This window comes from Gossypium arboreum, chromosome 1 (genome assembly GCF_025698485.1).
Source record: "Gossypium arboreum isolate Shixiya-1 chromosome 1, ASM2569848v2, whole genome shotgun sequence".
NCBI lineage: Eukaryota > Viridiplantae > Streptophyta > Magnoliopsida > Malvales > Malvaceae > Gossypium > Gossypium arboreum.
In genome coordinates, this window is record NC_069070.1 from 109,745,824 (window position 1) to 109,817,912 (window position 72,089).

At 34.0% G+C, this 72,089-nt stretch overlaps 2 protein-coding genes and 1 non-coding gene across 4 annotated transcripts; 2 read left to right on the forward strand and 1 right to left on the reverse strand.

The window, feature by feature from the left end:
- Positions 1-20,028: 20,028 nt before the first annotated feature.
- Positions 20,029-20,135, forward strand: LOC128282175 (small nucleolar RNA R71). Its single transcript, XR_008272409.1, has one exon. It is a non-coding gene; the product is annotated as a small nucleolar RNA R71 (small nucleolar RNA).
- A 17,671-nt stretch (positions 20,136-37,806) lies between these two features.
- On the forward strand, positions 37,807-40,439 carry LOC108483517 (syntaxin-51-like). 2 transcript variants are annotated; one of them, XM_053030271.1, is made up of 7 exons: positions 37,807-37,895; positions 37,958-38,013; positions 38,639-38,854; positions 39,047-39,249; positions 39,344-39,444; positions 39,566-39,610; positions 40,097-40,439. In XM_053030271.1, exons 3-7 carry the CDS (start codon positions 38,643-38,645, stop codon positions 40,226-40,228), a joined length of 693 nt encoding a protein of 230 aa, XP_052886231.1. In that variant the 5' UTR covers positions 37,807-37,895; positions 37,958-38,013; positions 38,639-38,642; the 3' UTR covers positions 40,229-40,439. The 2 variants fall into 2 exon arrangements, with proteins under 2 accessions (XP_052886231.1, XP_052886232.1); XM_053030272.1 differs by having other exon boundaries at positions 37,825-37,891; positions 37,955-38,013.
- On the reverse strand, positions 40,131-43,401 carry LOC108483516 (cell division protein FtsZ homolog 1, chloroplastic-like). The gene is made up of 6 exons (XM_017786964.2): positions 42,861-43,401; positions 42,246-42,345; positions 41,912-42,141; positions 41,572-41,739; positions 41,105-41,338; positions 40,131-40,919 (listed from the first exon to the last, which is right to left on the reverse strand). Exons 1-6 carry the CDS (start codon positions 43,107-43,109, stop codon positions 40,653-40,655), a joined length of 1,248 nt encoding a protein of 415 aa, XP_017642453.1. The 5' UTR covers positions 43,110-43,401; the 3' UTR covers positions 40,131-40,652.
- Between the last annotated feature and the right edge of the window lie 28,688 nt (positions 43,402-72,089).

Genomic DNA, 72,089 nt, shown 5'->3' on the forward strand with positions numbered 1-72,089 from the left:
ATTGTGAGCTCGAGATACGTCGGCTTGATGATCCCAAAGAAAAGCTCTCAAGGGTCGGTGGTTAGGAGGGCCCGAATCGTATCAGTCAACTGAACTTGTTCTACTGCAGCCCAGTCGATGCAGCGGCCTACAATTAAAGGTCGGGCCCAGAGTATTTGGAAAAGTTCTTCTTGGGGCCCAATAGGGATTTACAAGAAAGGGTGGCGAATTTCCACTGTAACAGCCCGATTTAGACCCTAATCGGAATGGTGGTTTCGGGATCATGAATCCAAGTCAGGAAAATATTTTTAAATTATTTTTTGTGTTTATTTTTTTTGAATTTACATCTGTGAAATTTTCGTGATTTAATTTTATCGTTTGGGTATCCGATTAAATGAAAGGACCTAATCGCATAAATTGAAAATTAGCTAGTTTTAATTGTAAGGAATGTTTTGGTAATGGCTTCTTAAATGGAAGCACTCATGATGCAAAAAGTCCAATTTTTTTTTCTATATCTATGTTAGTGGACGGTATTAGCTAAGTTGAATGTATATTTTTGTTTAATATGTATAATATATATGTTATAATAATGAAATGTATATAATTATATGTATATAATATAAGTTATGAGTTAGAAACCATATGCATGTGACATGGACGAATATGTCCTTGGCTTATAAGCTTTAGTTGTTAATTTTAAAAAGGGTAATTTAGGAAGCCAACCTTTAATTTATATAATATATGTTATAAAATAAAATAAGCTTAAGTGCTTTATAATATCACCATAGCCGAATATAAACAAAAGAAGAAAAAAAGAGAGAAGAAACTAGGTTCGGCCATCTCCCAAGTTCAAATTCAAGGTTTGTTTTTAGTCAGTTTTTGATAATTTTTATGTTTTTGAGATCGTTGCTTCGAGTACTACAAAACCCATGTTTAAATTTTTAATTTTGATGAATATTTTGAGTTATGTCATTGATGAGAGCTTGTGATTTTTATTGTTTGATGGTGAAATATGAAAGATAGGTGTTACAATTTTATTAGTATCAGAGCTACGGTTTAGTTGGTTCTAGGACTACGTAGCGTGTATGAGTTTAACTATACATGCCATAATTATATACTGTGATAGTGTGATGACTTCTGACATTTGAAATGTGTTTTCATATAGTAATCGGATCCCGATAGAGCTGTAGCTGATGATGTCGAGAGTGTAGCGCCTGCTCCCGCGCAAGGGACAGCGCAGGCTGATTCTCGACCGACTTCGAGTAATCCAGGAAGTGAGGCTAAACATGCCTTTTATCAATTGATGAATGACTGGTTCACCCAATATATCCAGACTAACCCGGTTGCACAACAACCTCCACCCCCGACTAATCCATCTTCGATCCCTGCTATACCTCAAGGAAGTGATCCGTTACGATTGAGTAGACCACCTGTTGATAAAATTAGAAAACGTAATGAAGAGTTTAAAGCCATCGATGAAGATGACACCGGCGAAATTTGAGTTTTGGCTTGATAATACCATCAGTGTGTTTGATGAGCTGTTCTGTACTCTTGATGAATGTTTGAAATGTGCTATATCCCTACTTCGAGACACAGCATACCACTGGTGGAATACCCTAGTATCAGTAGTTCCGAGAGAGTAGGTGACTTAGGAATTCTTTTAGACTGAGTTCTGTAAGAAATATATCAGTCAAAGATTTATTGACCAGAAGCGTAAAGAATTTCTAGAGCTGAAACAGGGTCAAATGATTGTGATAGAATACAAGCGAAAATTTGTGAGACTCAGTCGGTATGTCCGGGAGTGTGTTTGTACTAAGGCCATTAAGCTATTGGTTGGCATACTTGAGATAAAAGAATTTGTGGTACTTGTTGAGCAAGCCTGTAAAGTTGAGGAACTCAGGAAAGAGAAAAAAAAAGCTAATTTTGAAGCTAGGGACTTGCGTAAGAGATCATTCAGCAAGTTAGTTCAGTCGACACCAAAGAAGTTTCGAGATGATTTTAGTTGTTCTAAAGCCACTTCAGGTTACTCCTGACCGAATCAGAATAGACCACCGATGAGTTCGAGAGCTACCTCAATAGCGAGTGTGGGTAATGTCAGATCCAATCAGCCCGAGTGTAAACACTATGGTAAACGACACCCCGACAGTTGCAGGTTGCATGATCGGGGCTGTTTTAAATTTGGATCGACAGATCATTACATTCGAGATTGTCCAATGTTAGTTGAAGAAAATCCAGTACAGAATACGAGATCGGGTAACACTGTAGCCTGAGGTAGGCCACCCAGAAATGCTGGTAATACGAGTGGTAGTCAGAGAGGGACTGAAGATATGAAAATCAGATCTGAGGCTCGCGCACTGCCAGAGCCTATGCTATACGTGCATAGGAGGAGGCTTCATCCCCGAATGTTTTTACTAGTACATTTACTCTCTATGATACTAATGTACTTGCATCGATTGATCTTGGTTCTACTCATTCTTATGTGTGTGAGACATTAGTATTCAGCAAGACTCTATCTATTAAGTCTACTGAGTTTTTGATTAGAGTGTCAAACCCCTTGGGCCGGTGTGTTATGGTTGATAAAGTGTGTAAGAATTGTCCTTTCATGGTTCGAGATCTGTACTTTCTGGCTAATTTGATGTTGCTGCCATTTGATGAGTTCGATATAATTCTGGGAATAGATTGGCTAAATTTACATGATGCTGTTGTGAATTGCAAAAGAAAGACCATTGATCTACGGAGCCAGAATGATGAAGTTATCCGGATTGAATCTAGTGATTTGTATGGTTTACTAGCAGTGATATCTTCGATGCTAGCTCAGAAATATGTGAGAAAAGGGTGTGAAGCCTATTTAGCTTATGTGCTCGATAGTAAAGTGGTTGAAAGAAACATTGAATCAGTACTTGTTGTATGCGAGTATCCGGATGTGTTTCCAGAAGAATTACTGGGTTTGCCGCCTATTCGAAAAGTAGAATTTGGTATTGAGTTAATACCTGGGACGACTCCGATATCCATAGCTCCGTACAGAATGACACCTACAGAATTAAAGGAATTGAAAACTCAGTTGTAAGAATTGACAGATAAAGGTTTCGCGCGACCGAGTTTCTCTCTGTGGGGTGCACCTGTGTTGTTTGTGAAAAATAAAGATGGGACTATAAGAATGTACATCGATTACAGACAGCTTAATAAGGTGACTATAAAGAAAAAGTATCTATTGCCAGAGATTGATGATCTGTTTGAGCAACTGATAGGGGCTACAGTATTTTCGAAGATAGATTTGAGATCAGGCTACTATCAGTTGCGAGTTAAAGATTTGGATGTGCCAAAGACTACTTTCAGAACGAGGTACGGATACTATGAATTTTTGGTTATGCCATTTGGACTCATTAATGCACATGCTATTTTTATGGATTTGATGAATCGGATCTTTAGACCGCATCTGGATCAGTTTGTGGTTGTGTTTATTGATGACATTTTAATCTACTCCCGTGATGAAGTTGAACATGCCGAACATTTGAGACTTGTGTTGCAGACATTGCGAGATAAGCGGTTATATGCGAAATTCAGTAAATGTGAGTTCTGGTTAAGTGAAGTCAGTTTTCTGGGTCACGTTGTATCACCATTAGGTATTCGGGTTGATCCGAGCAAAATATCAGTTATACTGGATTGGAAACCTTCGAAGAATGTTTCTGAAATTTGAAGCTTCCTGGGACTTACTGGTTATTACAGACTCTTCATAAAAGGTTTCTCTATGATTGCAGCTCCGATGATAAAATTACTGTGGAAAGATGTTAAGTTCGAGTGGTCAAAGAAGTGTCAGAAAAGTTTTGATCAGTTGAAAGCCCTTTTGACTGAAGCTCCAGTGCTAGTTCAGCCAGAATCAGGTAAAGAATTTGTTATTTATAGTGATGCATCATTAAATGGTTTGGGCTGTGTTTTGATGCAGGAAGGTAGAGTGATAGCTTATGCCTCGAGACAGTTAAAGCCACATAAAAGAAACTATCCGACACATGACTTGGAACTGGAAACCATTGTGTTCGCATTGAAAATTTGGCGTCACTATCTGTTTGGTGAGAAGTGTCATATTTATTCTGATCATAAACGCCTGAAATATTTGATGTCTCAGAAAGATCTGAATTTGAGACAACGTCGATGGTTAGAATTGCTAAAAGACTACGAGCTTGTGATTGACTATCACCCAGGAAAGGCTAACGTTGTTGCTGATGCTTTAAGCCGAAAGTCACTGGTTGCTTTGGAAGCAATGAATACACATATAGCTATGTCAGATGATGGTTTGATAGTAGTTGAATTGAAAGCTAGACCGTCATTTGTTCAACAAATATATGATGCCCAAAAGACTGATAATGAATTGATCGCAAAACGAGCTCAGTGTGAGACGGATGTTAATTCAGAGTTCGGGGTTGATGCGGATGACTGTTTGAGATTCAAGGATCGAATATGTGTTTCGAGGAATTCAGAGTTGATTCAGATGATTTTGAATAAAGCTCATAGTAGTCGGTTATCTGTTCATCCAGGTAGTATAAAGATGTATAATGATGTGAAACAGCTTTACTGGTGGCATGGTATAAAGCAGGACATCTCTGACTTTGTTATGAGATGTTTAGTCTATCAACAGGTAAAAGCTGAACATCAGGTACCTTCAGGGTTACTTCAGCCGATTATGATACCAGAATGGAAGTGGGACAAAGTTACTATGGATTTTGTATCTGGTCTACCGTTGATACCAAGCAAAAAGGGTGCAATCTGGGTTGTTGTTGATAGATTGACTAAATCGGCTCATTTTGTTTCGATACGTACAGATTACTCACTTGATAAGCTGGTTGAATTGTACGTTTCTCAGATTGTAAGATTATATGGTGTGCCTGTATCCATTGTTTTGGATAGAGATCCGAGGTTTACATCGCGGTTTTGGAAGAAACTGCAAGATGCACTAGGTACGAAATTACATTTCAGTACTGCTTTCTATCTGCAAATAGATGGCCAGTCTGAGTGAATCATTCAGATACTTGGGGATATGTTGAGGTGTTGCATTCTCAAGTTCGAAGGTACGTGGGAATGATACCTGCCTCTGATTGAATTTGCATATAATAACAGTTATCAATCAAGTATCAAAATGGCACCTTATGAAGCTTTATATGGTCGTAAATGCCGTACGCCATTGTACTGGACTAAGCTCAGTGAAAATAAGATACATGGCGTTGACTTGATCAGAGAAACTGAACAGAAAGTGAAAGTGATCTGTGAAAGTTTGAAAGTAGCATCGGATCGTCAAAAATCTTATGCGGACTTGAAACGTAAAGATATAGAGTTTCAGATTGGAGACAAAGTTTTCTTGAAAGTTTCACCGTGGAAGAAAATACTCAGATTTGGTCGTAAAGGCAAATTGAGTTCGAGATTTATTGGGCCGTATGAAATTATAGAGCGTATTGGACCAGCTGCTTACAGATTGCTGTTGCCACCTGAGTTGGAAAAGATACACAATGTATTCCATGTTTCAGTGCTTCAGAGGTATCGATCTGATCCTTCACATGTGGTTAGCCCGTCTGAGATTGAAATTCAGCCTGATATGACTTACGAAGAAGAATCGATTTGCATTTTGACTCGTGAGACTAAAGATTTACGGAATAAAAAGATTTCGTTAGTTAAAGTATTGTGGCATAAACATGGAGTTGAGGAAGCAACATGGGAGCTAGAAGATATTCACCGGTAAGATTTTCGGGGATGAAAATCCCTAAGGGGGAGAGTTGCAACAGCCCGATTTAGACCCTAATCGGAATGGTGGTTTCTGGACCACAAATCCAAGTCAAAAAATATTTTTAAATTATTTTCCGTGTTTATTTTGTGTGAATTTACATCTGTGAAATTTTTATAATTTAATTTTATCGTTTGGGTATCCGATTAAATAAAAGGACCTAATCGCATAAATTGAAAATTAGCTAGTTTTAATTGTAAGGACTGTTTTGGTAATGGCTTCTTAAATGGAAGCACTCATGATGAAAAAGTCCAATTTTTTTTTCTATATATATGTTAGTGGACGGCATTAGATAAGTTGAATGTATATTTTTATTTAATATGTATAATATATATATGTTATAGTAATAAAATGTATATAATATAAGTTATGAGTTAGAAACCATGTGCATGTGACATGGACGAATATGTCGTTGGCTTATAAGCTTTAGTTGTTAATTTTAAAAAAGGGTAATTTAGGAAGCCAACCTTTAATTTATATAATATATGTTATAAAATAAAATAAGCTTAAGTGCTCTTATAATATCACCATAGACGAATATAAACAAAAGAAGAAAAAAAAAAAGAGAAGAAACTAGGTTCGGCCATCTCCCAGGTTCAAATTCAAGGTTCGTTTTTAGTCGGTTTTTGATAATTTTTACGTTTTTGAGATCGTTGCTTCGAGTACTACAAAACCCATGTTTAAATTTTTAATTTTGATAAATATTTTGAGTTATGCCATTGATGAGAGTGAGTGATTTTTATTGTTTGACGGTGAAATATGAAAGATAGGTGTTGCATCTGCGGTGGGACCCGAGGAAGATTATGCTCCCTTCCTTTTCTTTGAAGCAGGGACAACGATTTTCTTTCCTCATGAAGACGACATTGTATACCTGTAAGCAAAACCATTATTTCGTCGTGAGGAATGTTCAAGGTAATACAAAAGCAAATCCAAAAAGGCTGAAGTCATAAATTAGAACAAATAATCTCAGTCACAACTACTAGCAAACTTAATCAAAAATAATTTTATGGTGTACCATTAGCCTAACAATAGTATGAGTTTCCTAAGAAAAAAAAAAAGGGCAAATAATTATATGTTAGTGCATTTTATTGATGGAGAAGATCAACCCAAAAGTCATGAGTATTTTCACTTTAAACTAATAAAATGTAGCAGATAAATCATGCAATGAGGAAGTACTTCAACATGAAAAGATAATAACTACTCTAGATATGAAATGTGAGTGATAAAGAGATGAAAAGAAAATAACAAATGCATAGTACTATGATAACTTAACATGAAAAATGTAACATCCCGAAATAGGGCCTAAACGGAACAGTGGTTGCGAAACCACAAATTCGAGGTAGAAAAATTTATTTTATTATCATTTTAAGGTCTATGGCATGATTGCATGATTGTGTGAAAATTTTTTTTAGAAATTTTATCGATAGAGGGTCCAGTTTGATATTTAGGACTGTATTGCAAAAGTTGTAAAATGTGTGTTCTAGTTCACAAAGGTATTAAGTACTTGTGAGTAATGGGTTTTTAAAGTGGAGGTCCTTGGATAGTAATTAGAACATTATACTAGTTTGGATAAAAATACCTAAAGGAAAATAAAACACCATAGTTTTTAATTAAGGGCATTTTGGTTATTTAGTTATTAAAATGAATTAAAAACAAAATTAAAACCCAATTTTTGTCCATCTTCTTCTTTAGGCCTAAATTTCAAGGTTTCTCCATATCTAGGGTTTTTTCCAAGCTTCCAAGCTCCATAGTAAGTGATTCCAAGCCCCGTTTTTAATGTTCTTTACGTTTTTGGAGTCCCGGTAACTTAATTAAGCTTATTCTAGCAATAATTCAACCTAGGGTTCATATTTGGAAAAATACCCATAGGTGAAATTTGTGTATTTTGGTGTTTTATGATAGAATATGGGGTTTTAAATTATGTTAGACAACTTGTGCTACTCGGTTTTAAGTGAAAACGAGTAAAATGGCTTAATCGGTAAAAGTACCTAGTATCATAAGTACATGTTAGAGTGAGAATTTGATGTTGTCATAGAAGGGAAAAATGATCAGCATGTCATAAAACATAAGAAAATAGGATGAAGTTTAAATTCCGAGCCTTGGGGAAAAAGTGTAAATATGTAAAAGTTTAGGGGTAAAAGTGTAATTTTGCCAAAGTTTGGGTCAAGGACTGTTTTAATAAATGTGAGTATTAAATAATCTAAATTTTTTTATTATAGATCAAGAAGAACAAAATCTGGAGTTAGACCGAGGAAAGAAAAAGATAGTGGACTAAATCGATATAGTTGATCGTATTTTGTTTCGAGGTAAGTTTGCGGTAAATAAATGAAATATTCTATTATTTTATGTTAATTTTGTTAATTTCCAGCATGTGTATATTTATTTTATGAAATTATTCAGAGAAGACTCAAGCATGAATTGACGGAGAAGTAATTTCAGAAAGTCCCGATTGAACCTTAGGAATGTGTAGGATACAAATGTCATGACTTTAGGGTTTAAGGATACCATGTAAGACCATGCCGAGGCATGGTAATTGGTAAGGTTTCTAAGGCAAGGAAATCATGTAAGACCATGTCAAGGCATGGCATTGATAAGTTACTATAAGGCAAAGGTCCCATGTAAGACCATGCCAATGCATGGCATTGGTGAGTTCATAAGGCAAGGATACCATGTAAGACCATGTCAAGACATGGAAATGGTAAGTTTCAAAAGGATACCACGTAAGACCATGACAAGTCATGGCAACGGTAAGGTACCCGTGTATCCTTAGTATTCCAAGTGGTTCAACGGGAAAATTTAAAGCGAATATCAAGGTAAGGTAAGGTAAGACGAGTTATACTAAAAAGGTAAGACAAGTTCATGCTAGAAGAGCAAAGTAAGTACATAATGTTCATGTATGCTTGATAAGGAAAAAGGTAAGTAAAATTTATTAATAAATTTGATTAAGTAAGTAAGTATTTAAGTAAGTGAGTAAGTGAAGAAGTTCAAAATATGTCTATGACAATTAATGAAGTTGCATTAAGTAGTATCATGCCAAGTAGTAAGATAATTCTTATGAATGTTGTTATTTATTTGCATGCAAAATTACTAAGCATAATGCTTACCCCCTATATTTTCCTTCATTTTATAGTTTTTTCAAGCTAACTCGGGGATCGTAAAGTACGTCGGAGGTCCGGGCACACTATCACGAGGATTATTTTGGTATAGCTAGACGTTTCATTTTGAGTATGGCATGTATAGCATCGTAGCCATTTTGTGTGTATGATCTTATGATATGGCTGATGAATGGTATGTAAATGCTTGATAATGATTAGCTGTTGGAATGGCTAATCAAGGACATGTTGTGTTATGCATGCCTAAATGCTAGTTATTCCATGGAAATCATGAAAAAGGTGAAATTAGCTTTAAAACAGTATCAGACAGTAATAATGACGTGAATTTGGAAAATCACTAAAAATAGTAGAAATGGATTTAGATAGTGAATGAGATATATAATTAGAGCTTGATGAGTCTATTTTCATATGGATGGAACAAAACAGGTATATGAGTTATATTTTATGAGATACTTAAATTTTTGTGAAACAGGGCCAGAGTAATTTCTGGATCCCCTATTCTGACTTTGGAAATTCACTAAAAAATGTAAATAGATAATTAGATGTCATTATTTATATGTACAGATTCATTATTGAGTCTATTTTTATGAGAAACAAACGTCATAATAATTGAAACTCTGTACGGGGAGATATTTAATTTGTAATAGATAGGGGTCAGAGTAGTCGAACCCTGAAACAGGGAAGACTTTAACTAATAAACTGTACTAGTTGGGCAGACCAAAAATCCTAGAAAAAATTTAGTTGATAGATATATGAGTCTAGTTTTAGGAAAAATTTACAGAATTTGATTTTTAGTTTCATAACTCAAGATATGAATTTTTAAGCGACTGTGACACAGTTAGCCAACTTGTCTGGAAGTTCTAAAATAAATTGTTTGAGCTGTTTAATTAATGAATTAAGTCCGTTAACACCTCGTGCTCGACTCTGGCGACGGTCTCAGGTTCGGGGAATTACATTTATTGGTATCAGAGCAAAGGTTTAGTTATTTCTCAGAATATTTAGTATGAGTAAGAGTCTAGCTATAAATGCCATACTTATGTGTTGATAGTGTGACGACTCCTGAAGATTTTAAAATGTTTCATTTTATAGTTATGGAACCCGAACAAGCTGGTGCAGATGATGTAGAGAGTAACGTGCCCGCTCCTACAGAAGGGACGGTGCCACCAAATAGTAGTGTAAGGCCCGTTACAGTTAGTCAAGGAGGAGGGGCTCGAGAAGCCTTCTTCCAAGCTATGAATGAATGGTTTGCCGAGTTCGTTCGAACTAATCCAGCTGTTAGACCTCCACCCCCTCATGATCATCAGACCACCCATGTAGCTCCCCCAGTCACAGGTACGGTTATAAAAGAAAAGCCACCAGTTGATAAAATAAGAAAACAATGAGCCGAAGAGTTTCGAGCTACAAAAGTTGATGATGCAGAAAAGGCAGAATTTTGGCTCGAGAATACTATCAGAGTCTTTGATGAGTTATCCTGCACACCTGAGGAATGTATGAAATGTGTTGTATCACTCCTTAGATATTCGGCCTACCATTGGTGGAAGACACTTGTATTAGTTGTACCGAAAGAGAGAGTCACTTGGGACTTCTTTCAGGAGGAATTCTGTAAAAAGTACATCAGTCAGAGGTTTGTTGACTAGAAAAGAAAAGAGTTTCTAGAGCTGAAACAGGGCAATATGACAGTGACTGAATATGAGCGCAAGTTTGTTAGACTCGGCAATTATGCTCGAGAGTGTGTGTCTACAGAGGCTATTATGTGCAAAAGATTTGAATATGGGCTTAATGATGATATCCGATTGTCTGTTGGTGTCCTAGAAATAAAAGAGTTTGTTATCCTAGTTGAGAGAGCCTGTAAGGCAGAGGAGCTGTTAAAAAGAAAGGGAAAAGTTGAAATTGAGACGCAAGACATGAAGAAAAGACTAATGAGCAAGTCATTTCAGTCTACATCCAAGAGGCCTAGAGAGTTCTCCACTAGATCTAATTTTTCAACTGGATATTCTAGCCGAAACAGAGGCAGAAGATTTATGAGTCCGAAAGCTCAGACCACTTCGATTGCAAGTGTTGGCAGTGTTCAGCCTGATAGACCAGAGTGTCCCCGATGTGGTCGACGTCACCCAGGTCAGTATCGAGCAACTGAGACATGTTGTTTTTGATGTGGTGCACCAGACCATTTTATTCGGGAGTGTCCGGAGATGATTAAAAGGGAAGCAATACCGAGTGTAAGATTAGGAAAAGCTCCTATCAAAGGCAGACCACTGAGAAATCTGGGAGCTGGGGCAAATAATAGAAGTGCATCTAGAGATTTAGCAGTGAGGCCAGATGTTAGAGCACCTGCGAGGACTTATGCTATCCGCGCTCACGAAGAGGCATCCTCCCCCGATGTGATTACGGGTACATTTCCTCTCCATGATACTAGAGTTATAGCTTTAATTGATTCGGGTTCAACCCATTCATATGTTTGCATGAAATTGATACCTAGTATGAGTATGCTTATAGAATCTATAGAATTTGTGATTAAAGTAACGAATCCATTAGACAAGCATGTATTAGTAGATAAAGTATGTAGAAATTGCCCTTTGATGATTAGAGGCTACTGTTTTCCGGCCGATCTCATGCTATTGCCATTTGATGAGTTTGATGTGATTCTTGGTATGGATTGGTTGAATACACATGATGTGATAGTGAATTGTGGAAAAAAATTCATTGAGTTAAAGTGTGAAAATGGTGAAATTCTTCGGGTTAATTCAGAAGAGTCAGATAGTTCATTTGCCATAATTTCTGTTATGTCTGCTCAAGAATGTTTGAGAAAAGGGTATGAAGCTTATCTTGCTTTTGTGTTGAACACTAAAGATCCAGAATTGAAAATTGAATCAGTGGCTGTGGTATGTGAGTTTCCCAATGTGTTTCCGGAGAAACTACTAGGTTTGCCTTCTGTTAGAGAAGTTGAGTTTGGTATTGAGTTGATTCCAGGTACCGCGTCCATTTCTATTACTCCTTATAGAATGGCCCCATTGGAATTGAAAGAATTGAAAGCTCAGTTGCAGGAATTAACAGATAAAGGCTTTGTAAGACGCAGTAGTTCACCATAGGGTGCACCAGTGTTATTTGTGAAAAAGAAAGATAGATCAATGAGATTGTGCATAGATTATCGACAACTTAACAAGGTAACAGTAAAGAACAAGTATCCATTGCCTAGAATTGCTGATCTGTTTGATCAATTGAAAGGAACCACTGTGTTCTCCAAGATAGATTTGAGATCCGGATACTATCAGTTGCGATTTAGAGAGTCAGATGTCCTGAAGACTGCTTTCCGGACTAGGTATGGTCATTATGAGTTCCTTGTGATGCCATTTGGCTTAACTAATGCTCCTGCCATTTTCATGGACTTAATGAACTGAATTTTCAGACCGTACTTGGATAAGGTTGTAGTTGTGTTCATTGATAATATCTTGATTTATTCTCATGATGAGACTAAGCATGCAGAGCATTTGAGAACAGTTTTACAGATTCTGAGAGATAATCAGTTGTATGCAAAGTTCAGCAAAAGTGAGTTACGTTACGAAGTTGGTTTTCTTGGACATATTGTCTCGGTGAAGGTATCAAGGTTGATCCGAGCAAGATTTCAGCCATTGTTGATTGAAAGCCTCCTAGAAATGTATCAGAAGTTAGAAGTTTTCTTGGTCTTGCCGGATATTATAGACAATTTGTAGAGCTATTTTCCATGATAGCTACCCAGCTGACAAGATTGCTGTGAAATGATGTCAAGTTTGAATGGACTGAGAAGTGTCAATAGAGTTTTGACAAGTTAAAAGCATTGTTGACTAAATCTCCTGTTTTAGTACAACCAGAACCAGGTAAGGAGTTTGTGATTTACAGTGATGCTTCCATGAATAGACTTGGTTGTGTACTTATGCAGGAGGGGAAGGTAATTGCTTATGCCTCTAGACAGCTAAAGCCACATGAGAAGAACTATCCAACACATGATTTAGAGCTAGCTGCCACTATTTTTGCGCTGAAGATTTAGAGACATCATTTGTACGGTGAGAAGTACCACATATTCACTGATCACAAAAGTTTGAAATATTTGATGACTCAAAAAGATTTGAATTTGAGGCAAAGAAGATGGTTAGAGTTAATTAAAGATTATGAGCTAGTGATCGATTATCACCCAGGTAAGGCAAACGTTGTTGCTGATGCTTTGAGTAGGAAATCTTTGTTTGCATTAAGAGCTTTGCACACTAGTCTAGCCTTATCAGATGATGGTTTTATCTTAGCTAAGTTGAGAGCTAAACCGATGTTTCTTGAAGAAATTTGTGAAGCTCAGAAAAATGACAGTGAGTTGTTAGCCAAAAGAGATCAGTGTGAGTCGGATATAGAGTCAGATTTTCAGATCAGTTCTGACGGTTGTTTGATGTTCAGAGACAGGGTATGCGTACTGAAGAATGATGAGCTTATTCAAAAGATCTTACAGGAAGCACATAGTAGTTCTTTGTCTATTCATCCAGGTAGTACAAAGATGTATAATGATTTGAAGAAAATGTACTGGTGGGTAGGAATGAAAAGGGACATTTCAAAGTTTGTTTCTAGATGCTTGATCTGTCAGTAGGTAAAGGCCGAACATCAGGTACCTTCAGGTTTATTGCAACCTGTGTTAGTCCCTGAGTGGAAATGGGATCGAGTTATTATGGATTTTGTGACAGGATTGCCGTTGACACCGAGAAAAAAAGATGCAGTATGAGTTGTAATTGATAAGTTAACGAATTCGGCTCATTTTATCCTAGTTCGTATGGATTATTCACTTGACAAGTTGGCCGAGTTGTATATTTCAGAGATAGTCAGACTACACGGGGTACCATTATCGATCATTTCAGACAGGGATCCAAGATTTACTTCACGGTTTTGGAAGAAATTACAGGAGGCTTTGGGCACAAAGTTGAGTTTTAGTACAGCTTTCCATCCTCAAACCGACAGTCATTCAGATAGAGTTATTCAGGTACTTGAAGATATGCTTAGATGCTATGTACTGGAATTTCAAGGTAGTTGGGAAAAATATTTACCATTAGTATAGTTTTCCTACAATAATAGTTATCAGTCGAGTTGAAGATGGCACATTATGAAGCTTTGTATGGACGTAAATGTCGCACACCATTTTATTGGACAGAGCTTAAGGAAAATCAGATTTACGGGGTTGATCTAGTTAAGGAAACAAAAGAGAAAGTAAAAGTCATCAGAGATTGCTTGAAAGCAGCTTCAGACAGACAAAAGTCGTATGCAAATTTGAAGAGAAAAGAGATTGAGTATCAAGCTGGTGACAAAGTGTTTTTGAAAGTATACCCGTGGAAGAAAGTTATCAGATTTGGCAAGAAAGGCAAACTAAGTCCACGTTTTATTGGACCGTTTGAAGTGATTGAGAGAGTCGGACCATTAGCATATCGGTTAGCTTTACTGATTGAGTTAGAGAAGATTCATAATGTATTTCATGTGTCTATGCTACGTCGTTATCATTCAGATCCGTCACATGTGATTTCTCAGACAGAGGTTGAGATTCAACCAGACATGACTTAAGATGAAGAATCGGTAAAGATTCTAGCTCGAGAGGTAAAGTAATTAAGGAACAAAAGTATTGCACCTGTGAAAGTGCTATGGAATAGACATGGGGTAGACAAGGCTACATGGGAGCCCGAAGAGGCTATGTGAAAACAGTACACAAATCTCTTCACAGGTAAGATTTTTGGGGACGAAAATCCCTAAAGGGGGGAGAAATGTAACATTCCGAAATAGGGCCTAAACGGAACAGTGGTTGCGAAACCACAAATTCGAGGTAGAAAAATTTATTTTATTATCATTCTATGGCATGATTGCATGATTGTGTGAAAATTTTGTTTAGAAATTTTATCGATAAAGGGTCCAATTTGATATTTAGGACTATATTGCAAAAGTTGTAAAATGTGTGTTCTAGTTCACAAAGGTATTAAGTACTTGTGAGTAATGGGTTTTTAAAGTGGAGGTCCTTGGATAGTAATTAGAACATTATACTAGTTTGGACAAAAATACCTAAAGGAAAATAAAACACCATAGTTTTTAATTAAGGGCATTTTGGTCATTTAGTTATTAAAATGAATTAAAAACAAAATTAAAAGCCAATTTTTGTCCATCTTCTTCATTAGGCCGAAATTTCAAGGTTTCTCCATATCTAGGGTTTTTTCCAAGCTTCCAAGCTCTATAGTAAGTGATTCCAAGCCCCGTTTTTAATGTTCTTTACGTTTTTGAAGTCCCGGTAACTTAATTAAGCTTATTCTAGCAATAATTCAACCTAGGGTTCATATTTGGAAAAATACCCATAGGTGAAATTTGTGTATTTTGGTGTTTTATGATAGAATATGGGGTTTTAAATTATGTTAGACAACTTGTGCTACTCGGTTTTAAGTGAAAACGAGTAAAAGGGCTTAATCGGTAAAAATACCTAATAGTCATAAGTACATGTTAGAGTGAGAATTTGATGTTGTCATAGAAGGGAAAAAAGATCAGCATGTCATAAAACATAAGAAAATAAGATGAAGTTTAAATTTCGAGCCTTGGGGAAAAAGTGTAAATATGTAAAAGTTTAGGGGCAAAAATGTAATTTTGCCAAAGTTTGGGTCAAGGACTGTTTTAATAAATGTGAGTATTAAATAAGATAAAATTTTTTATTATAGATCAAGAAGAACAAAATCTGGAGTTAGACCGGGGAAAGAAAAAGATAGTGGACTAAATCGATATAGTTGATCGTATTTTATTTCGAGGTAAGTTTGCGGTAAATAAATGCAATATTCTATTATTTTATGTTAATTTTTTTAATTTCCAGCATGTGTATATTTATTTTATGAAATTATTCAGAGAAGACTCAAGCATGAATTGACAGAGAAGTAATTTCAGAAAGTCCCGATTGAACCTTAGGAATGTGTAGGATAAAAATGTCATGACTTTAGGGTTTAAGGATATCATGTAAGACCATGCCAAGGCATGGGAATTGGTAAGGTTTCTAAGGCAAGGAAATCATGTAAGACCATGTCAAGACATGGCATTGATAAGGTACTATAAGGCAAAGGTCCCATCTAAGACCATGCCAATGCATGGCATTGGTGAGTTCATAAGGCAAGGATACCATGTAAGACCATGTCAAGACATGGCAATGGTAAGTTTCAAAAGGATACCACATATGACCATGACAAGTCATGGCAACGGTAAGGTACTCGTGTATCCTTAGTATTCCAAGTGGTTCAACGGGAAAATTTAAAGAGAATATCAAGGTAAGGTAAGGTAAGACGAGTTATACTAAAAAGGTAAGACAAGTTCATGCTAGAAGAGCAAAGGTAAGTACATAATGTTCATGTATGCTTGATAAGGAAAAAGGTAAGTAAAATTTATTAATAAATTTGATTAAGTAAGTAAGTATTTAAGTAAGTGAGTAAGTGAAGAAGTTCAAAATATGTCTATGACAATTAATGAAGTTGCATTAAGTAGTATCATGCCAAGTAGTAAGATAATTCTTATGAATGTTGTTATTTATTTGCATGCAAACTTACTAAGCATAATGCTTACCCCCTATATTTTCCTTCATTTTATAGTTTTGTCAAGCTAACTCGGGGATCGTAAAGTACATCGGAGGTCCGGGCACACTATCACGAGGATTATTTTGGTATAACTAGACGTTTCATTTTGAGTATGGCATGTATAGCATCGTAGCCATTTTGTGTGTATGATCTTATGATATGGCTGATGAATGGTATGTAAATGCTTGATAATGATTAGCTGTTGGAATGGCTAATCAAGGACATGTTGTGTTATGTATGCCTAAATGCTAGTTATTCCATGGAAATCATGAAAAAGGTAAAATTAGCTTTAAAACAGTATCGGACAGTAATAATGACGTGAATTTGGAAAATCACTAAAAATAGTAGAAATGGATTTAGATATTGAATGAGATATAGAATTAGAGCTTGATGAGTCTATTTTCATATGGATGGAACAAAACAGGTATATGAGTTATATTTTATGGAACAAAATATTTAAATTTTTGTGAAACAAGGCCAGAGCAATTTCTGGATCCCCTGTTCTGAATTTGGAAATTCACCAAAAATTGTACAAAGATAATTAGATGTCATTGTTTATATGTACAGATTCCTTATTGAGTCTAGTTTTATGAGAAACAAACGTCATAATAATTGAAACTCTGTACAGGGAGATATTTAATTCGTAATAGATAGGGGCTAGAGTAGTCAAACCCTGAAACAGGGGAGATTTTAACTAATAAACTGTACTATTTGGGCCGACCAAAAATCCTAGAAAAAAATTAGTTGATATATATATGAGTCTAGTTTCATATAAAATTTATGGAATTGGATTTTGAGTTTCGTAACTTGAGATATGAATTTTTAAGCGACTGTGATGCAGTTAGCCAGCTTGTCTAGAAGTTCTAAAATAAATTGTTTGAGCTGTTTAATTATTGAATTAAGTCTGTTAACACCTTGTGCTCAACTCTGGCGATGGCCTCAGGTTCGGGGCATTACAAAAAATGAGTGCAATTAAAGGGAAAAGAGTAAACAAACGCTAAAAAGGGGAGAATGAGCGTCCAAAATGGAGTTGGAGGCGGCACACGAGCGTGGTAGGGGGCGTGTGGACTTGCAACGGCTAGGGTTAGGATTTTTAGGTGAAGAAGACAATGGATAGTGTAGCCTATTTATAGATTTTTGGGTTATACGGCCAGGGAACATGCCCGTGTTCCCCAATTTTTTCCTGTGTGACTCACGAATTTTGAATTTGGGCACGTCTGACTTTTAGTCCACGCCCGTGTTCTTTGGGCGTGTAGGTGCACACAGCCGTGTCACATGACCGTACCTGGCTTCGTTCACTTCTCCCACGCCCGTGTTAATTTAACAGGTTCGTCCACGGTTGCTTGGCACGGACGTGTCGCACGCCCGTGTTAATTTGGTAGGTTCGTCGCACGGCCGTGGCGATTTATCGTAGCCCGTGTTGGGAAAATCTTTACCCTGTTTTCATACGGCCCTAAGCATGCCCGTGTGCTTGGCCGTGTCTATGTGGAAAAACCTGTATTCAAGATCTTTGTTAGTAAGTTAGGTGTTAAAAACAAAAATTTAAAGAAATTAATATTTTTAGTGCTCGGGTTACCTCTCGAGAAGCGCTTATTTATAGTCTAAGCTTGACTTACCTCTCCATTGAATGGTTATGGTGGTTCGAGGAGTTTATACTCCTCATTCCTGCTATCATTCTTATTAAAATAAGGTTTTAGACGGGTGTTGTTTACCTTAAAAGTACCGACCTTCAGATGACTTACCTCGACTGTACCAAATGGGAAAATACTAAGTACCGTAAGAGGGATTTCTTCGTTCAGTGTGGTTTTGACAATGTGAGGATCCGCGACATCTAATAAGACTTTATCTCTAACCTTAAGTTGACGTGGGAAGGTGTTGGGCTTATTCTGGTGTAGTTTTGGTTTATCATGTGTTCTCGGTTTATGCGTTTGCCATTCATCTAGCTCCTCGATTTGTAGCCTTCGATCTTCTTGAATAGGTCCTCTTCTACTGCTTGAGAATGACTCATGTGCTTCCTTCAGACTCATTTCCTGCAATGTAGGTTGTACCCTATTGTCAGTTTTAGTAGAATGGTTTAGACGATCACCTTCAATTTCCGATGTGGTGCCAGAATTGTGAGCTTGAAGGGTGATTATTTCGTCTCCCACACAGAGTGTGAGCTCACATCTGCCAACATCAATAATCGTTTTAGCAGTGAGTGTTGTTATCCTTCTATATGTCTAGAACAATGAAGTCAACGGGAAATATAAATTTATCGACTTTAACTAGCACATCTTTAATAATACCCCTAGGGAATCTTATAGTTTTATCTGCTAATTGAATGCTCATCCTAGTCTGTTTGGGTTTCCCAAAACCTAATTGTTTGAACATTTTGTAGGGCATGACGTTAATACTAGCCCCTAAATCAGCTAATGCATTATTAACATCTAAACTCCCAATTAAGCAAGGAATCGTAAAACTCCCTGGATCTTTTAGTTTGTTAGGTAGTTGATTCTGTAAAATAGCTGAGCAAACTGCGTTTAGCTCCACATGCGCTGCCTCGTCCAACTTCCGTTTATTTGCTAAAAGCTCCTTTAAAAATTTCATTGCATTTGGTATCTGCGATAGAACTTCAATAAACGGTAAGTTAATATGTAATTTTTTTAAGAGTTTAAGGAATTTACCAAATTGTTCATCTGAGCGGTCTTTCCTTGTCGCATTGGGGTATGGCACACGAAGTTTATATTCAACATTCACTGATTTGTTTTTATTATGACCTACCTCACCTTGACTTCTACTTACCATAGTTTCTTGCCTCGGTTCTGGCTCAGGCTCAACGAATCCTTCTTCATCTTGAACATTAATCGCATTGAGCTTTCCCTTGGGTTGGGTTCAGTATTACTTGGCAAGCTACCTTGTGGTCGTTTGGAGATTAGTTTGGAAAGCTGGCCGATCTGAGTTTTGAGCCCTTGGATCGACGCTTGCTGACTTTTAAGTGCTGTCTCGGTGTTTTGGAAACGGGTTTCTGACACTGAGATAAATTTGACAGCATCTCTTCAAGGTTCGGTTTCTTTTCCTGTTGATAGGGTGGTTGTTGAAAACTCGAAGGATGTTGTGGTCTTTGATTTCCTTGATCGCCCTACGAGAAATTGGGATTGTTCCTCCAACCTGCATTATAAGTGTTACTATATAGGTTATTTTGGGATCTAGAGTTATTGTTACCCCTATATTAAACTTGTTCCTCCTTGATGCTAGGGTTGAAGGGTTGATACTCTGTGCATGCTCCTACTCCATTCGTTTCTCACCTCATTACTGGATATACCTGAGTAGAACCAAGTAAACCATCAATCTTTTTATTTAGAAGTTCTACCTGGTTTGACAGCATAGTAACCGAATCGACGTTATAAACGCCTACTATTTTAGTTGGCTTAGACCTCATGACTTGCCACTGATAGTTATTCAGTGACATCTCTTCAATAAACCCATAAGCATTTTCAGATGTTTATTATTTATGGTTCCGCCAACAGCTGCGTCAACCATTTGTCGAGTCGAAGGATTCAAGCCATTATGGAATGTTTGAACCTGTAGCCAAAGCGGTAACCCATGATGAGGGCACCTTCTCAGTAAGTTCTTGTATCTCTCCCATGCATCATAAAGAGTTTCTAAGTCTATCTGCACAAATGAAGAGATATCATTACATAATTTGGCCGTTTTAGCCGGTAGAAAATATTTTAATAGAAATTTTTCGATCATTTGTTCCCAAGTAGTGATTGACCCTTGTGGTAACAAGTTCAACCACTGTTTAGCTTTGTTTCTCAATGAAAAAGGGAATAACCAAAGACGAATGGCATCGTCCGAAACATTATTAATTTTAAATGTATCGTAGAATTCAAGGAAATTTGCCAAGTGAGTGTTCGGATCCTCATCCTGCAAACCATCAAACTGAACAATTTGTTGTATCATTTGAATAGTGTTAGGTTTTAGTTCAAAATTATTTGCAGCAATAGCAGGCCTAACTATACTTGATTCAGTTCCTGTTAAAGTAGGTTTAGCATAATCATACATAGTACGAGGAGTAGGGTTCTGATTTCCTAGTTCAACATGTATGCAGGAGGTAGCTGATTGTCTTGGTTTTTAGCCATCTCTTCGGTTGGGGTTTGAGTATCATCCTCTTGCTCGTTCTCTGTGTATCTTAAGCTTCTCCTTATTTCTCTTTGGTTTCTGCGAACTGTGCGATCGATTTCATCGTCAAAAAATAGTGGTCCTGACGGGTTTCTTCTAGTCATAAACTAGAAAAACCTGCCAAGAGAAAGAAAAAGTAAATTAATAAATAATAAATAAAAATTAAATTGCAAGAAAAATAAATGGCTAAAGTAATAAAAATTGAGCGTTCCTAATATCTTTGTTCCCCGGCAACGGTGCCAAAAACTTGATCACAATTTTTGTGTGATAGGTTTTAAATATTTATAAAGAATCGTTCTTAAAACTAACTATTATCACGATGTAGGCAAGTGTACCTATCGAACAGTAGTATAGTTTTAGCAAGACCGGATTGTCGAACCCAAAGGAACTAAAAGTACTAGTAATGACTGTCTTTTTATTATCTAGCCTAAGAATAAGGGGGTTTTGTTTTAACTAACTAATTATCTAAACTAAGAATTAGTAGAAAGTAGAATTGGGGGATTACTTTTGGAAAACGATTGAATTAAGACAATACCTAAAGAAAAATCCACCTAGACTTTACTTGTTATTTTGGCTCCGAATCAGACGATTTATTCATTTAACTTGTCCCATAGAGATTCCTAAGTTATGTTATTATCCCTATTCAGGACTAATAACGTTTAATCCCTAGATTGAATAATTGAGAAATTTCTCTGATTAACACCCTACAGTTGCATTAACTCGATCTAAGGATCCTCTTATTAGGTTTCACCCTAATCCGGAAAAATCTTGTCACCCTATGTCTAGGCGCGCAACCAACTCGCTTAGTTATGACAATTGTACTATTAGACAAGGTCTATTCTTCCTCTGAATAAGAGTTTATCTTGAATCAAGTTAAATATTTATCATACAATTCAGAAAATAATAACAAGATTCATCTTAGGTTTCATTACCCTTAGGTATTTAGGGGATTTAGTTCATAACTAAAAAGGAAAACATCTCAGAAGAATAATGAATACAAAACATAAAGAAAACCCAAAACTCCTGAAGGGAAATTGAGGGGAGATCTTCAGTCTTGATGGTGACTCCAGCTTCTGAGATGGATCAATCGGCTTCCCTTGAGTGGTTCCCTGCCTCCTTCTCTCTGTGCCCCATTTCCTCTTCCTCTAGGGTGTATTTATAGGCTTTAGAATGCCTAAAAGCCCCCAAAATTAGCCTTTTCTGAATTGGACTCAACTTGGGCTCGACAGGGACACGCCCGTGTGCGATTACTTCCATTCTGCCAAATTGACACGGCCGTGTGGTCTGTCGTGTAAGGAAGTCCAGGCCGTGTTATTTCGTACTTTGGCCCAATTTCTCCATTTCTGGCTCGTTTCTCATTCCTTTCGCTCTCCTATGCTCACCTAAGTATAAAACATGAAATTAAGGCATTAGGAGCATTGAATTCACCAATTCTAAGGAAAAATCATCCATAAAATGCGTTAAGCATGGGGTAAAAATATGTATAAATTGTGGTTTATCAATTTCTTTAATCCATTCAACCACAATAAACATTCATTCAACCATGAGAATGCATCTTTCATAAGCTCAAAATGAATATTAACTATCATTCAAAACTTAATACAAATTGAATGGTTTCCAACCCAAGCCAACACATATGGCCAATTCTTAAAGTGACAAAATAATAAAATCTAAGTCATATACATGCCATATTAAAAAATATAAATCCAACTATATCGAAAGCTTCGGTCGATAGTGTGATCGATATCTCTGACTTCTAGTGATATTTGAACTAGTTAAGAGGCACTGAAAGGAAATGGAAAAGAAAGGGAGTAAGCATAAAGCTTAGTAAGTTTCATATAAATAAGTATACAACAACAATTTATCCATAATCAATATGCTTATAACACCAAAGTAGACATAAGTGTAACTTACTCATTACCATCCATACAAATCACCTATTATATATATATTGAGATCATATCTTATACGTACCAATTTGGTATCTATACCATTCACAACACGGTTATACTTTCCTTATTAGCTTAAAACATAACGTTCACCTTTGAACCATTTGGAACCCTACCGGATATTCATTAAGCCTCAAAAGTGGGTAATGTGCTGATGCCATGTCCCAGACATAGTCTTACACTGGCTCATATCTCAAGTCGATGCCATGTCCCAGACATGATCTTACACTGACTATCATCTCGTAGCCGATACATGTCCCAGACATGTCTTACACTGGCTTATGTCTCGAGGCCGATGCATGTCCTAGACATGTCTTACACTAGCTCTCATCTCAACGCTGATGCCATGTCCCAGACATGGTCTTACACTGGCTCTCATAATGTAGTCGATGTCCCAGACATGTCTTACAATAGCTCATAAATAAATGACCCAAACATCGTGGCATGAATATCCGATTTACTTCTTAAGGTTCCAACGGAATTTTCACTATCTCAATTATCATTATACGTTCTCAATTTCACAACCAAACAATTCATGCTATATTAAATCAATACAATTCAATACATACATTAATAATATAGTTGTATTATTTACGTACAACTTACCTCGGATTACAAAACGTGGCGACTAGTTGGTTTAGTCAATTTGCTTGGTTTTCCCCTAGTCTAGGTTTGAATTGGGCAATTCTTGATCTAAAATAGAAAAAATGCACTCATTTAATTACTAAATAAAATTAAGCAAATAAAAATTCACATCTTTGGTAAAATGACCATTTTGCCCCTAGACTTTGGCAAAATGACCATTTTACCCTATGCTTGAAAATCAATTTTTATCAAATTTCTTCGTATCTTAAGCCTAGATGAACTCTTTTTACTCTTATAACAACCCCAATTTCTCTCTATTTCACACATTTATCGTTTATTTTACAATTTGTGCAAAATGGTCCCTTTAGGTGTTTCCAAGGTAACACCTTTTACAAAAGTTGTCTATTACACAACTAAGACTCATATTCTTCCACAAAATTTCAGAAAACACCCTGAATTATCTCATGGTAAAACCCTAGACCTTCAACCATTTTGCAAGATATACCTCTCATTTGAAAGCTCATGCTTTAAGCGTCTCAAAAATACAAAAAATCATCGACAAAAGACATGGAAATCACTTACTTGTGAGTGCTTCAAGTTGCTAAAAATTTTAAGCTCCCAAACCCCCCTTTAATGGCCAATTTTCGGTGGAAAAAAGAGATGAGAAAGGGATGATATTGTCCTTCTTTATTTATTTCTATTTTAGTCAAAATAAGTCACCTAACCCACCAAATTTTGACAATTTGACTACTTTTGTCTCCTATGACCGGCCAAGCAATCTCAATAGGGTCCAATTTCCCTTTAAAAACCCTTAATTTTGGTTCTCTAAATATTTGACATCTTTCAAAGTCTGTAACACAGTTCTCAAATGCTCCTCGTATTCATTTTCATCTTGCGAGTAAATCAGTATGTCATCAATAAAAACCACCACGAACTTGTCCAAATATGGCCCAAAAATGCAGTTTATCAAATCCATAAACACCACCGGAGCATTAGTCAAACCAAAGGGCATGACGGGGAACTCATAATGCCCGTATCTTGTCCGAAAAGTAGTCTTCGATACATCTTGCTCTGTGACTCTCAATTGATAATAACCAGATCTCAAGTCTATCTTGGAAAACACCGTGGCTCCCTTCAACTGATCGAATAGATCATCTATTCTTGGCAAAGGATACTTGTTCTTCACAGTTACCTTATTGAGTTGTCTATAGTCGATACATAACCTTATTGACCTGTCTTTCTTTTTCACAAACACTACTGGAGCTCCCCACGGTGAAAAACTCAATCTCGTAAAGCCCTTGTCTGTTAGCTCTTGCAACTGTGCCTTTAACTCTTTTAACTCCATTAGGGTCATCCTATACGGAGCAGTAGAAATGGGTGTCGTACCGGGGACTAACTCAATTCCGAATTCTATTTCCCTCACTGGAGGCAATCCGGGTAATTCTTCTGGGAACACATCTGTAAACTCACAAACCACTGGTACCGATTCAATCTTCAATTCAGACACTTGAGTATTCATTACAAAATCCAGATAAGCCTCATATATTTTCCTCAAATATTTCTCGATAGTCAAAAACGATATTACTACAGGCAGATTATCTGACTCATCTGGTCCAACTCGAAGAACATTATCGTCTTCACATTTCAGCTCAATAACTTTTCCCCCACAATTCACTACAACACTATGAGAAGTCAACTAGTCCATCCTAAGGATTACATAAAACTCATTAAACGTCAATAACATCAAATTAGCCGGAAAACAATGACCTCTAATTGTCAAAGGGCAATTTCTACAGACTTGGTTCACTAGTACATGTCTGCCTATAGGATTGGCCACTTTTATTACAAACTCAGTGGACTCTACTAGCATACTCATACGAGGTACCAATTCTATACAAATATAAGAGTGGATAGATCCTGGGTCAATTAATGCAACAACAGATATATCATGGATAGAAAAAGTACCCATGATCACATCGGGAGACTCTGCCTCTTCGCGGGCACGAATAGCATAGGTCCTTGCAGGCATTCAGCCCTCGGGCCTCACCACAGCATCTTTTTCCTCACCCTTACTGCTAGCCCCACTTTCGGGGTTTCTTTGCGGTTTACCCCTCAACGGAACACTACTTGCCTTCATTTCTTATTTCTTTTCTCTCTTTTCCATCTTAGGACAATCACGGATGAAGTGTTCCAATGATCTGCACTTGAAATAGCCCCTTTCATTTCCTCGGCTCTCTCCAAAATAACGCCTACCACATTGCAAGCATTCTGGCCTATTTGGCCGAGTGCTACCAACACTTGCGACCGAAGTGGTCTGGGCTTTAGAAGTTGTGTTCTGCCGGTTCTTGTTCTTATTTGAATATCCTATTGAAGCATTCGATCGGGTAGTGAACTCTCTCAATCTTTTAGAGGAAGACTAATATGATTTCCCTATCTGTCTCTTCTTTGAGTCTCAAGACTCCAAAGTCACTTTCCGTCTTTCCTTAATCAACTCTTCGGCTTTACAGGCTCTTTCAACAAGTGCTACAAATTCTCGTAGCTCTAAGATGCCAACAAACACTCTGATGTCTTTATTAAGCCCATCCTCAAATCTCTTACACATAGTGGCCTCTGTAGACATGCACTCTCGTACATACTTACTGAGCCTCACAAATTCACGCTCATACTCTGCCATTGACATTTGGCCTTGCTTTAGCTCCAAGAATTCCTTTTTCTTTTGGTCTATAAATCGTTGACTAATATACTTCTTTCGGAACTCTTCGTGGAAAAATTCCCAAGTTACCCTCTCTCTCGGTACCACAGACACGAGAGTGTTCCACCACTGGTAAGCTGAATCTCGTAGAAGCAACACTGCACATTCACGCACTTTTCAGGTGTGCATAATAGTTCATCAAATACCCTAATGGTATTTTCTAGCCAAAACTCTAGTCTCTCCAGGTCATCATCTATGCTAGCCCGGAATTTCTCAGCCCCTTGTTTTTGAATCTTGTCTACCGGAGGTTTCTCTCTTCTAAACATGTCCGTGCCTTACAGAGCTACTGGGGCATACTGAGGAATCAGAGGAGGTGAGGGAGGTAAAGTGTTCAGATTCGCATAAAAAAACTCCATGTACCAAGTGCCCATCGTTCGGAGGTAGGCTTCTCTAGCCCTTCCGTCTTGGCCTATAGTTACGGGCTCACTCTCTACTGGCGCGGTCCCTTCTGTGGGGTTGGTACATTACTTTCCATGTCATTCGCCGTGGTTCCATCAAGGTCCAACCTAAGCCAACACATATGGCCAATTCTCAAAGACACAAAATGATAAAATCTAAGTCCTATACATGCCATATTAAAAAATATAAATCCAACTATGTCAAAAGCTTTGGTCGATAGTGTGATCGATATCTCTGACTTCTGGTGATCTTTGAGCTAGTTAGGCGGCACTGAAAGGAAATGGAAAAGAAAGGGAGTAAGCATAAAGCTTAGCAAGTTGCATATAAATAAGTATACAACAACAATTTATCCATAATCAACATGCTTATAACACTAAAGTAGGCATAAGTGTATCTTACTCATTACCATCCATATAAATCACCTATTATATATATATTGAGCTCATATCTCATAGGTACCAATTTGGTACCTGTACCATTCACAACATGGTTATACTTTCCTCATTAGCTTAAGAACATAATGTTCACCTTTGAACCATTTAGAACCCTACCGGATATTTATTAAGCCTCAAACGTGGGTAAGGTGCTGATGCCATGTACCAGACATGTTCTTACACTGGCTCATATCTCAAGTCGATGCCATGTCCCAGACATGGTCTTACACTGACTATCATCTTGTAGCCAATGCATGTCCCAGACATGTCTTACACTGGCTTAAGTCTCGAGGCTGATGCATGTCCCAGACATGTTTTACCCTAGCTCTCGTCTCAACGCCGATGCCATGTCCCGAACATGGTCTTACACTAGCTCTCATAATGTGGCTGATGCATGTCCCAAACATTTCTTACACTAGCTCATAAACAAATGACCCAAACATCATGGCATGAATATCCGATTTACTTTTTAAAGTTACAACGAAATTTCCACTATCTCAATTATCATTATACATTCTCAATTTCACAACCAAGCAATTCATGCTATATTAACTTAATACAATTCAATACATACATTAACAATCTAGTTGTATTATTTACATACAACTTATCTCGGATTACAAAACGTAGCGACTAGTTAGTTTAGTCAATTTGCTTGGTTTTCCCCTGGTCTAGGTTTGAATTGGGCAATTCTTGATCTAAAATAGCAAAAATGCACTCATTTAATCACTAAATAAAATTAAGAAAATAAAAATTCACATATTAGATAAAATGACCATTTTGCCCCTAAACTTTGGCAAAATGATCATTTTACCCCTATGCTCGAAAATCGATTTTTATCAAATTTATTCACATCTTAAGCCTAGCTGAACTCTTTTTACTCTTATAACAACCCCAAATTCTCTCTATTTCACACATTTATCATTTATTTTACAACTTATGCAAAATAGTCCCTTTAAAGACCCCCAATTTTGGTTCTCTAACTATTTGACATCTTTAGCCATCAATGTAGGACTTTTTCACTTTATGCGATTTAGTCATTTTTCACAATTGGGCACACAAATGTCAAAATTAACTCACCAAATTTTTCATGTACTATTATAAACATGCTATGACTCCAAAATAATAATAAAATAATTTTTCTGACTTCTAATTTGTGGTCCCATGACCACTATTCCCACTAGCCTTAAAATTGGGCTGTTACAGATTGTCATGTTTAATTAAGTGATTTTTAGTAAAAATGCCTATTTAGGATTAAATTATGAATTTTGTAAATTGAGGTGTCAAAATGTGAAATAAATGAAATAAATGGGCTGCTAGGGACCTTAGTAAAATTCAGCTATGCTTGGGTGTGGTGAAATTTTGAATATTTTGTGTTTTGTGATATAGGGACTAAATTGTAAAAAATGTGAAATATTTGGGGCAAAAGTGTAATTGGCCCATTTATGTGTTTATGGATGAATTTAAATGAATATATGATAAAATAAGTCAAATTTTTATTAATTTAAATCAAGAAAAGAGGAAATCAGATTTCGATCGAGGTAACTCAAAAGTTGTCGATTAGTCGTTTCGGTCTGTTCGTCTCCATACGAGGTAAGTTCATATGCAAATAAATGTATATGAATTGATTTATTAAAGCTTTTATGATATTGAAATGTAATGAATGGATATGGAAGATGAATATGTAAAAATTGAGAGAACATCGATCGAATTATGGCGTCCGAAAGCCCTGTACGAACCATGGGAATAGTTAGGATACATATACCATGACATAGGATTTCGATATCTAATTTCATGTAAGAACATGTCTGGGACGTTAGCATTGATTTGAGATTTACATGTAAGACCATGTCTGGGGCATTGGCATCGTATATGATTTTGTGTAAGACCCTGTCTAGGACAGTGGAATTGATATTTGATAACATGTAAGACCACGTCTGGGACGTTGGCATTGTACTAGTTTACGAGCTATCCGAGTATCCTTATCAATTTTGAACTGTTCAACAGGTAATAACAAGGATGGAATGAAAATGTATATAAGTATCCGATTCAGGTACGTATGAAATGTATATGTTATTCAAGAATCAAAGGTGAGTATGTGTATAAATAATGACATGTGAATTTCATAAGAACTAATGGTAGTTAAATACAAGTGCATTAAGAACAAGTGAGTTAGATGTGAATTATGAAACTTGTGTATGTGATTTACTATGGATTCCATGGGTAAATTAGCTTATATTTATCTTATGTGTTAAGTTTATTTGTATATGGTTTACTAAGCTTTTGAAAGCTTACTTTGTGTGTGTTTCTCATTATTTTATAGATTATCGAAGCTACAATGAGCTTAGGGATCGTCAAGGATCGTCGTCACACTATCGAACGATATTTTGGTACTTTTGAAGTTGTAAATATTAATGTATGGCATGTATAGGCTAGTGATGTTATGATATGTGTTATGTGAATTTCTTGCCATGTGATATGGTATGAATATGATTGAGACTATGGAATTGGTTATGGTATAGACTATGTGATGGAAAAATGATATAATTGATATATATATATAGTTTGTGTGAATGGCCATCTTGGTATGATTTGGTAGTTGAAATGGTAAGGTTTTAATATGATTTTGAGTTTAATTAAATGTTGCTTGAGACAAATGGATTAGTATGATATTAGTTCATGAAATTAGTATGCTTTGATATGAAATTGAGTATGAAATTGATTGGTGATATTGTGGATTGAATTATGCATGTTTGAGTATGGTTTTGGTGGCTATTTGGTCATGAATTATGCTTTGGTTGATGTTTGTAGTGATAACCCTTTTTGGGTGGCATGTTGGCTTTATAAATGGCCTATTTTTGTCCATACGGGTAGAGACATGGGCGTGTGTCTCAACCGTGTGCGACACACGATTATGATACACGGCCGTGTGTCCCCAGGGGTACCCTATGATTTAAAGTCAGTATACCCTACAGTTTTGACACGGCCTAGACACACGGGGGTGTCTATTTGCCGTGTGAATCGGCACACGCCCGTGTGGCCACCCGTGTGCTCACGAAACAACATTAAAATAGCCCCAAAATTCATACATTCAGCCATGAAACACTCTCCAACCCCCGATAGTTTGAAATTATACCAAATCATACAAATTCTAAGCATAAAACAATGATATCACATCAAAAATAACAGATTTGGGAGCACTCACACACCTATAGTCGTCTTTTCATAAAGTCAAATTAGAATTCGCAAATAAAATAAAAAAGGTACGAAACCCACACCTGATTCGTGATCAACGACTTCCAGACCGACTCGGCGACTAAGAAACGAAGCCCTTTCCCAAAATCACAACACCACTGATTTCAGACAGAAAAAAAAAAAAAGAAGAAGAAAAAAAACCCCCAAAAGATAGAGAACAGGAGAACGTGAAAATAATAAAAATAAAAAAATCCGAATGGAAATAATAAACAAAAAATAATATTAATATTAATATTAATAACTTACACATAAGAGTAAACAGTTATTATTAACCATAAAGAAAATTTATTATCTAACATACAATATACAAAAATATATCACTCAACACGCAAAGACAGGGACTCGGACCTAGAACCCAGAGACTAATTACACACAACCCACCACTAAACCAGCAAGCCTATTCTGTCACTTAAGCACATAACAAAACACAATAATGCAACCTTTTCACTAGCCCTAGCCACAAAATTTAAAACTTCTACCCCAAAATCTGGGGTGTTACATCGATTTTCAGGCTACTTGCTGGTGTTTTCGTGGTCATACAGACATGTGCCTGATCATACGGTTGTGTAGATTTAGGAATTAAGGTTTTTGGGCAAATTTTGGTTCCACATGGTCGTGTGGCCGATTCAGGGATTTTTGTTGATCTTCACACGGCCATGTCCCCTGGGCACACGGACGTGTATGTTTGGGGATTAGGGTTTGAGTGATTTGGTGCCACATGGCCTGGCCACATGGTCGTGTGACTAATTTGAGAATTTAAGGATCCCATACGGGCGTGTGTCAGTGTTTGGTGGGCACACGAGTGTGTGAGACCCTCATATGGTCGTGTATGCCCTATACTATATTTTAGCATACACGACCTAGCCACACTGTCGTGTGGCTGTTTCGGGGATTTTTGTCAATATTCACACGGCCATGTCCTCTGGACACACGTACGTATGTGTTTGGGGATTAGGGTTTGAGTGATTTGGTACCACACAGTCTGGCTACACGGTTGTGTGGCTAATTTGGGAATTTAAGGATCCCAAACAGGCGTGTGTCAGTGTCTGATAAGCACACGAGCGTGTGAGATCCTCACACGGTCGTATCTACCCTGTGTTCTTTTTTAGCACATTTTGGACAGTAAGTTACACGGCCTGCTCCCACGGCCATGTCCTTGGTCCACACGGGTGTGTGCCTCAGTCACACGGTCGTGCGCCTCCCTTCACACGAGTGTGTGCCTCAGTCATACGGGCGTTTGACCTCCCACACGGCCTAAGCGTGTCTACATGGCTAGAGTACACAAGCGTGTGGTCTTAAGGCCTTTATTTTGGTTCTGTGTGTGTTTCTGATCTGAAATTGTGTCTATGTGCTTTAACCATTGGCTAAGCTTTAGTAAGGGTAGTTAAGACTCCGATATAGGCTGCTTACTTATGTTTTATTTGTAATTATTGTGTGAGATGCCTGACTCTGAACTCGGTTAAATGGATATGTGTGTGCATATCTGTTCTGTCTGACTGTTTGTTAATGTGTCACTATTCTGTGAGATTGTATGCATGCATACACTTGCATAAAGTAAAGTTTTGGGTGGGATTGCAAAAAGAAGGAAGACTGATTCTGATTTGATCTGGCAGTTCTATTGCAACTTATCCGTACAGTGATTTATCGCACTGTACTGCATGTGTGTCAGTTTTGTTGCGTAGTATTATTTGATCTGGAAGTTTAAACTACAACATGTCTGTACAACGGATTATCGCATTGTACTATACTACATATACGCCAGCTCTGTTGCGTATTAATATCTGAGTGGCTTAGTCTACGTACATGGTGTGTAGGGTTGGATTGGCCTTTCGAGGTCCTATGTGGTGTGTTTTGGTTGGATGAGCTTAATCAGCTCTTGTGGGGGTAACTGGGGGACGGAGATGTGTGTTGGCTGGTTGGGTGGGTTTTATTACTTGACTACATTTCATTCGTATCTGTTTAGGAGTTTTGATTGAAAGACTATCTTTTTGTACTTGGTTTCTTAAACAACGCTGGTGTTGAGTATTCTGGGTGTACTTGGTGTGCTCTAACTTTTACGTGTGTTGAGGTATTGGTTCTATACTGTATCTGTTTCTGCGTGTATCTGTAAGAATATTCTACTATTGACCTGTCGTCTGGAGTTCTCTTCTGTAAGTATGATGTTTTTCATTTGAACTCACACTGAGCTCATATAGCTCACCCCCTTAATGTTTTCCTTTCAGGTACCTTTCAAAATTCTGACGCTGGACTCGGTATGCGGAGGTCTCGGACAGTCACGGTTAAAAATAAAATAGCATTTCTACTTTGTTATTTGGTTTTTGAATTGTAAGGCTTTATAAAGTTATGGTACAAGTTCCGTTTTGAATTTTTATTCGTTTATTTAATTCCAGTTATATATTAAACTTAATTGTAATTTTACTGACTGAATTTTGAAAGATTAAATGTTTCGATTCGATGTGACAACTTGTTTTGTAAAATTTACCTACGATCACTTTTGTGATCAATGTAACATCCGAGATTCGATCTAAACTTCTAAGTTAGGTTTAGAGTGTTACACTCTAACATATTTATGTTATGGGTCTATTAACAATGTAATACTTATCATTTCTCTTATCATTATAGGTACCTAGAACTTTTCACCCAATAATGATATATTATATAATATTTTATAATGCTAGCAAGCACATACTGATGATGTACTTTGTCTCATTGAACTCAGGACTTAACGTTATACCAAGCATTGAGTGAGTTTCCATCACGAGTGACTTAAATAGTATGTATTTGTACCTCACCCCTAAATTTTCAAATTTCCAACAAATCTATGTTAATTTTCTATATCACATGGTGAAACTTTATATTTATTTGTCTTGAAAATTCACAAGACCAACATCCTCACCATGTTTAATTATTCATTCTTTCGTAAAAGAATGCTATCAATAATATCCTTTGTATGATTATCAATTCACAGGGATCACTTTATTGTTATCCTCATGTCTTTTCTCCAAGTAAGATGTTATAAAGAAGCCTCAAATCCCTTGATGAAACAAGACAATATATTTGCTATTTTCATAGAATCTTATCATAATGAATATAATATGACTCTCTTTTTTAAAAAAAGTATACATATAAGGGTGGTTCAGATATTTTTCGAACAAAATCATATTAGAGGACCACCAATTGTCCAATATTTTGACCATAACGTCAAGTTTATACACCCTTTATAATGGACATTATTAGGCATTTTCTATCTCAATAATTAGTCAAATTCATACCAATACGATTCAATTAGTCATAATCAAATATCTATTCATTAAATATCCCAAATTAAGATTCATCATATTCAATTTATCATTTCTTTACGATTTAGCCCATATCTCACTTTTTGTACCGAATTGTAAATAATTCAAATTACTATAAAACATACTCAAGTCCATAATTCAAGTATAAAACAATTTAAATATAATCATACCATATGAACTTACCTAGTTAAATCAGCAAACAAGTTGAAACTTTAAGGGTTTAGGGTTTAAATCAACAATTTTGTCTTTTCCTCGATTATTTTCGATTTAGTCCAATTTTCAATCCATACAATTATTCAATTTAATTTATCGGTTTCACACATCTTATAACTTCTTTACTTAGATTACGTAAAAGAATCTATTATAAAATATATTTAATTTCATATATTCAACGATTTACTATGATCAAATGATTTATTTGCATTTTCGAACTAAATTTAATTCGAAAACATAAATTCATTTTTCAGGTCATTTTCATTTTTCATTTTCATTTTCATTTTCATTTTCATTTTCATTTTGGAGAAAACTACATTCATTTCCAAATGATTCCATTTCTCCATTTTCATTTTGGAAAAAACCTATAATCATTTCCAAATGTTTCCATTTCTCCATTTTCATTTTCATTTTGGAGAAAATCATAATAATTTCCAAATGATTTCAATTTCTCCATTTTCACAATTTCTATTCATTTATGTTCATTTGATTCAACATACAATTCATTTCTGGTTTCAATGAGCTAATGGAGGGACCTATTGGACATATGCGATTAAGGCTTAAATGATTTATCATTAAGTTTTAGCTTGTTGCTTATTAATTATAAATTTATTTAGTCATGAAGTCATTCCGCTATGGTATAGTGACTGAGCTCTACCTAATGACATACTATTACGAAAGCAACTCGATCAGTGCTCGTCTAATGACCCTGTTATAAGTGTGTTACCCTTATAGGATATTCTTAATATTTTTGGAATAATATCTGTTCTCCTAATTTGATCTTATTTTACCTTACGGTAACCATTACGTCTTCTTTAATGAAAAGACAATTATTATCAAATAGTAATCAAGTTATTCATCACAAAGAAGAACGACCGTCGACCACATCTACTTTTCATCCAGCATGTAATACCAATAAGAGGATATCATTTACCTATGTCTCAGGCTCTAAGTTCCACTGATGTGAATTCTATTATATACTACAGAAGTCGTACACCCAACAAACTAACTTCCCATTCTTTATCTATTCGAACTCAGGCTTTTACTTAATCTAAGTATATGAGTCACGTATACATTGTCCATCATCCACCCAAGATTTAGATATGCCAATCTATGAACGCCACAAGTGAATAAATCCATAAACTAATTTAGGATCTATTATTAGTGGGTCTAGTCTGATGTACTGTCAATCCAGTCAGTCACATCTATGCCTCTATCTTCTAGGAGTCATCCACTTCGATGCCTAAGACAAAACATCTCCCTAATTGGACTTGATAGACAACATATTAGTCTTTCAATTGGTTTACTCATTTTCGATTAGACTAAGGACATAATTAGGTTCGTCTACTAATATAAGATGTATTTTCGTATTACAATCCAACCATATAATATCGCTTAGTATTAGTTTAAACATTAGACAACCAGTGAGCAACATTTGCTTCTATTTTGCTTTGTGTACAAAAATCACATGAGGACATTATACAAAGTATTAACGTAATTCATGAATAATTTTAGTAATAAACTTGTTCAAAAAAATTACAAGCGTACATTAACGAAAATACAACACTTAGGGCACCAGATCCAACATCTGGTCAATCACATCTATATCTTTATCTTCTGGGAGTCATCTGCTCTGATGCCCAAGATAAAGCATCTCCCCAATTGAACTTGATAGACGACAAATTAGTCTTTTAATCAGTTTGCTCATTTTCGATTAGACTAAGGATATCTTTAGGTTCATCTACTAATATAAGCTATCTTTCTGTATTACGATCTAATCACATAATACCGTTTAGTATTAGTTAAACATTAGACAACCAATGAACTAATATTTGCTTTCATTTTTCTTTGCATGCAAAAACCATTGAGGATAATATACAAAGGATATTAATATAATTCATGAATAATTTTATTAACTAATATGTTCAAAAAAATACAAGTGTACATAGACGAAAATACTACACTTAAGACATTAGATCCAACACATACATAGTCCATCATCCACTCAAGATTAAGATATGTCACACTATGAATGTCACAAGTGAATAAATCCATAAACGGATCTAAGATCTATTCTACTTGAGTCCTGTCCAATGTACTGTAAATCCAATCAGTCACATCTATGTCTCTATCTTCTAGGAGTCATCCGCTCTGATGCTTAAGACAAAACATCTCTCCAGTTGGACTTAATAGATGGCATATTAGTCTTTCAATCAATTTTCTCATTCCGATTAGACTAAGGACATGTTTAGGTTCATCTACTGATACACGTTGTCTTTCCATAGTACAATCCGACCACGTAATACCACTTAGTATTAGTTAAACGTTAGATAACTAGTGAGTTCATATTTGTTTCCATTTTGGTTTGCAAGCAAAAACATTAAGGAAATGTACAAAGGGTATTAATGTAATTAACAGATATTATTATTAAGCCTATTTGCTCAAAAAATACAAGTGAACATAGACGAAAATACTACACTTATGACACCAGATCCAACATTCGCTTCTTGATCATTTGCCTTGTTTAGGGGGTAGGTGTCTCAGACCACATATTGTTGCAACTAGCCTTTTCAGATATCATCCTTTATGGCATCTTTAATTTGGACACATCGGTCTGTAGTATGATCCTCGACATTGTAAAAATGACAATGAAAGGGTGACCCATCTCGGTGAGGGTTAAAAGGCATAGCTAGAGGGTTTGTTAAGATCCCTTAGTACTCATCTAGTCAAATATGAAAGCTGGGAAACAATTAAGTTAATGGAATGTGTGATGGCAATTATACGAGACGCGTTCTCACTAGTACTAGTTAAGGTGATTCCCTCTCACGAGTCCTGTGTGATGAGAAGGGCCTATAGTATTAACCATGTGACTAACCCTTTATGTGGAGGGTTATACTGTTGGAACCACCCGTCACTTATCAGAGAGGGCGCGAGTGTAACATACCAAGAACTCCCTTGGTCGTAAACAATATGTAGTGTATTCTTAGTGAAATAAGGTATAAGAGTAATAAAAGCGAAGGTTGTTGGATACCAAAGGAAGTTGGACCAAGAAGTATGACATGACATATTAATTTAAGGTAGAGACTAAATCGTAAAAATGTGAAAACCATGGTATACATGATAAAGAATATTCATAGATATAAGAAGTATACATGATATAAAATCTACTTCTAACAACTATTAGACATCAAATTTATTTTTGGTCTTGATGAACATCCACTTAATGGTAAAATATTTATAACAAATATATTAAAATTTAATATAATATATATGTATATATCATTTTTAAAAGTGACTAATTTTAAACAATGTTTAATGTTGTATAAAAAATAAATTTAAACAGTTTATGATTTTAAACTTTATTTTTATATATTTATTAGTCTTGTAACATTATTTTTTACAAAAATTGATAGACATAATTTTAATAAATAATATTTTTATAAAATTTAAAATATCTTTATTCATATTTAGAATATAAAGTATTTTTAATAATGTTACATAAGGTAGAACATTTTATTACGAAACTTAAAATTCCATCCTAATTAAGGAAACAAATAAACACGTATAAAACATGTTTAAAAGAATTATTAACTTTAATGAGTTTTAATTTAAAATAAACATTTAAAATTTTTTTATAACGTTAAGTTTAAATATATTTCATAAATATATATTTCAAATTGTTAATAATGTAGTTTCTTATTACTTTATTTGTCAATTATTATGTTTAAATCTCTTTAACGTATTGTATCTATAACCAGTGAAAATTTAAAAAAAAAAAGAGAGTACAAAATGACATAAGATGCACCGATAAAAAAACCTAGTTAAAAATTTCAGCTAACGACAATTTTCTTTATTTTTATTATATTATTAAATTCACATTTAAAAATAAAAATAAAATAGATTTGATAATTACAAATTTAAAAATAAATATAAATTAAATTATAATTATTAGTTAAAAATTGTATTAATTTTAAAATAGAGTTATTAGTTGAACAGAAGAATAGAACTCTAAATATAAAATATAAAAAAATTTGCGATAATTATAACTATAATAATTATTAATTATTAATTAAAATTGATATATAAAATAAATCGTACTAATTTTATTTAAGTAAAATAAAGTTATTACTAAATAGAATTCTAAATATATTAATTATCACTTATAATTAATATTAAATTTAATTATGTTAATTAAAAATATAATATTTAAAAAAATGATTGAATATTATAAGATAAATGTGGGATAAAAAAATTAATTTTAATAATATAATTTAAGAAAACTACGTGGCGTTTCAAACATTGGTATTGCACTTGTCGCTTAGCTCTAACAGTATTTTCATTCACAATTCCGCAATTCAAACAAATCCATATTTCAATTAAAAAAAAAAAAAAAACAGGTAATTTCAGTTTTTTCTAATACCTTTTATCTATCCGATCTTTAAAACTTCATCCTTTCCAGGTTTCCGTTTTCTTTGGGTTTGATCAAGAGCTCATTCAATTTTACTTTTCCTCGTTGTAAGTAACATCTGAATTTTGTCTTTTAGTCGAATTTTGCGCTTTTTTATACGGGTTTTTGTTTAATTTCGGGAAAGGTGGGAATTTATTGATGGATTTTTTTTTTATATTAAGCTTCATTTTTAGCTTTATTTATACGTTGAGCTGAGCTCTTATTATTTTCTTTTTTCATTCTGATGTTTAATCACGGGCTTTTAAGAAGAATAGGTTTTTCTTATAACTCAGCTCAATTTAGCATCAGTTAAAGGAATAAGGGATTTAGTTGATGATTGTAAATAAAGCTTCTGATACAAGATGGACAATTGGGTTTCTTTATTGCTTAGATTTTGGGAATTTCTTGATATCATTCTTTTTTTCATTGTAAGTTCATATCCAGTTGTAATTCTTCAAACGAAGTCAACAGATGGAGAAGATAACAGGAAAGGTTTTTTTTTTTTTTTCCCTCTTCAGAATTAACCTCAGTGAACTTTGCAAGCTTAATGTAGGATTAATTAGTTCTTATCTCTTCTTCTTTCATTGTTTTCATGGTGTTCAAGTGTGTTAATTTTATGCTTTTTTTGCATGATATTAAGTCCTGGTTTTTGGTTACTTAGATTAGCTCTTGACTTGATTGTTTTTGTTTAAGGTCAATGGCATCTTCAGACACGTGGATAAAAGAATATAATGAAGCAGCGAGAATTGCTGATGATATCAATGGCATGATATCTGAAAGGATTTCCTTGCCTGCATCGGGACCAGAAACTCAGCGTCATGCATCCGCTATAAGAAGGAAGATTACGATTTTAGGGACCAGACTTGATGGATTGCAGTCCCTTTTGTCTAGACCTACTGGGAAACCCTTGTAAGTCAACTTAATTCTTAATAGAGGTGCATATATGAGTGAACCGGTGTTGGATTGGTATTTTGATCATATGTTTACCGGTATATTTATAATATATGATACTTCTACGTCCACTTGCAAATTGGAATATGTTTCATGCTGACAATAAACTGACTTAAGACTACGTGTTAATGCTTTATATTTTGGTTACAGAACAGAGAAGGAGATGAATCGCCGCAAAGACATGGTTGCAAATTTGAGATCTAAAGCAAATCAGATGGCTTCTGCATTCAACATGTCAAACTTTGCCAACAGAGAGAGCTTGCTGGGGCCAGAAACTAAGCAAGATGCCATGAGTAGAACAGTTGGTTTGGATAATTCTGGTCTTGTTGGTCTTCAGCGACAAATAATGAAAGGCAAGTTGTTTTTGTTTCATTTTCAAGTGGAATGATGCTAGCTTGTAAATTTGCTCAAGTTTCCTCTGTTTTATGAGGGTGTGTTTTCAAGCAGAGCAAGATGAGGGTCTTGAGAAGTTGGAAGAGACAGTAATGAGTGCAAAGCATATTGCATTGGCGGTCAATGAAGAACTTGATCTACACACCAGACTCATTGTATGTTTTTTATTTTCTGGTTCTGCTATCTTTTTGCCTCTAAATTCTTTAAAATAAATTCTTAGCGAAGATCAATTCATTCTCTGTAAATTTGACATTAGCTTGTGCTCCCTCTGTGCAGGATGACCTGGACCAACATGTGGATGTTACTGATTCTCGCCTCCGGGTAAATGCTTGCTATTAATTAACATTTTAAATATATAGGCAAATATCCTCCCTTTTTTTCGTATGAAACATTTCCAGTGATTGCTGTTATATTGGAAATATATTCACCCATTCAACCATTCTTGCAAATAGCAGTCATTTAAGCAGTATTTACAACAGTCTTTGGTGTTATATTGGAATCTATCTGGTTGGGAGGATTCTTTGGCTACTCCAAGATTAAGCAAAATAAAAGCATTTGGGAACTGCTGATAATGTTGCAGTTTCCTTTACCTTGATATTGCCTTTGACCATTTGATTGATTTGTGGTGTGTGCAAAGATGAATTATTTGAAATATTACATGTTAAAAGGAATGCACGAAATCCTAAATGGTTAAACTTTAAACTGTTTAACACTTGCCATCATTAGTTTGTTACCAAAATAAGTTGTACTATCATGATGGATTCTGAGAAATATGTTTTTCATGGTTCATGTATTTTTGTAAATCAGAGAGTGCAGAAAAACCTGGCAATTTTGAACAAGCGCGCCAAGGGCAGTTGTTCCTGTATGTGCATGCTTTTGGCTGTTGTCGGAATCGTGATTCTGGTTGTGGCCATATACCTAGTTGTTAAATATTTGTAATACCACCAACAGCAAACACAATTTGTCGGGTGTGGAATTGCTTTTCAATTTTCATTTATTACTTCAATATGTTTGAGACTTTTTTACTTGCCCTTACCCTCTTTTCTTCATATCTTTTTGTTTTTTATGTGTGCGTGTGCAAATACTGAGATGTTCAAAACAACTTTATAAATTTGCAAGTAATTGAAGTCTTATCAGCACCCTTTAATTATGCATTACATCTTATGTTGTTCGAATTTGAGTGATAATAGTCGCTTACACAGCTTCTTAGCTAGAAGCTTTTAAGTCTTCATGCTAATTTACCATTCAACCATGGAAACACCATCTATTTCGGCACACAATCATGAAACAAAATGACTTTAATACTTATAAGCTTCAAGATCTTCAACACAAAAAAGTAGGAAGAAATAAGAAATCAAAGAAATTAGAAGAATAGCCTTCTTGGAGATGATCTAGAGGGGACAGCTGAAGGCGATGGTGATTCGAGAGGCAAGGGAATCCCCTTGCTTTCTTGTCCCATTGTAGCTTTGTCAATCTGTTTTGCAGCTTTGGGGTCTGTCAATAATGTCTTCTGAAATGACTGTGAGAAGCCTGTAGCAATAATAGTCACATGGATCTCGCCGTTGTAGCGGTCATCCACAACAGCACCAAATATGATGTTAGCAGAAGGATCAGCCAAGCTTGTCACGACCTGCAAATATACAGAATGTTATACAGATTAAAACATAGAATTCTCCTGATTATATCTACCAACTATAAAGCCTCAAAAATTGGAAGAATATGAGCTTGAATGTTTTTCATTTTCCATTAAGATAATAACATAGTTTGCAATTAAATACGCAAACAAGAAACCAGTGGCTCCTAATGCTAAACTACCTGTGAAACTCGATTAACTTCCTGCAGGGTTATGTCTTTTCCTCCAGTAATATTATATACCACCCCAGTAGCCGACTGAATTGATGACCCTATTAGAGGAGCCAAAGTTGCTTGTTCTGCTGCTTCCACGGCGCGGTTTTTGCTAGAGGAAACTCCTACACCAAGCATTGCGGTTCCAGAATCTTTCATTACTGCTTTAACATCTGCAAAATCCACATTCACCAATCCAGGTATCTGAAAAAAGAAACAATTTTCAATGTGACAAAGCTCAAAACCACAAAATACTAGACAATCATTAAACCGGTTTCACATGGTTTGAGCAGTTATGGCCTAAATGACAACAGTTCACTCATCATAACATATATTCAATAGTTATTGCATAACAAAATCTTGGTTAACTAGAATGGTTATATGACCTAAATACGTCCACTACAAAAATATGCTTGGCATGTGACAAAACCACATACCGTAATTATATCCGAAATTCCTTGTACTCCTTGACGCAGAACATCATCGGCAAGAAGAAAAGCATCCTGCAAAGGTGTCTGCTCATCAGCAATATCAAGCAGACGGTCATTGGGAATCACTATGAGAGTATCAACATTCTTTTGCAGCTTTTCAATAGCCTCTAGTGCCTGCAAATATAGAGATATAAGACGATTAAAATAGTTGAAAATTCAGTGGCATATCTACTTATTTGTCGTGGTTTTATTGCATAACCCTATGGTTCTGTACTACAGTGGAATCTCAAGCTAAAATATTTCCCACTATATGGAGCGTTAAAATGGAGGGGTTGAACGCACATGCCTGCATGGTTCTTTTACGCCCTTCAAAGCTGAAGGGATAGCTTACGACACCGACAGTCAAATAACCAGCCTCTTTTGCTATCTGGGCAACAACTGGAGCAGCACCTGAACCAGTGCCTCCACCCATACCAGCGGTTATAAAGACAAGATCCGAGCCCTTAAGAGCATTTGCGATGGCATCTGCAGATTCCTCTGCAGCTTGTTCTCCCAAAAGAGGATTCCCACCAGTGCCTACATTTCAGTCAATTGATTCACATCATTAACAAATGTAAAGTCCAGAACACAGCCATATATGAAGTCACAATTCTTTTTCTTGATAAGTAAAAGTGGCTTACCTAGTCCCCGGGTCAAAAGCTCGCCAATCTGAAGTGGGTTCTCTGCAGAAGACTGTAATAGCGCTTGAGAATCTGTGTTTACGGCATAGAAATCTACACCCTAATTTCAAAACACAGCAGCAATAACTTCAGTAATAGCCGCCACGAATGTGTAACAATGCGGCTACCATAACTCATTTACTACCAAAGTCACATAAATCGTTTTCTCCCTTACCTCCATCTACCTAGTCTACACTAAAATCTGAAGCAAAGAAGACAAAGAGAGCCAAATTTTAACTGCCAAAATGGCTCTGAATTTATGCAAATGATAAGTTGAATTTGGCTTAAGGACACAACATAATTGAGAGAGCATTTCCAAGATTTCAAAGCAACGATAAGAACCCATTAAATGAAATTGCAAGCTAATAACTAATATAAAAATCACTTCAAAAACACATTCAGGTTACAAAGTCCAAAAATTGAGGGGAAAAGACACTAGTAATTCTCCAATTCTTCGAATTTAAAGTTAAAACCGCTTCAAAAACCAACATTGTTTTAAAAGTACAAAACCCACAGAAATTCACAATTTTTTCAAATTTTAAGCAAAACCTAGAATGAGATAAGCTGAAAACTAACCTGTAAACTGCTACCAATCATTCGATTAACAGCATTGTTACCACCTCCACCAACACCAACCACCTTTATCTTAGCAGTTTCCATTGAAGCAAAAGAACAGCTTATTCTTCCAAAGCGGTGATACGTACAAAAAGAGCTTCTTTTCAAAGGCTTTTTCGAAGAAAAACATAGCTTTGAAGATAGCGAAGAAGAAGAAGAAGAAGTTGGGGATATAAAATCCTTCGCGTTTGTTACTTGAAGTGTAGCCATTTTGTCAAGCTTGCAAACAAGTTTCTATACTCTAAAACTATATGTTGGGGTTTCGTTGGAGATAGAGAGAAAGGGTTGTAGAGAGATTTCAGAAACATTCCACCTGCATTTATGGAAGAAAAAAAACGAAAGGGAGATTGTTTTGACAGACTAGATTAGATGCGACATTTTTACCAATCCTTCGGGTTTCAGCCGGCACTTGCAAATTGGGCGTTTGGGTCAATTTTAAAGGTTTTGAGTAATTTCAACACCATAAATTTAGGTTGGGTTTGGTTTGAATTGCTTCGGGTTTCAACCCTTTCAAATTTAAGCTATAGCTTTTGGTTTATTTGGAAAATTATTTTTAAAAAAGTTGATATATTTTAATGTTTGAATTATTTTATGTAAAATAATTTTTATTGTTTAATAGAAATTTTAAAATTAAATTTCAAAATTTGTTTTAGTCGACAAAGTAAAATTTAAGTTAAATTTTGTTTTGTTATAAAATAAAGAGAAATGAAGAGAATAAAGAATAAAAAAATATGAAAGTAATAGAGAATATACTTTATTGATCAAAGGGATGATTACAATGTTTAATTAGAGTCTCTATTTATAGAAATATAAAAGAAGTAGAGATTTAATTCTAATAACTATTAGAATTTAAAGTACACCTATCTTAATCATGATGGACATCCACTTAATAAGATATTTATAACACTCCCCATTAGATGTCCATTGGTAGATAATGTGACTCGTTAAAACCTTATTAGAAAAAATCCAGTGGGATAAAAACCTAATGAAGGAAAAAAAAAGTACACAATTTATAATACGCATAATTTGCTTATTTACTCCCACTCATGAAAACATCACATATTTTCTCATATTATACGTATTCAATTTTGAATACTAGTTTTTCAAATGACTATTTGAATGTATTGCTAAACAATTATATTAACATTCGTTTGAAAATCATGAATGAGGGAAAATTTTGGGGAAATATATTTTGATCTCTTCAGGAGTTTCAACAATAATCATAACAAACTTTAATCATAATTGTTCTATAAAAATAAAAATAGGTATTTTGGATCATTTTATAATCCTCTTTCAACTACTATTGTAATATTCTAAATTAGGGCTTAATCGGAATAGTGGTTTCGTGACCACAAATCCGAGATAGAAATAATTATTTTACAATGATTTTGATGTTTATGATATGATTGCATGATTGTGTGAAAATTTCGTGATGAAATTCTATGCCTAAAGTGCTTAAATTGAAAGTAGGGACTAAATCGAATAAGTTGCAAAACTTGCATTCTAGAAGTTTTTAGTATGAAATTGTTTTGGAATATTAATGAGGAGGTCTTAAATAGAAATTTTTCCAATTTTAAGTTCATGGACAAAATTAGGACATGGAAGGAATTTTTGGAAAGTTTAGTAGTAAGGGTATTTTGGTCATTTAGTTATTAAAATGAATTAAAAACAAAATTAAAAGCCAATTTTGTCCATCTTCTTCATTAGGCCGAAATTTCAAGGGTTCTCCATAGCTAGGGTTTGTTTCAAGCTTCCAAGCTCCATAGTAAGTGATTCCAAGCCCGCTTTTAATGATTTTTACGTTTTGAGATCCCTTAACTCGATAAAGCTTATGTTAGCAATAATTTAACCTAGGGTTTATATTTGGAAAAATACCCATAGGTGAAATTTGTGTATTTTGATGTTTTATGATAGAATATAAAGTTTTAAATTATGTTAGACAACTTGTACTACTCGATTTTAAGCAAAAAGCAGTAAAAGGGCTTAATCGGTAAAAATACCTAATAGTCACAAGTACATGTTAGAGTGAGAATTTGATGTTGCCATAGAAGAGAAAAGTGATCAGCATGTTGTAAAACATAAGAATAAGGAATAAAGTTTAATCCGAGCCTAGGGGCAAAATGTAAATATGCAAAAGTTTAGGGGTAAAATTGTAATTTTGCCAAAATTTGAGTTAAGGATTAATTTGATAATGTGAGTATTAAATAAGCTAAATGTGTTATTTTAGATCAAGAAAGACGTGGAATCGACCTCAATCGAGGAAAAGAAAAGATTGTGGACTAAATTGCAAAATCTTTGTATTTTGGTACCAAGGTAAGTTCATGTGTAAATAATGTAGCATAATTGTTATTTTTAAGTTATTGATATTAATTATGTGTTATGCTAAATTTTATTATGAAATGTATGCTTTGTGGTTAATTTCAAATAATATGTAAATTATGTGAACTACTTGTTAAATATAATTGTTACCGAGTATTGATTTCGGCATTCTACGGAAGACGGCAAGGATAAGTGTTCGAGGAAAAGCCCGTTTGAACCTTAGGAATAGATTAGGATACAAGTGACATGTCACTAGGATGGTTGAGCATCCGAACTCGTTGAGTTGAGTCCGAGTTCACTTATGGATGCGAATGTCCGAACTCGTTGAGTTGAGTCCGAGTTCACTTATGGATGCGAACGCCCGAGCTCGTTGAGTTGAGTCCGAGTTCGCTTATGGGCGGGTTACATGATTGCTTGATTGAATATGTGGCACTTATGTGCAAGTTATCCATGTATCCAATTATATTCGATGTGTTCAACGGTAAAGTTCTACTCAAATGGAGGAAAATTTGAGATGTAAAGAGACGTATTGGTAAGTGATATGAAATGGATATTTTGGACAGGTATGTATTTAACCCTCGGGTTGAGTATTGATACAACCACGATAAGGTAATAAGATGATGAAGAATGATTAAAAATGTGATATGTGTTTTAGTGATGTATGCTAATGTTGACTGGTATAACTGCTTGTTATGTTACTTATTATTTGCATATGAACTTACTAAGCATTTATGCTTACTCCTCCTTCTTACTCATTGTAGTTTTGGACAAGCCAGCTCAGAGTCGGGATAGGTCGAAGGCTCGACCACACTATCCGAAGATTTTTGGTAAATGGCTTGTAAATTTAAGTATGGCATGTATAGCAATATACCCATTTTGTGTAAATGATCTTATGGTATGGTTGTGAAATGGTTGAGGAAATGCTTGATAATGATAAATTATGAAAATGGTTAGTTTAGATTATGCTTGATGTTAAGGAAAACTATTAAGATACTTAGTGCATAAAAACTCATAAAAAGGATGAAATTTACCATAAACAGAATACCGCAGCAATACTAACGTGAGTTTGAAAATTTACTAAAAATCATAGAAATTGAATTTGGTGGTGAAATACATATCAAATTGAAGCTTATTATGTCTAGTTTCACATGAAATAAATGAAACAAGTAAAGGAAGTATATGTTAGAAGATATTTTAATTTTAGTGAAACAGAGTCATAGCAGTTTCTGAATCCCCTGTTCCTACTTTAGAAATTCACCATAAATTGTAAAGATATAATTAGGTGGTGTATTTTATATCCTCAGAATCCTTATTTAGTCTAGTTTTAGTATAAACAAACCTCATAGTCATATGAATTTTTACAGAGAGAAATGTGGTTCGTAGTAAACAGAGGTCAGACCAGTCGAGTCTTGAAACAGGGGTAACTTTAACTAATAAACTGTACTAATTGGCCCAACCAAAATTCTAGAAAAAATTAGTAGATATTTTTATGAGTCTAGATTCAGGAAAATTTACGGATCTTAATTTCGAGTTTTGTAACTCGAGATATGATTTTCTTGTGACTGTGACGCAAGTAGCTTAAAAGCTGTGAATGTAGAAACAAATAATTCAAAGTTCTAAAATGTTAAACTAAGCTTAGTAACACCTCATACTCGACTCCGGCGACGGTCTCGGGTGTGGGGGCGTTACAACTATTTACTAAGTCAAAATTACCACATATGTTCAATTATTTCAATTCATATAAATAAATAATTTCTTGAGAATTTCAATATGCTTTTAGCATTCTAGATCCTTTAAGGATTTTAACATAAACTTTTTTATATAGTGATTTATAAAGGTTGTAACAACAACCATTAGACGCAAGTTAAATCTTTTATGAATTGTCAAAATAATATGTCTAAAGGTTATTGCATCCACCAAAAAAGAATATTATATCTTTTCATAATTCATACCCGTACTTAGCAAAAAACTTCATATTTTTATTCCGCTTTTACAAAACTACTTCACTTGCACCCTCACTAACTTTATACTTTTAGATATTTGGACTACTGGTCTAAAAACTCCACAAATTTAATTGTACTTGAGTTGCGTCTTTCTATTTTGATCAATTTATTTCATTTCTATATTTCTCAATAGATTTATTCAAGATCCTCTTTTTATTCCATTATTTCAATAATAATATTGCATGCAAAATCATTGTCGACCACTTTTATTATTTGGTTCCACATTTTCTCGAATTGACATAAGTTATTGAGATCTTTTATTTTCATTATTTTCATTTTCACTTTTAGGAACCTGAATCTCTTCTTGAGTTTTATAATTAGCTATGTCATGGGTCTCTTCAGGAACCCCTGCCTCTACTATATGACCATCTTGAAAGTTTGCTCCTTTTTTTTTTACGAGGATTTTTATCTTTGGAACCTACCAGTCTTCCACACTTCAGGCATTGATTACTTTCTTTTGCACTAACAGTTTGCCCTATTCGGACATCAATTCATATTTGAGCATTTTTAGCTGGTATGTGAGATTTAATGAATCTGGCAGTTAATTTGTAAAATGAATTATTTGTTGAACTTTTAGTTCACATTGCTTTGTATGAGGATCTTAGACATTAATAATTCATTTCAAATACTTTATTAATCCAACTTTTTATTCTCTCCTCCTAATGTTAGGAAAACTGACAACTCATGTCACAACCAAATATCGAATTAATAGCTCAAAAATATTATAAGGAGACTCATATAAATATAGATTCCCAATCTCTTATGATGAACCATCTTTGTGCATTGTGGTGAAGCAGTTGGAACATATACCGCACATTCAAAAATTGTAAGATTGGAAATATTTGGCTCTTGACCAAAAATCAATTATAATGGGGAGTATTTATAATTATTGCCTTGATGAGTACAACATGTAAATCAGTACAATCTCATGCTGGAATAGAAAGTTTTGTTCTCATAAGTAATGATTTAGCTATTAGTTGGAGGCATTTGATAGATAATTCAGTTAAATCATTTTGTGTGTGAACATGAGCTACAGGATATTCAACTTTTATCCCAATTGACATATAATAATTATTAAAATCTTGGGACATAAACTCACCAACATAAGCAAGATGAATTGCATAATATGAAATTAATCATTCAAACAAGCAATCTCGCAAACGACAGGTTGCGAGTTGATAACGCATGTGATTATTTTGTAGATGCATCTACCAAAATCATATAATGTCAAAATCATCTGCATGGTGGATGAATGGGCACATATTCATTTAAGAAATTCAAAACATTAAATCTCAACTTTAACTAGTGAGTTTGTAATTATCAATTATTATTGAGAACAAGCAACACATGAGAATTCCTTAAATTAAAGAGACTTATGGTTCTTTAATAAATGTTTATATGAATTCTCAATTAATTTTCGCATCATATATAATCCAGGATGGACTAACTGGTCACGCCAAATAGTAAATGTATTTGTATAAGTAAACTTCTAGTTTACTTAATCATGTTTTCAATTGTACTAATAATGTAAATATAAATTTTTACAATTAATAATTTTATCGTCATTCTTTTATTTTGTATTAACATATAAGCAATATTATGACATTTATTTCGGATATATCTAAATCAATGTGAAGTCTATAATGCCACTAAGCTAATAAATATAATTTCTAAATAATTATATGCAATATTCGCTTTTAGAATAGCAAATTTTGTTCTTTTAGATATTAATATATTAGCTCTTCGGAGCTTTCAACTAATTTTATACTATCAAATATTGAAATAATATTTATTTGTTTTAGCACCAAATAAGATAAATATTTTCTATCTATAATTATAGAATTCATTACTACATTTTCATATCCTTCCTCAAAGAATATTAATGAAACAAAATATTTGGTCATATGTCACATATGTGCTCAATAATCTTTCATGTCACATTGATAACATAAGTTATCTTTACCCTTTGAAGAGTTATTTTGAGAACTCTCATTGTTCTCTTATTTATTATTATGTTCCCACTTTTAGTGGTCCATGATTATATCTTTAATTTTCTTTATGTTTGCGTTCATTTCGGGGAATGCAATAGATTTACTAGGACGAACTTATAAACGTCCTAATAGATTCTTTATTTCATAATCACCATTACAAGCATGCGTGGATTTTAGATCAAAATCTATCTGTTCATCTTGTCATGATTAGTCTCCAATTATAATAAACATGATATAATAAATAAAATATAGTAAAATATACCTAAAGATCTTTAACATCATCAACATTACCTTGACTATTATCACAAGCACAAATCTATACTTTACCCATGCTTGTACAATTATAAATCAAAGATCGGGAATAAGAACCATAATCCATTCTGAGATTGAATCTTTCAACATCTTGAAGATGAAGTTGTAAAGGTGAAAATGAATGTGATTTGTGGGACAACTTAGAAAGATTTTGAAAAAAAATAGAGAATCATTGTGATGATAACGTGTTATAAGATAAAGAGAGATAGAGAGAATAAAGAACAAGGAAAATATGAAAGCAATAGAGAATGTACTTTATTGATCAAATGGATAATTACAATGCTTCATCAGAGTCTCTATTTATAGACATAAGAAGTATAAAAGAAGTAGAGATTTAATTCTAATAACTATTAGAATTTAAAGTACACCAAAACTTTATCTTGATCATGATGGACATTCACTTAATAAGATATTCATAACAGTTATTAGTTTTGTAGTTTGTAAAAGTTATGGATTTAGCTTATATACTTTTATTTAATCAACTATACTTTGTACTTTTCGAATTGGTAAATTTTAGTTTATTTACTTTTTAAAATTTGAAATTTTATTCCTGGCTTAATCAGCAGCAATTAATTTCATTTGATTAAATTCAATTATTAGTATTGTCTTATGTGTACTCAGACTTGCCCATGGGCCGGGTCGAGTGGTCCGCTCAAAAAGTGAGAGGATTTGGGTAAAAATATAGGCCCAAAAAATGGGTTTAGGCAAAAAAATAAGATCTATTTAGAAAATGAGTCAAGCCTCGAGTAAGCCTTTTTTCACTTGGTCTAGCTCAAATATGCAACAAAAAAATTGTTGTGTTTTTTGTTATAGGTTTCTTGCTCTCTTTTTTTTCATTATTGTTTTATTGATATTTTCTTATTTTTTCACTATTTTGCTATCATTTCAATATTATGTTACCTATGTTTTATTGTTATTGTATAACTTTTATTTTATTATTAATTTTGTTACTATTTTAGAGGCATTTACTTGTTAAGTTGCACCTATCTTAGTATTATTTAAATATACAATTATTTTTTAATTTTATTTTTAATTTGGTGGGAAACATTTATTTTAATATTTTTAGTATTTTTGATGTATTATATTTTTTTTAAAAATAATACGAAGGGGTCAAGCCGCGCTTGGACAAAATTTTTGGCCCTTTTTCAGGCCAGATTGGGCTCGGGCCTAGCAAACGAGTCTAAAATTTTGGTTGGGCCTAGCCCGACCCATGGACACCTCTATGTGTACTGTTGTAGGTTTAGTCCATTTTCTCCAATTCGATCGTTCTTAGATCTATACTTTTTAAATTTTTAAATTTCAATCTTAATGCAAATGACAATCAGTAACCCATTAACTAGATTTTTAATGAGTAATATGCGTAAATAATAAGCTAACGTGACATTACACATATGATAATATGTTTAACGCGTTAGATTTTGGAAATAGCAGAACTTTAATTAATGAATTCCGTATTTATTGCTTGGTGGGGATTGAGATTTTAAAATTTAAAAAGTACAGCGATTAAAAATAACCAAATAATAGTAAAAGGATTAAATCCACAACTTTTGCTAAGTACAAGAACTAATAGCAATTTAGCCTAAAATTTAACATTATTTTTAGTTACATAACTTTATTTATATTTGAATTAAATAAAAACTTTAAATACTTAAATACAATTTAAATTACATGTAGTGATATGTGTATAACTATTGTTGAGACAACATCTTTCTCAAATGCATTAATTGAGAAACTATTAAACACTATATATATTTATATATAAATAATTAAACAAAAACTTAGATTTTAATGCATATATGCCGCCTTATTTCATATAAATGGCTTAATTGCTATTTTAGTCCTTTTATTTTTATTACTCTATAATTCAAATTTTACCCTTATTCAATTTAGTCATTTTACTAATTACTCTAAATTAAGCTAATTTCACTTAATTAAAACCTAATTAAAATTAGTACTAGACTTATAATTATTTCTAATAATTATTTACGAACCCGTTTCACTAAGAGGGAGGCCCGATAACACACTTTTTCGGTGCCCACTGATTTTGGGTCGTTACATCTCAAGACCACATTTTTTATTTGATATACTAAGATTATAAAGACGCTTAGGATTTAACCCACTTAACATTTAAATAACTTACCTATTGAATTAGCTGCTAGTAAACCCCATTGATCCTAACACTTTGTTTTTACATCAAGGTCACGGTTAGTACACTCAAGGTGTACAAGTCTATAATCAAGAATGAACATATATTTATCAAATAAAGTCCATGTACAAATATCACCATCTCATGTTTTCATATATCATATGTCATGTATCATCATTTATTTGTATTTCAGCCGGATACGTGTAATAACTCATTTCTTATCCATATCTTTTCATATCAAGATTTTTCCCTGTTGAATTTATCTAAAATATCGATGGTTACACAGATAGTACACTCGAGGTGTACAAATCAGAATCCGTCAATTCATGTCCAATCGTACCCATAGGGTACTGTATCAGAGAGTACACTCTCGAGCTACACATGTATACGATAGGATTACCTGACAAGCTTACAGTCGACTCAGCATCCAACCTCAATCCCGAGCTCAAGTGTAGTGATATTTCATTTTGTAATGGCATGTACCTAGGAAGTCTTTGGTTGTTAATTGATTTGTTGGTGTAATGTTGTTTTGGCTTAATATGAAATATTGGCCACTTGTATATATAGTTATAGTTTAGGCAATGTTAGTATGGTAGCTTAGTTTAATGTTTTGGTATGTGCATAGCTTTAAAAGTTTGGTAACTTAAGGAGTTGAAAGTTAGTTTAATTACGACAAATGTGGTATAATTTGAAGTTTGAATGGCTGATTGCTCTGCTTGTATGTTTGATGATATAAAATGTGGTACCAATGAGGGTACATTGGTTAGACACTTAAGATGGTTGTTTTAGCATGTTTTGAGTATGTTTAATTGTGTTTGGAAAGGTTAAATGGTTGGTATTTGAGTTTCTTAATGCCCAAGCAAGTACGAAATGGTAAACTTGAGTTTTAAGGTACATTTAAGTGCACACGGCTTGAGACACGGTCTGTCACACGGTCGTGTATCACACACGGGTAATACACACGGGTGTGTGCCCTGAACATGTAGAATAATTGCATAAGTGTAGTTTTCACACGGATTGACACACGACCTGTGACACGGCCGTGTGACCCAAGTCAGTGAGTTACACGTGCAGAGACACGGGTTGAGACATAGTCATGTGTCTCAAGTTAGTGAATTACACAGGCAATGACACAGGCTGGGACACGACCGTGTGTCCCAACTTCGGCAGTCACACGGCCTGGGATATTCCATAAGGCCTGGCCACACGGCCGTTTGTCCCCTGTTTCTAGGCATTTTGAAAATTTACCCTAAACTTTTAGAATTGTTTCAAATTAGTCCCTACTTATTTTTAGACTATTTTTAGGGTCCCGTAATCTCATTTTAAGGACTGTTAAGGTAGATTTTACTCTGAATTGGTATGATATAGCATGATTCGTTATTGAAATGTTTAAGACACGATTATAGAAATATTAAATTAGCATACATTGCCATTGTATCATGTGATGTTAATATTTAACTTGTGTCATTACTTGCGATGGAATTAAATTATTCTGATTGGTTGGTAATGCTCGTGACTCTAATCTAGCAACTAAGAGGGGTTAGGGGTGTTACAAGAAGTGATAAAATAATTAGAGATTTAGATATAAATTTGTTGATCCTCACTACATGATGGTAATAGATTTAATAGATTTATTTTAATAGAGGTTTACAACAATCATTTGATAAAAAAAATCACAAATTATGCATAATTCATAGCACTTCAATCAAACCACTATTGTTCCTATGTCTATTATTTTGCATTACGTTCAAATTATAGATCAATGCATCTCTCCACCAAATAAGCACGCTGCATGTTCGTGTACATATGAACATATCAAGCATTATAACGGAAAAACTACAACTTAGACTTACACAATCCCTCACACTCACACTCAATCTCAAGAACCACACTTTGAGTATCACTTTATTCCTTGAACCAAAAAGAAAAACCAACATAATTCCATTGTTCAACATGTTTACCTATCATTCAAATGCAAAATTGCATAAAAATATAACTAAAAAATTGCTTCCAATGGCTACTCTTTTGAGGGCAATATTGAAATTGTACAAATGTTTCAATGCCACTTAATCTCTACTATCAAAGGAATAATGTATCTACAATTCTCGTCCAAAGAAAAAACACGAAAAATCATTGAAATTCCCTTAAAAGTTTCTCCCCACCAAAAACAAAATTCAAAAAACCATTAAAAGGATGAAAATTCAAACTCCATAGTAGTCAAAATAATTAAAACTTCGATTCTTGTTTTTGTTTATGTAAATCAACAATAGTTGTAGCAAGTTGAAGTCAATGAGGATTGAAACCATCATTGAAAAGAGAAAATAAAATAAGGAAAATAAGGAAAAATTAAGGGTGAGAGAGCAAAGATTTTACGAGTTGAGAGAAAAAAATACCTATGGCGTCATCGGTGAAAGCGTCGACGAGAGAGAGGCCGAATGGTGTTATCGACAAGAGGAAGTCAAATAGTGCAGAGGAGGTGAGAAAATATGTTAAATGACTTACTAAAATTTGAAGGTTAAGCCATTTTTTCCCATATATTTTCCTGAATCAAACATTAGGTAAACTTTTTTTCTGGAAAATAAAAGTGATAAATTAAACACACCTAGATAGTTTAAGATTTGGATCACTGGTATTTTTTGGATGGATCATTATTGATTTAAATCATTCCATGTTATAATTAATTTTAATTTTGATCATTTCAATTGCTTGTTTGGATAATTTTGATTTTGAATCAGATCAAGTTCAAATAAATTCTAGATTTAAGAAAATTTAAGTTCAAGCTAAATGAATTTACTCAAAAATGATATAATAAAATAAAATTTAGAACTATTCAAGAAATGGAACTAAATTCAAATAGCTTATAAATCATAATAACTCACAATTAGCTCTTTCAATTGAGTTCAAACTCTAAACAGCTCGAATAAGTCAACATCGTTTATAAATTAAAGTGGGAATAACAAGAATTGTGATGGATTTGGAAATGAAAACTTTGTTTAGGTTTTGGGTTTGGATCTTCCCAACCAAAAAAGAATTTGTTTAGACCCAACCTTAAAGTAAATAGATTAAAAATACTCCCATATTAGGTTAAAGATGGCTTACATTGACTTTATTGAATGGGAAAGTGTGTTGGAGAAAAACTATCGAATGAGAGACGTGTTTCTTTACTCGAAGCATGAAATGACGGGTTTTTTTTATGCATACACAAGCTAAAATATGTAGACTCATTAATTAAAATGCACTTACGGAAGGATGACACAAGGTTAATACGAATGGTGAGTGGAAACGCTATAGTAGGAGGCTTAGTCTGTGACCAACATGGTAATTGGATAGATGATTTTTCTAAAAATATTGAATCTTGCCCTATTATTAATGCTAAGCTTTAGGTTGCACTTGAAAGCCTCCGAGTAGCTTGGAATTTAGGCTTGAAACTAGTGGTTCTTAAGATGGATAGTGTTGCAAACATCTAATTGATTCAAACCATTTCAACTGAGCACCATCATTCAGCAATACTACGAGCTATCAAAGGGTTACTTCAACTATCTTGGACAGTTCAAATTATACATGTTTTCAGAGAGGACATCAATGGCTTCAAGGCCATCAAGTAGATATATTTTCATTCAACCACTAAAATTGTACGATTGATGCACGATGATTAATCAAACATAATTTGACCTCACTTAATTTTATTGGTTGAGCCAACAGTTAAATAAATGCAGGTTTATTGATATGCTGCAACAAGAAAATTATTTAATTAATAATCCTAACAAATCAAATAAAGTTATAAGGATGGTGTTTGATGTTGCAAGGAGTTAATACCATCTATCTTTGGCATCCTTTTACGAAGAAAAGCATTCCACTTCCATAGTCGCCCAAACAACTTCATTTTGACGTAGTTATAAGCTGCCAATTCTTATCCTCCCCAAATTCTTCACATCCTTTTCTTGCTTTGATTTGTAATCGCACCTCTGGTATATGCTTTGATTACATAAGTATAGAGTTGGGGACTTGGGAAACACGTTCTCAACCATTTGAATGAAAAGACTTAAAGGTAAGTCGAAACAATAACCTAGTTTTCTATAAGGGAGAAATATAATTTCTAGGTACAAATGGAATCCTAATTGTGTTGATGGAAGGTTCCTTGTAAGTCCTTCCATCAAAGCTTTAGGTTGTGTTTTTAAGTTTTATGGGAAAATGGCTCAAGGTGGATCTTGTTGAAATGGTTTAGGTTGAAGTTGACAATGTGGGTGATACAACTGTTGGGAACTTGGTCAATCTAACTAAGTCTTACTTGTTAATTTAAATGTTTGTTATTTCTGATTTTGTTCCGTGATTTTAGCCATGATACTTGTTGACTAAATCATGGATGCACTTTGTTCTTTCTGTTTTGTAATGGCTTATAAAAGCCTCTATTGTGTCTTTAAATAAATCAGGTTTTTAACTCTCAATGGTCTTAATACTCTTTTAGCTTTTGACAGTGGTATTTGTCCCGTTTTTAGTGAAATTGGAAAAATGGTTTTGGGACCACAAATTTGAAGTCAGGAAAAATTTTATTATTATTATATGGTCTACAGTATGATAGAAATACTATATAAAAATTTCGTTAAGAAATTTTACCGTTTTGATACCTAATTTGATGAAAAGGTCTAAATGCATAAAGTGCAAAGGTTGTGTTCTAATAGCTAAAGGTATTAAATAGCTATAGAATTTTAAATTGGAGGTCCTTATATAGTAAATAGACAATTAAAGGTCTTTGTGTTTAAGCATGAGTAGTCATCATTGGAAATTTCATGAAATATTAAGGTTAATTTTGGAAATTAATGATTAAAGTTATAATAGATAAAATACAATAAACTATTACCATCATCTCCCACCAAAAAAAAAAAACACATAGCCATGGAAGCTTAAAATATTAGCAAGCTTATTTTGCTCAATTAGGTATGTATTTTTGTCCCGTTTTTAATGATTGCTATATTTCCGAGATCGTAGTAGCTTAATCTAACTAGCTCGGGGATTAATTTGCAAAATCGTTAAAGTATTAAGGGTTTTCCATTGATAAGTATGCTTAAATTTTGAAGTTTTATGATAGAAAATGAAAGGTTGTTGTTAGATAAACAACTTTTACAAAGAGAATTTTAATGAAATTATTAATTAGGGATTAAATTAAAAGATAATAAATTTATGGTAAAATTTGTGAATTTTATGAAATATATGGGCTACTATTAATAGGTATAAAAATTGGCTAGGCTTGAGTAAGGATTAAATTGTGTGAATTTTATTTTTCGAGCCTAGGGACTAAATTGCAATGAATTAAAAGTATAAGGGTAAAATAGTAATTTTTCCAAAAATGTGTGTTGGACTAAATTGAATATGAATTATATTTAATAGATTCAAATTCATTCGTATAAATCCAGTTAAACCTAGTACAAAGTTGGATCGAGGCAAAAGGAAAAATATCATATTAGTCACTTTTGTATCTACGTAAACTCGTTGATGTAAGTTCGTGTAATTAAATTGTACATTTATATGTGTTAAATTGAATTATTGTTTATGAATTGTACAATTGCCATGAATAAATACCGGTTGTATTTTGACAATTACCGAGCCCTGTTTGAACCTTAGGAATCCGTAGGATACAAATGATATGTCATTAGGGTTACCAATTTCAACTCTTCTGAGCTTCTCGTTATTCAGCTCGTATGAGCTTTCCGTTATTTAGCTTGGAAGAGCTTATAGTTTATAGCTCGTATGAACAAACATGTATATGAATTGACGGAGTACAGTTCAATACACTTCGTGTGTACTACCTGTGTATCTAACAATATTCTAAATGGTTCAACGGGCACAGTTCTATTACGAGATTATATGAGTTCTGTCGAACCCCTATTTTATTTTGGAAAAAACCAGGGATCGACTTTTAAAACAAAGTGTGGAGTCGCCACTAATCCTTTTGTTTAGGTGTGATTGGATCACCTAATAAAACATTTTATTCCATTTAAAACAACTTTGGTCTACGTAAATTTGAAAAAAACGGGTTCAGGAGTCGGTTACGTATGAGGAAGAATTAGCACCCTCACCACGCCCAAAATTGGTACCAAATTGATTATGTACTGTCCTTATGTCTAAGATTTTAAAAATTTTTTTGAAATATGATTTTTTTTGAAACATTTGAATGATCAAGTTGGTCGTCAAAATTCTCTCGCTTCAAAGGAATACAGTATCACATCTAGCATGATAGGACACGATACTGTATACCTTCGAAACCTCAATTAATTTTTGACTTCCAAAAGCTCATACATTGAAAATTACAAAAGGATGTTCAATTATTTAATCCAATGGAAAATCGAAACCCAGCACGGTAAGGCATGATTTCCCGAATTTCCAAACATTGAACATTGCATTAGTTTAGAATTTTTTAAATAAACAATTGTAAACTAGCTCAAAATACATTAATTTTATTTGAAATAAAATGGAATAACTGATTTTAAAGAGTTGAAAATTATAATGCAACACTTGTAAACCAAAAGAAAAAAATAATAAACATGGGATAATATGCATGTATAAAATACAATACTTGGTGAATGAAGATAATATAATCTTATTTAACCAACTAGCAAAACAAACAATTAAATATAAAAACAAAATACCAACATGGAAATTAGAAGCCAATGTGGTGTAAAACAATTTTAAAATAGTGATAACTAATATATATAATATATGAATTGTTGAATTGTTGAATTGATGAATTTGAAATAATTTGTATAAAAACTAGGGATATATATATATATATATAATCATTAAAATAAATGTTATAGAATGAAAACATTTAAATCAAATAATATGCAAAATGTTAAAAACATTTGTTTAAAATTGACAATATACATACAATAAAGGAGAATTTAAATAATATATAAGATATGAAAGGATAGTAAAATACATAGTAAAATATAATCTTAGGAAATAAACCATACACATAATAGATTTACAAAACATATATATACATAAATAAATTTAAAAGCAATTATTTATAAAAATAACATGGAATTAATAATGCATATAAGATTAAATTAATTTTACCATGAATTATATATGTAATAGATTTAAAAACATAAATATGTATGGAAATAGATTTAGAAGAAATTATATGTATAAAATAACATAGATTTAATAATGTATATAGAATAAAATTAACTTTATCATGAACTATATATATATATATATATATATATATATATATATATATATATATAAGAACATCTATATGGAATATTATACAAAATGTTAAAATTATATGATATATAAAAAAACTTTACAATAATGATTTAAAAAACAAAATAAAATTATCAAAGTAGCTCAAAATATAAAAATGAATAAACAAGAATTTAAAATGAATGCTAAGTGGATTTTTAAAATAATAATGAATTATACAAAATAAAAAACTCAATTAAAATAAAGTTAAAATGAAAGGGATAATTAATAAATTAAACCATTGAAATCGCAAAAGACTAAAGCGCAATGCGCGCGAATGTGCATGGATCAAAATTGGAAATATTCTAGATCCTAAAACACAAAGTTTAGGCAAGGGCAATAGCACACAGATTTTAGGAAAAATTTAAAAAACAAATAAAACACAAATAGGATCCAATTGAAAATCAGCGCGAAGGGGAAGGATCAATCGCACAAATTAACCATCTGAAGCAAAAGGGCGCGGATCGGGTCTATGCGCAGATCTCTTTCCCCTTGAAACGACATCGTTTTATCTCTTTTATAAAACCAAACATTTCCGTCAAAAACAAAGAAAACAATCGGCCATTTCTAAAATAACCCTAGCCCCTTTTATTTTCTCCTAACTTCTCTCCTTGGCCGACCTTAACCTTTCCTTCTGAACGCCGATCCACCACCATAACAGCGACTAGCCTTTAGGTTGCTCAGCCTTAGGTTCCCTCTACGCCTCAATTTTGACGAAGCAAAAGGATTCCACGGCATTTGGTAAGGAATCTCTTTAATTTTTTATTTTCAAATGCTTTAAAACCATAATGAAAAAGAATAAAGGAAATAGCATCCAAAAGGAAGCATGAGATCCAGAAAAGTTGAATCTAAAATCACCTTTTAAGAACTGATTTTGGATTGCTCTCTATGTTTTTTACAATATGTGTATCCTTTGCTATTATATTCGTAAAAAAAGAAGGAAAAAAAAAGATCCCTATACATTTCATTCTATCCCTTTTTATAGCCGAAAAAATAAAGAGAAAAAATCTAATTTTTGCTATAATTTGCTGTCAACTGCTGCTTTCTCTTTTTGTTTGTTAGTCTATTATAGGTATGGAGGCCGTGGTGCTGCTGACATGGCTAGGCCGTTCGTGGGGGTGACGTGGAGGAAGTTCCGGACTCTGTGGCACTGGAGACCCTCGCTGAGGAGGCTGCAATGTTGGTCTTAGGGTTTCAGTCCCTGAAACCGAAAATTGGGCCACCTGTGTTAGGTTTCAATTGGGTTAAATATTTGGACTAGGATTTGGTTTATTTAGTAATTGGGCTGGGTTTCAATTAGGGTTTCGGGTTTTGGCTATTAATTTTGTTAGGGATGTGGGCTAATAAATGTAAATGGACATTGGGCCTTATTTTATTTTTACTATTTTTTTTATATTTTGGTTTTTTGGTTCTTGTATGGGCTTGGGCGAAATGGGCCTATTTCAATTTCGATATGAACTATTATTGGTATTTATATGAAAAATATGAAATGTGATTATTTGATGAATTCAACTATATGTGTTGGATATTATATGTGATTTTCATGGCTAATATGTTGGTGATATGTTTAGGCTTTTAGCCAAATTGGTTGAGATATGCTATGTTTACTTACCTATTGTATGGATATATGGTAAGTTAAATTTCGTGTTATACGAACTTACTAAGCTTAAATCCTTACTCTGTGTTATTTTTCATGTTTTATAGTAATTCAGAAGCTCGTAGGGGTTGGAAGCTGGTAGGAGTTATTTCACACTATCTATCAGTCCTTTTGGTACTTTCAGTAAATTAATTTCGGTTATAATGGCATGTATAGGTTTTTTTGACCAATGTTGGTAAATAAATGTTTTGTCAAGACTAGTCATTTGAATGGCTTGTGTTTAGTATATTTTGATATGTATATAAGTGACCTTATCATATTTGTTATATGTTTGATATGGTAAAATGAAAGAAAGTAAAATATGGATTGAATATGCATACATGAATTTGGTCATTTAGGTAAATTGAGATACTTGTTTACATGTTTTTAAATTGTCAATTGAGGTGCCTAAGGGCATATTGGTTGTTTGTGGTGATATTTCATGTTTAAGACTTGATTTTGACTTATTTTGAATGCCTTGTAATTGGTTTAATTATGTGTAAATTATTGTGTTTAGGTTGGTACCAAATTGGGCAAGAAAAGTGCCTTAGAAAATGACCTATTTTCATCCATACAGGCAGAGACATGGGCATGTGTCTCAACCATGTGTGACACACGGTCGTGTATCTTTTAAATTGTACAAGTCAGTATGTTTACATAGCCTAGCACACGGACGTGTGGCTTGGCCGTGTGGCCCAAGTTAGAGAGTTACATAGGTACAGACATGGGCTGGGACACGGCCGTATGTCCCTATTTCAAATGCCCACACGGCCGTGTGACCCTTGCAGCTTGAAAAATTTTAGTATTTTCCAAAAAATCCTTTGAGAATCCAATTTAGCCTCGACTTGTTTCTAATGCGTATTTTAGGCCTTGGGGGCTCATATAACGGACAATATGTTTGATTTCGATTATTTTATTATACGAATATTATATGATGTGAAATGTTTGAAATTTCTATCTATTTGTTCTAAAAACTCTAATAATGCTCCGTAACCTTATTCCGGCGATTGATACGGGTTATGGGTGTTACAGTTATTGGTATCAGAGCTACAGTTTAGTTAATTTTCAAACTAATGTAGCATATATGAGTCTAACTATACATGCTATTATATAACTTGTGATGGTGTGATATCTCCTGACCATTTTAAAACATGTTTTCATATAGTAATGACATCCAACTGAGCTGATTCTGATGAAGTAGAGAGTAACGCTCAAGTCTCCATTCAAGGAGTAGCTTTGAGTGGTACGAGGCTTGTATCTGAGGGCCGGGGAGGAGAGGCTAAAGAAGCCTTCTTCCAGATTATGAATGAGTGGTTCACTAAGTTTGTAGGAACGAACTCGACTGTGCAACAACCTCCACCCCTCATTTTTCTCAACCAGTTCCCGTTATTCCTCAAAACACAGAACCTATCAAAGTTGGTAAGCCTTTTGTTCATAAGATCCGTAAGTACGGTGTTCAAGAATTTCGAGCTATAACTAAAGATGATCCCGATAGAGTTGAGTTTTGGTTAGAAAATACCATCAGAGTTATTGATGAATTATTTTGTTCACTGGCTGAATGTCTTAAATGTGCTGCATCTCTATTAAAAGATTCAGTAGTGCCAAAAGAAAAGATTACTTAGGAACTCTTTCAAACCCAGTTCCGCAAAAAATACATAAGTTAGAGGTTTCTCGATCAGAAACGTGAAAAATTTTTGGAGCTTAAACAGGGTTGTATGATAGTGTCTGAATATGAATGAGAATTTGTTCGATTGAGCAAATATGCTCGAGAATGTATTCTGACTGAGACTGCAACATGTAAGCGGTTTGAAGATGGCTTAAATGAAGATATAAAACTATCAGTCGGGATCCTCGAGTTGAAAGAATTTATCGTACTAGTTTATCAGACATATAAAGCTAAAGAGAAAACACAAGCTGAGACTGAAGCTAGAGATTCAAGTAAGAGATTGACGGGAAAGTCATACTAGTCAACATTGAAGAAATAAAAAAAAATATCACGACTGTTCTACTGCTTCTGCGGGATTCTCTGGTAGAAACAGAGGTACCCGACGCTCCAGTCCTAAATCTCAGGCTACATCTGTAGTGAGTGTGGGTTGTACTAGAAACAGCAGACCCAAGTGTAAGCACTATAACAAACTACATTGTGGTGAGTGTCGAATGAAGAGCGGAGCGTGTTCCAGATGTGGTTCCTTTAACCACTATCTTAGAGATTGCCTATAATGACCCAATAGTAAGGGGTGTCGGAAAGTGTATTTTTGGGACTTCGTTTTTTTAAATCGTACGAAGTTACTTGTGTAGTTAATTAGGTTTTGGTTAAGTGAATTTGCATGAATTAAGAGTAATTAGGTATAAGGACTAAATTGCATATAGGGTGAAAATTGAATTATAGATTAAAGAATAATTAAAGGGACTAAAAAAGCAATTATGCCATTGTTTTTTAATGAGGTGGCATAAGGTGTAAAATTATTATATATATTATTAATAAATTAAAGTTAAAATATATATATTATAATATGTTTTACTTAATATTTAAGTAAATAAATATTATAGTAATAAAAGAAAAAAGAAAGAAAGAAAAAAGCAAAACGAAATAGAAAGAAAGAAAAAAAAAAAGAGAAAGAAAAAGAAAGAAGAACCCACGACTTAGCGGTTTCAAAGTTCCAAGTTCAATTGGTTAGTCAATTTAGTCCCATTTTCTTGTAATCTTTATGTTCTTGGAATCTCATTATTAAGTATTATCCGGTCCATGTCGAAATTTTAGCAATTATAGAGATTTTAAATGTTGTTAATGTTGAATAATTTTAGTATTAGAGATTAAATTGATAGATTTTTAAATTAGAAATGAAAAAGGATTAAATTGTAGAATGAATTGTAAATTTTGAGTAATAGGGACTAAATTGTGAAAATTTTAAAATTTAAGGATTTAAGTGAAAATAGGAACTTAAATTTAGTTTAAAGTGGAAATTGAATGAAAATATAGAATTAATTATGAAGAATAAAAATTAGTCTCGATTTAAGGACTAAATTGAAATTTAAGCAAATATTAAATAAAAATTGAAATATTCAGTATGAAATTGAATTGTGTTGTATAGATGAATTTTAATTGTTTTAATTTCGTAGCCAACATCGTACTGGGATCCTTAACTAAAAAGGGAAAAGATAAAGTTGACGTGGAATAGCTCAGAATTCCTTGTTTGTATTTCTATAATCTGAAACTAGTTATTAATTATTGTATTCTTTTATTTAATGCATATGGTAAGTATTGAGTGAGTATTTGGCACTTTGACATTGAATTGAATTAAAAGTTGATTGAATAGATTGAATTGATATATATATTATGAATATATTGATTATTTGAAATGAAATGAATATATATGTGCAAATATGATAATTGAATATTGGTTTTATTTGGAAAGTGAAATTAAACCCTATTAACTGTATCGGGCTGAGTCAGATATAGATGGCATGCCATAGGATTGGAAGAGTTCAGGGATTTCTTCGACTTCGAGTCGATGAGGCACGGGGTGCCAATTTACTTTGGTTTAACCGATAAGACACTGGGTGTCAAATTTATATAGCGCTGGGCCCAGTTATTACTTTGAATTTATTTGATGAGGCACTGGGTGCGAAACTGGTGTGTTGGTTGGATCCGTGTATCAGTCCGAGTCCAAGTCGTGTTAATAGGGGTAATTAAATAAAATCGTACTATGGTTGATATTGGATGATATTGTATGTGAATGAAAATGAGACACATGAATTATGTATTCATGAATCGGATATACATTGAATAATATTATTGTTTAAATGATATATATATATATATATATATATATTAAATTGTGAAAAGCTACTATATAGCAAGTGATGAGATTTGAGAATGGTAAGAAATGATGTATTTATGAATTGAATATTGATTTGCTAATGCCATTGTATGAATAAATTCAAATGTGCTTATAATTAAAATATGCATATTATATTATCTTATCTTTAAATATTTGGATTATTTGTTTTCCATGCGTATATTAGGTACTTCAATTTTGATCATCGATTCAACATCCAATAACACTCTCGAACTCAAATGTGGTGATGTCTATCTTTTGTGTCAGCATGTACCTAGGGTGTCTAAATAATAGTTATTTTATGGATTGAATGTAAATGAGATTATAAGTTTAATATTGGTTGGTTTTATACATATAAATATGTATTTGTTTTTTAAATCATATTATGGTATGGTAAATTGAACTAAATCTAAATAGGTGCATCTGAATTAAAATCTATGCTTAAGTGCTCATGAACTAGGCAAATTGATTTGGATTTGGTATGTTTATAATTTGGATTAAAATGATGCTTTGATGACTTGTTTTGATGATATGCAATGATTGAGAATTCTGTCTATTTGATCTATAAACTTCATTAATGCTTCGAAACCCTATTCTGGCGATGGATATGGGTTAGGGGTGTTACATTACCCAAAAAAATCTGAAAAAGATAATATTTAAACTTCGAGGCGGAGCAACACAGCTGTGAGAGGTAGACCACCTCGTAATCCTGAAAATGTAAGCAATAGCCGTGGTGTGACGAAAGACTCTACTGTAAGGTCTGAGGCACAAACACCAGTTAGGGCTTATGCTATTCTTGCGCACGAAGATGCTTCTGCACCAGATGTTATTACCGGTACTTTCTCACTTATTGATACTGATGTAATTGCTTTAATTGATCCCGGATCGACTCATTCATATGTTTGCATAAAATTAGTGTCTCGTAAATATTTACCTTTTGAGTCCACTGAATTTGTGGTTAAAGTATTGAGCCCTCTAGGTCAGTATGTATTAGTTGATAAAGTTTTCAAGAACTATCCGTTAATGATTCAGGGTTACTGTTTTTTGGCTGATTTGATGCTATTACCGTTCTATGAATTTGAGGTGATATTGGGCATGGATTGGCTAACTCTTCATGATGCTGTAGTAAATTGTAGACGAAAGCATATCATATTGAAATGTTAGAATGGTGAGATGCTTTATATTAAATCAGATAAATTGAATGGGTTGCCTAATGTGATATCATCTATGTCAGCACATAAATATGTGAGAAAAGGTTGTAACGCTTACCTTGCTTATGTTGGATACCAAAGTGTCTGAATCGAAGATTAAGCCAGTGCCAGTGGTTTGCGAGTATCCTGATATGTTTCCAGAGGAATTACTTGGATTACTGTCAGTCAGAGAAGTCGAATTTGCTATAGAACTTGTACCAAAACAACACTGATATCGACAGCACCATACAGAATGGCTCTTACTAAGTTAAAAGAGTTGAAACCACAGTTGCAAGAGTTGACTGATAGGGGTTTTGCTCGACTTAGTTTTTCACCTTAGGGTATACCAGTTTTGTTAGTTAAGAAAAAGGACGAATCGATGAGATTATGCATTGACTACCATCAACTCAGTAAAGTTACAATCAAGAATAAATATCCACTACCTTGCATTGATGATTTGTTTGATCAGTTGAAATGTGTCATAGTGTTCTCGAAGATTGATCTCCGTTCTAGTTATTATCAGTTACAAGTGAAAGATTCGAATGTACCGAAAATGGCATTCAGAACTAGGTACGGACATTATGAATTTCTTATGATGCCGTTTGGTTTAACTAACGCACCTGCAGTATTTTTGGATTTGATGAATAGAATTTTCAGACCATATTTAGATAGATTTGTTGTGGTATTTATTGATGATATTCTGATATATTCCCGAGATGAGACTGAACATGCCAAGCATATGAGAATTCTTCTGCTAACTTTGCGAGATAAATAATTGTTTTCTAAATTTATCAAATATGAGTTTTGGCTTTGGAAAGTTGGTTTTCTGGGACACATAGTATCGGCTGAAGGGTTCAAATTTGATCCAAATAAAATTTCAGCGATTGTTAACTAGAAACTACTAAGAAATGTATTTGAAGTCATAAGTTTTTTGGGATTAGATGGATATTACCGGAGATTTGTAAAAGGTTTTTCAATGATAGCTACACCGATGACATGACTATTACAGAAAGATGTGAAATTTGAATGGTCTGATAAATGTCAACAAAATTTTGACCAATTGAAAGCCCTGTTGACCGAAGCAGCAGTTTTGGTTCAGCCTGAATCATGTAAGGAATTTTTTATTTTCAGTGACGCGTCATTGAACAGATTAGGCTGTGTTTTGATGCAATAAGGTAAAGTAATAGCCTATGCTTCTAAACAGTTAATGCCATGAAAAGAACTATCTGACACATTACTTAGAGTTGGCAGCTATTGTTTTTGCATTGAAAATTTGGTTACACCATTTGTTCGATGAAAAATTTCATGTATTTACCGATCACAAGAGTTTAAAGTATCTAATGTCGCAGAAAGATTTGAATCTCAAACAGCGTAGATGGCTCAAACTATTGAAAGATTATGAGTTAGTTATTGATTATCATTTGGGAAAAGTAAATGTAGTTGCTGAAGCTTTGAGTAGAAAATCCTTGTTTTTTCCGCGAGAGATGAATACCTAATTGTCATTATTTGATGATAGCTCGATCTTAGCTGAGTTAAAAGCAAGACTGATTTTTTACAGCAAATCTGCGAAGCTTAGAGATGTGATAATAAGTTGCGAGCTAAACAAATATAGTGTGAGTCGACTTCTGATTCAAAATTTCATATAGGACTCGATGATTGTTTGTTATTCAGAGGTAGAGTTTGTGTACTGAAGCTCATAATGGTAGCTTGTCTGTTCATCCAGGGAGTAATAAAATGTACAATGAGTTGAGATAGATGTACTGCTGGCCGAGAATGAAACATGATATTTCTGAGTTTGTATTTAGATGTTTGATATGTCAGCAAGTTAAAGCTGAACATTAGGTACCTTCAGGACTGTTGCAGCTAGAGATGATACCGGAGTGGAAATGGGATAGAGTTACTATGGATTTTGTATCGGGATTACCTCTATCTCTGAAAAAAATATGCTATTTGGGTTATCGTCGATCATTTGACGAAGTCTGCATATTTTATTCTGGTACGTACTGATTTCTCACTTGACATATTCGCTAAGTTATAAGTTTCGGAGATTGTCAAACTACACGGAGTGCCAATCTCTATTATTTCGGATAGAGATCCACGGTTCACATCACGATTCTGGAAAAAGTTACAGGAAGCTCTGGGTACGCGATTATATTTTAGCACCGCATTTCACCCTCAAACTGATGGTTAATCCGAGCGTGTGATTCAGATTCTTGAAGATATGCTTCAGTGTTGTGTTTTAAATTTCAAAAGCAATTGGGAAAAATATTTGTCGTTAGTCGAATTTGCATATAATAATAGTTTTAAGTTAAGCATAAAATAAGGCTCTGTATGGTCGCAAATGCCGAACTCCGTTATATTGGACTGAACTCAGTGAGAAAAATATACATGGGGTTGATTTGATTTGCGAGACTGGGGAAAAAGTGAAAGTGATCCGAGATAGCTTAAAAGCAGCTTTAGATCATCAGAAATCTTATGCGGATCTTAAACGTAAAGATATAGAGTTTCAAGTTGGTGACAAAGTATTTTTGAAAGTTTTTCCATAGAAGAAAGTTCTTCAGTTCAGTCGTAAAGGAAATTTGAGTCCTCAATTTATCAGGCCATATAAGATTATTAAGAGAATCAGACCTGTCGTGTATCGATTAGCTTTACTATCAAAACTAGAAAAGATTCACAATCTCTTTTATGTGTCTATGTTATGACAGTACTGATCTGACTCTTCACATGTTATTTCCCTGACAGATGTCGAGATCCAACCTAACATGGCATACAGTGAAGAACCGATTAGAATTTTAGCACGAGAGGTGAAAGAATTGAGAAATAAAAATGTAGCTTTAGTAAAAGTTCTTTGGCAGCGACATGGACTTGAAGAAGCTACCTGGGGACCCAAGGAAACTATGAAAAAGCAATATTTGAACCTCTTCACTGGTAAGATTTTTTAGGACGAAAATTCCTTTAGGGGGAGAGTTGTAATGGCTCGTTTTCAGTGAAATCAGAACAGTGATTTTGGGACTACAAATATGAAGTCAAAAAAAAATTATATTTATTATTATATGGTCTACAGCATGATTGAAATACTGTATAAAAATTTCGTTAAGAAATTTTACCGTTTACATACCTAATTTGATGAAAAGGACTAAATTGTATAAAGTGAAAAGGTTGTGTTCTAATAGCTAAAGGTATTAAATAGCTATAAAATTTTAAATTGGAGGTCCTTATATATTAAATAGCCAATTAAAGTGCTTAGTGGTTAAGCATGAGTAGTCATCATTGGAAATTTCATGAAATATTAAAGTTAATTTTGGAAATTAATGATTAAAGTTATAATAAATAAAATAAAATAAACTATTATCATCATCTTCCACCAAAAAAAAAATAGTCATGGAAGCTTGAAATATTAGCAAGCTTATTTTGCTCAATTTGTCTCGTTTTTAATGATTTCTATGCTTTCAAGATTGTAGTAGCTTAATCTAGCTAGTTCGGGGATTAATTTGCAGAATTGTTAAAGTAGTAAGGTTTTTCCATTGATGAGTATGCTTGAATTTTGAAGTTTTATGATAGAAAATGAAAGGTTGTTGTTAGATAAACAACTTTTATAAAGAGAATTTTGATGAAATTATCAATTAGGAATTAAATTGAAAAGATAATAAATTTATGGTAAAATTTGTGAATTTTATCAAATATATGGGCTCTTAATAATAGGTATAAAAATCGGCTAAGCTTGAGTAAGGATTAAATTGTGTGAATTTCATTTTCCTAGCCTAGGGACTAAATTGTAATGAATTAAAAGTATAGGCGCAAAATAGGAATTTTTCCAAAAATGTGTTTTGGACTAAATTGAATATGAATTATATTGAATTAAGTTAAATTTATTCGTATAGATCCGGTTAAACCTAGTACGGAGTTAGATCGAGGCAAAGGAAAATATTGGATTAGTCGCCTTCGTATCTACGTAAACTCGTTGAGGTAAGTTCATGTAATTAAATTCTACATTTATATGTGTTAAATTGAATTATTGTTTGTGAATTGTAAAATTGCCATGAATAAATACCGGTTGTATAGTCGACAATTACCAAGCCCCGTTTAAACCTTAAAAATTTGTAGGATACAAATGACATGTCATTAGGGTCGCCGATTTCAACTCTTATGAGCTTCCTGTTATTCAGCTTGCATGAGCTTCCTGTTATTTAGCTCAGAAGAGCTTACTGTTTACAACTCATATGAGCATACATGTACATGAATTGACAGATTACAGTTCAGTACACTTCGTGTGTACTACCCGTGTATCCAACAATATTCTAAATGGTTCAATAGGCACAGTTCTATTATGAGATTATATGAGTTTGATATGAACTATTATTGGTAATTATATGAAAAACATGAAATGTGATTATTTGATGAATTCAACCATGTGTGGTGGATCTTATATATGATTTTCATGGCTAATATGTTGGTGATCATGTGTTTAGGCTTTTGGCCAAATTGGTTGAGATATGCTATGTTTACTTACCTATTGTATGGATATATAGTAAGTTAAATTCCATGTTATAAGAATTTACTAAGCTTAAGTGCTTACTCTGTGTTATTTTCCATGTTTTATAGTAATTCAGAAGCTCGTACGAGTTGGAAGCTGGTCGGAGCTATTTCACACTATCTATCAGTTCTTTTGGTACTTTCAGTAAATTAATTTCGGTTATAATGACATGTATAGGTTATTTTAACCAATGTTGGTATATAACTGTTTTGTTAAGACTACACATTTGAATGGCTTCTGTTTAGTATATTTTGATGTGTATATAAGCGACCTTATCATATTTGTTATGTGTTTGATATGGTAGAATGGAAGAAAGTAAAATGTGATTTGAATATGCATACATGAATTTAGTTATTTAGGTAAATTGAGATACTTGTTTACATGTCTTTAAATTGTCAATTGAGGTGCCTAAGGGCATATTGGTTGTATGTGGTGATATTTCATGTTTAAGACTTGATTTTGGCTTCATTTTGGTGTTTGTTATGGCTTGTTTTGAATGCCTAAGGACAATATGTTTGATTTCAATTAGTTTATGATACGAATATTATATGATGTGAAATGTTTGAAATTTCTATATATTTGTTATGCAAACTCTGGTAATGCTCCGTAACCTTGTTCCAACGATGGATACGGCCGGTTAGGGGTGTTACTATCCGAGCTATTAAAAGTTATAATTTTGAGAAGAGTGATTGTGAAAAAAAGTGAATGTGAGATGGCAGCTGAAAATATCAATTTTGCTCAACCGAGTATTCCCACGTTCAACGGTGACGATTATTGGAGTATCTGAAGAAACGGTGACAACCGCAGAAAAAAAAAGTTTTAGAGGAATAGAAGTTGAAAGAATTGAAGGCTAAGAATTATTTGTTTCAAGCAACTGACAAATCAACTCTGAAAACTATTATCCTGAAGAACACCTCCAAACAGATATGGGACTTTATAAAGAGCAAATATCAATGAAGCACTAGAGTTTAGCGTGCTCAACTTCAGACACTTCGCAGGGAATTTGAGACTCTGGAGATGAAGATGGGTGAATTGGTCACTAAGTACTTCTCAAGGGTGATGTTGGTGGCCAATGACATGCAAATGTGGGACAAAACATGCCAAACATGAAAATCAGTGAGAAAATATTACGCACTCTTACAGAGAAGTTTAATTACATTGTTTGTTCCACAGATGAGTCGAAAGATATTGATCTCTGTGGATGAGTTGCAGAGCTCCTTGCTAGTTTATAAACAGAAGTTTCTAAGAAATAATGGTAAAGAACAAGCTTTGAAGGTCACAGGTGAAGAAGTGCTTGAAATGAGAGATCGTGGAAGTCATAGAGGTAGAGGAAGAGAACGGAGAAGACAATCTTTCAACAAAGCCACCATTGAATGCTTTAAGTGTCACAAGTTAGTACACTTTCAATGTGAGTGTTCTTACTAGGACAAGAATGCAAACTATGCTAAGATGGATGAAGAAATATTTCTCATGTCCTATGTTGATATAGACGATTCCAAAAGAGATGATAAGTGGTTTTTAGACTCCAAATGCAACAATCATATGACTGGTGATAAGAAAGGGTTTATTAAGCTTGAGGAGTCCTTCAGAGAAATGGTAAAGTTAGGAAACAACTCAAAAATGGATTTCAAAGGAAAGGGGAATATCAGAATTCAGATTCATGAAACAACTCAGGTGATCACAGAGGTATATTACATTCCTGAACTAAAAAATAATTCAATTAGTGTATGTAAGGTTTATCATCCAATAGGAGGGTTATTTATACAAATTGACATGATAACAAATAGAATGTTGTATTGCCTGCTTCTATACCTACTAACACTCCAGGGAATTTTTTTTTTGAAACAACATCTAAATACACAAAAGCACATTTGTGGCATAGGAGATTTGGGCACTTGAAGATGAAAGGGATAAGAACGTTGGCATAAATAAAACTGGTGAAGGGTTTGCCAATTCTAAAAGCTTCTCCCAAGCT

Bases quoted from the DNA above. Each gene is read 5' to 3' on its own strand.
- LOC108483517 (XM_053030271.1), top strand. From the start codon at position 38,643: ATGGCATCTTCAGACACGTGGATAAAAGAATATAATGAAGCAGCGAGA. The intron at 39,250-39,343 runs GCAAGTTGTTTT...GTTTTCAAGCAG, and splicing joins TCAGCGACAAATAATGAAAG to AGCAAGATGAGGGTCTTGAG. The intron at 39,611-40,096 runs GTAAATGCTTGC...TTTGTAAATCAG, and splicing joins TTACTGATTCTCGCCTCCGG to AGAGTGCAGAAAAACCTGGC.
- LOC108483516 (XM_017786964.2), bottom strand. From the start codon at position 43,109: ATGGCTACACTTCAAGTAACAAACGCGAAGGATTTTATATCCCCAACT. The intron at 42,346-42,860 runs GTTAGTTTTCAG...TTTTGAAATTAG, and splicing joins TGATTGGTAGCAGTTTACAG to GGTGTAGATTTCTATGCCGT. The intron at 41,339-41,571 runs GTATGTGGTTTT...TTCTTTTTTCAG, and splicing joins GAATTTCGGATATAATTACG to ATACCTGGATTGGTGAATGT.